Source organism: Eretmochelys imbricata, chromosome 20 (assembly GCF_965152235.1).
Source record: "Eretmochelys imbricata isolate rEreImb1 chromosome 20, rEreImb1.hap1, whole genome shotgun sequence".
NCBI lineage: Eukaryota > Metazoa > Chordata > Testudines > Cheloniidae > Eretmochelys > Eretmochelys imbricata.
The window spans coordinates 1434993-1499639 of record NC_135591.1 but is presented as its reverse complement, the minus strand read 5'-3'; the positions used below and the strand labels follow the sequence as shown (position 1 = coordinate 1499639).

Below are 64647 nucleotides of genomic sequence, written 5' to 3'. Positions count from 1 at the left end.
GCCCCCTGAAACCGTCTCTCTCTGAATCTTCAGCACGCCTGGTCCCCATCAATCCCCGTTCGTTTTACTGCTCCCCAGTCACTTACTGCAGGAAGCGCCGTTCACGGGGTGCAGTACATCTCACCAGTTGTCACGGAGTGTGGGGAAGTCCATGCCCTGCACCCCTCTTTCTGGGATTCACTGAGACTCTCAGCCAGCCAGTAAAATGGGGAGGTTTATTGGGCAATAGGAACACAGTCTAAAACAGAGCTTATGGGTACACCCAGGACCCCTCAGTCAAGTCCTTCTGGGGGGCAGGGAGCTTAGACCCCCGCCCTGGGGTTCCCTGTGTTCCCCCACCCAGCCCCAAACTGAAACTAAACCCCCCCAGCAGGCTCCCTCCTGCAGCCTCTGTCCATATTCCTGGACAGAGGTGTTACCTCCCCCTCCCCCTCCTGGCTCAGGTGACAGGCTCTCAGGTCTCCCCTCCCCAGTGAAACTCCCCTGCCACATTCCCAGGTCAACACTCCCCCCTCCCTGCTGCCTCACAGTGGCAACGAGCACCAGGCCTGAGCCCTGAGAGTCTGACTCAAGTCTGACTCAAGGAGCATTGTGCCCCATGGGGTAAGTGATGGGGGAATGTGGGTGGGTGGGGCTGGCTCTTCACTCAGGGGCTGGGGTTTCAGCCCAGGGTGCTGGGGAGGGAAAGCTGGGTGGGGGGTTCAGGGGGGTCACATCTGTAGGGTCTGCCAATCAGTCCCCCCCACTCAATGCTCCCCAGATCTATTGCTGCCCTTCAAAATCCTCAGTGCCCTAAGCAGAGCAGGGGGCCAGGAGCCAGGACTCCTGGGTTCTATCCCCAGCTCTGGGAAGGGAGTGGGGTCTAGGGGGCCAGGAGCCAGGACTCCTGGGTTCTATCCCCAGCTCTGGGAGGGGAGTGGGGTCTAGGGGGCTGGAAGCCAGGACTCCTGGGTTCTATCCCTGGCTCCGGGAGGGGAGTGGGGTCTAGGGGGCTGGAAGCCAGGACTCCTGGGTTCTATCCCCAGCTCTGGGAGGGGAGTGGGGTCTAGGGGGCCAGGAGCTAGGACTCCTGGGTTCTATCCCCAGCTCTGGGAGGGGAGTGGGGTCTAGGGGGCTGGAAGCCAGGACTCCTGGGTTCTATCCCCGGCTCTGGGAGGGCAGTGGCGTCGTGGGGGCTGGGACCTGGGAGCCAGGACTCCTGGGTTCCATCCCCGGCTCTGGGAGGGGAGGGGGGTTGTGGGGGCTGGGAGCCGGGACGCCTCCTTTGCTGCTGGCACTTTAGAATAAGCCATGGCTGCAGCAGCTGTGAGGTGACAGGGCCCAATCCTGTGTCCCACGCGGGAGCAGCCTTTGCTCAGGCGTCTGTTGGGACCCTGCAGCCGGAGCCTCCCCCTCCCCGCTCCCGGGCTGGAGGCTGGTGCCGGTTTCCCACCAGCCCATCCATCTCACATTGTCTCTGGGCAGGGGAGAGGCCCCAGCCCCGAGCCCCCCAGCCCCCGTAATCCCATTGCAGCCTCACGGCCCGAGCCGCCAGCCCGTCTTCGCCACAGCACGGCAACGGGGCCTGGTATGTGGGTGCAGGTGGCGGGGCCGCGGCTGGGGAATGACAGGCGTGGCCCAGACAATGGGAGCAGCGTCCAGGCGGAGGAATAGCTGGCGTGCCGATCCCGTCGCCCTGGGAGCCAGCCCCACAGCCCAGCCCAGGCTCTGTCCCCCCGCGGCGCCTAGTGCTGCTGGGTGGCCCCACACCCCCGTGCCGCGGGGAGACCGGCAGGCTCCCAGCCAGCCCCTGACCCAGCCGGTCGCTGCTCGGCCCGGCAAAGGCCACATCCACAGGCCGGAGCACGAGCCCTCAGCCGAGCCGGCTCCTCAGCCCAGCACATTGTCACGGACTCACATGGTGCCCACTCAGCCCCGTGCGGTCCGTGGGGGGTGCCCCTTTCAGTGCGACAGCCCTTCTCCCCGGGGGGCCACACTCTCTCGGGGTTAAGCCCCTCCACCTGCTGGAGCCGCACCTCTCGGAGCCTTAGCACACCTGTCTCTGCCGAGGGCCCCCTCAGGGAGTCCCCTCGCTGTGGACCCCAGGGGCCTCCACCCCTGATCTCTAGACCGGAGCGACTCTCAGCTGGCATAAAACAGGAGGGTTTACTGAGCGTTGAACCCAGCCCAGGAAACTCCCCGGGCCTCCTCCCCCAGCACCGCACATCCCAGTCTCCCCTGCACCCAGGGGGGCTCTGCCTGCTCCCTCCCTCCAGCCCAGAGCCCTCCTGCTTCCCAGCTGGGCATCTGATGGCATCGGCCCCAAGCCCGCCTCTGTCCATTGTCTTCTCTCCAGGTAAACAGGGCGTAAACAGGGTCGCCTGGGCCCCCTCTCCTCTCTTTACAGCCCATTGTCCTCCCACTGGCCAGACCCGGCAGGGACGCCTGAGCTGGGCCTCCGGTCACCAGTCCCTGGGGTCTCTGTTCTCCACGCCAATGGCTGGGGTCCCAAGTTCCCTCCCTGGTCCTCTGTGACAACAAACTCCCTCTCTCCTCACCTCGTTAAACCCATAGCACCTAGGGAAACTGAGTCCCACCCCCTTTGCATGCAAACCATAGGAAAACCAAGAAAATCCCACATAGGAAACAAGGAAAAACAAGAAACTCCCCCACTGCGTCACACAGCCCCACGCTCCAGGCAGTGCCCAGCGCTGGAGCCTGGCACTGCTGAGCGGGACGACTGGGTGCTGCAGCTCGCTGGGGCTGCGGGGCTGTTCCTGGTGAGAGGGGCAGCTGGAAACGCTTGTACAGCTCCTGGTGCCCCCCTGAGTATGGCCCTGGGCGCTGCCCCTGCACAGAGTTAATGCAGCCTGCACGGCCCCATCAGAGCACACGCTGGGCCCGACACGCTGGCCACGCCAGGGTCCCTCAGACCCGGCAGCTCATGGTGGCTGGGGGTGACTGTTACCGAATGTGTGAGCCCATCCCACCCCTTGTGTGGCCACAGTCCAAGCGGGGCAGAGGGTCCTTCTCCAGACAGGAACAGCCAGCGTGACCATATCCACGCCGAGCTGCGTCCACACTGGGCAGCTTGGCCCCCTTTAGCTAGTCCAGTGTTCTTCAAGCTGGCCCACGGCTGTGTGGCATCAGGCCTTGGCTCAGCGAGGCCCCATCTCTCAAGGGCACCGTTAAGTCACCAAATGGGCGGATGTGCACTCTGGTGGGGCTGGACCCCTGACCCAGGCGTGGGCCCTGCTGGGCCAGACCCACACGCTGCAACATCTCACACATTCTAGGGCCTGTTCTGCACACCAGAGAGCACAGGAGACTGAGACCCCACCCCGGCCCTGGCCCCGGCCCCAGCCCCGCAGGTGACGGGACCCACCTCTTGCCAGCCCTGCCAGCTGGGGCTGTGTGCGCAGCGGAAATGGACTGACCACTGGGCCCCAGCTCAGCCACACCAGCACCAGGCCTTCCTTTCTGGTGGGGGATTCTCCCGTCAGACTCCGAGCTCTTCCAGTAGCATCTGGGGGGCCCGGGTGAGCTCAGGGGCCCCGTCGCACCATGAGTTGCCCGGACATGGTGTGAGATGCTGTCCCTGCCTCCAACCAGCCCTGGGACGCAGGAGGGAGCGTTAGCCCCATCACGGAGGAGGAGCTGAGTCCCATGGGACAGCAGCATGGCCAAGGACTTACCCCGGTGTTCTGGGCACCAAGCACTAGCTCGTGCCCCCCCTTCTGCAGCCGCTGGGTGCTCAGGGCAGGGAGCCGGGCGGCTGAAACACAGTTAGGGTCAGGGGCCTTAAACATGCAGTTAGGTTGACTTTGTCTCTGGCAAGTCAAATCCTCAGCAAGCTTTCAATGCCCTGTTTGCAGCAGTGCCCTGTCCAGGCCGGCGGAGATGCTGACGCTGCGAGCATCCCCCCAGCGGTGCCCTAGGAATGCCAGCTGTAGGGGGCGGATGGAAAGGGAGGAATTTCTGATGATTTGCTGCCACCTACCGGTGCTGGGAGCTTGGTGCCCTTAACACTCAGCCTGCCCCAGACCCTCTGCTCCAGCTCACTTCTGCCCTCCAAGGCTGGGAGGTGCTTGGGGGTCAGGGGAGAGCCAGCATGTAACCCCCAATTCTAATAATTTGAAAGCTGTTTCTGTGAGAAATATAAGACACACAGAGTGTCACTCACAGAGAACCCAGGAGTCCTGGTGCCCAAGCCCCCCTCCCCCCCCGGCTCTAACCACTAGACCCCACTCCTCTCTCAGAGCAGGGCACAGAACCCAGCAGGCTGGTCTCACTAAGGGAGGTCAGGGTCCAGCCCTCCTGTTACTCTCTCCTGAGGGCCTGCTTGGGGGTAACTGACTCCCCAGGTGTCCACTTCCTGGTTAATTGGCAAATGAGCCCCTGGAGCTGGGTGACCAGAGGATCGTTAGGGGGCCTGCTGCCAGGTCAAAGCTGTTTCTAGACACATGGCTCTCCTAGGCCTAGTCTATGCTCAAAGATTAGGTCGGTAGAGGCCCCTGGTGTAGCTCCAGCCAGGCCGGTGGCAGAATTTCTATCGCTGCTCAGAGCGGTGGGCTACCTACGCGGATGGAAACACCCCTTTTGCCGCTCCAGGAATCAGCGGTGCTGCAGCAGTCGTGCCCACACCTTAGCTGTGGCCGCGGGAAGAAGGTGCTGTGCCCTGCGGAGCAGGGGCCCTGGACGGTGCACACCTAGATTCCTGCAGGGAGAACACCAGGGAGGCCTGTTCCCAGCAAAGGGCGCTTGCTTGGAAACAATGGCAGGACGCCCAGGCTGGCAGGAGCTATGGGCTGTCCTGGAGAACAGCTGCAGCTGGCAGGTCTGCGCAGACAGCTGGCGCGGGAGCAGGATTCTGACCAGCTGGTGGCAAGAGACTGGAGTCTGGGGAAGGGAGCTGAGCTGAGCAGACCCTGCTGGTGAAGGGCCAGGGACTGACTCTGTCTCCCTGCGAGGATGAAGGTCTTTTGTTTGTTCTTTGCTGGCCATTTCCAGTTTGTGAAGGAGACCCCACCAAAGGGGATGCACTTCGATACCCGAAAACCTGCTTGGACTTGTTTATTTTATTATTTTTTTCTGGTTTGAACCCTTTACTGGGACATGCGAGCCATTCACACCACCTTGGTAGCCTGGGTTCCCTTCTTCTTCTCTTTACCACCACTGGCTTCTGGCTCCGCAGGATGGTGCTGCGCGGGCAGAGCAGCCATGCACAGCTCCTTGCGGTAGTTGTTCTTGCGGATGATACCCTGGGTGGAGGGCAGTCAAGATAGGGCTTCTGGGTGCCCTGCCTGGCCACAAGGGGGTGCTCTGGGACAGCCTGCCTGCACCCGGGCTGCTGCCCTGTACTGTACTGCCAGGGTTCGGCCCTGAAGCACGCGTGAGATTTAACACGCAATAAACGTGGGGTCTCTGTCCTCACGGCCCGCTCGCTGGGCCCGCAGGGTTCACGTAGCCCAGCTCTGTTCAGCTGACCATCAACTTTGACAAAACCAAAGGTGGCAGAGGCCGGGAACTGGGGCTTTCAGAGAAACGGCAGCTGCCGGGAGCCTGGTGATCCCATGGCCGGGGTCAGCAACGCCGTCGCTCCGACTACCAGCCCCGCTCCCGCCGTGACGGAGACGCTGCTTCTCGTACGGCAAAGGGGGCTCGTGCGTCTTCTCCCCTCGGAAACCAAACCCCTGCTTTCTGCCCCCTGCCCCTGCCCGTCGCCGAGTCCAGGGGCCAAAGCCGTGGAGTTAGCGCAGCTGGGCAACTCAACGGGAACCCTCCCTACCACCCCTCCCCGCCCGGCTGTAAGGCCCAGGCTACCCAAAGCCTGACGCTGGCAGCTGGGTCTGCGCCAGGGATGCAGGGCGTGGCTGGGGCAGTAACACCCCGTTGCTCTCAGCGGAGGGGGGTTCCCTGCTGGTTTGGTGGCAGCGGTGGGGTGCTGAGCACTCTGGAAGCGGCTTTGCACCTTGTGTAGCTGTTTGTACCTGGGTAAAGTGTATGTTGGGTTGGGGGGGGGAGCTGCCCTGGGGGAGGAGGAAGGGGGACGTGGTCGCACCCGCACCCCGTCCCGGCCTCCTCCTGAGCCGTCAGCAGCCCGCTCCCCGGCTCTGTGCCAGCTAATGCTGTGGGGGGGGAGCCCCCAGAGAACCGCCTTCGCCGGAGAGCCCGCGCCATGCCGGAGCGTGGCCGCCAACACGGAGCGTGGCTGAGTTACACCTGATGGGGATCTGGTCCCACTGGCACCAAAGGAGCGAGGGTGATTTACACCCGCCCTGCAGTTTTGGCCCCAAATGCAGGTTTTGCAGACGACCCGGGAATCCCCCACCCCTGCGAAGAGAGTCTATAAGGTGGGCACTGCCGCCCCCCCCGCCTGACTCCCCCCCAGGCGAGCGCTGGGCCGAGGGGCTTTGCTGAGGGGTGGTCTGTGACCCCCGCCCCCCCAGGCACTGCTCCTGGTAGGCAGGGCCCGGCCTAGCCAGCTCCAGGCAGGTCTGAAAGGGCTGAAGCCCCAGGCTGCCACCTGGAACTAGGGCCCCGCCAGGGGAAACCTGGGGTTTTCTCCCCGGGAGTTTGCTCTGGAACCTGGGGCTGAGCCCCCCCACCCCCAGGGCTCACTCACAAATAGGGGGGTGCAGCCTCCTTCTAGAAACACGTGCTTGCGTTAGGTGTGCCAGGTGTGTGTGTGTTAGGTGTGTGTGAGCCAGGTCTGCGTGTGTTAGGTGAGCCAGGTGTGTGTGCGTTAGGTGTGTGTGAGCCAGGTCTGCGTGTGTTAGGTGAGCCAGGTCTGCGTGTGTTAGGTGAGCCAGGTGTGCATGTGTGCGTTAGGTGTGCCAGGTGCGTGTGTGCGTTAGGTGTGTGTGAGCCAGGTCTGCGTGTGTTAGGTGAGCCAGGTGTGCATGTGTGCGTTAGGTGTGCCAGGTGCGTGTGTGTTAGGTGTGTGTGAGCCAGGTCTGCGTGTGTTAGGTGAGCCAGGTGTGCATGTGTGCGTTAGGTGTGCCAGGTGCGTGTGTGTTAGGTGTGTGTGAGCCAGGTCTGCGTGTGTTAGGTGAGCCAGGTGTTCGTGTGCCAGGTGAGCGTGTGTGTGTTAAGTGTGCCAGACGTGTGTGCCAGGTGCGCGTGTGTGCGTTAGGTGTGCCAGGCTCCCCATCCTCACAACTCCCCCCCCCCCACAGTGACCCCGAGTTTGGAGCCAGACCCCCGCAAGGTGTCTTGCTGCCTGGCCTAGCCCCAGGGCTCCTGTGTGGCCCTGACTCCGGGCCCGACGCCAGGGTGAGGGCCGGGACTGGCGGGTGTGTTGACATTCCACGTCAGTGTTAGTGCGCGGGGGGGCGGCCTCAACTCGCACGTGTCCCTGGGCTGGGCCGGGGGCGGAGCTGCCGGGGGGGCCATGAAGTCCCCGGCCTGGGAGGGCACCAGGCGGCGCTAGCGGCCCCCCACACACACACTGCGCGGCCCGGCGGCTCCCGGGCAGGCTCCACGCTGACCATGCTGCCGCGCCCCCTGGCCGCCCTCCTGCTGGTGCTGCTGGGGCGCGGGGCGCGGGGGGAGAGCGGCGGGGACACCCCGCCCCGCGCGCCGCAGCTGGAGACCCTGGTGAGGGAGCGGAGCGGGGCGCTGGGCTCGTGTCTGAGCCCGCGGGGGGCGGGGAGAGACGGGGGGACCCCGGGGCCGGAGCTGTGACCCCCCACTTTGCTCTCGCCCCGCAGGTGGCGCCCCCCGAGGACTGCGCGGCGCGCTCGGCGCTGGGGGACACGGTGCAGATTCACTACACGGTAAGGGGGGGCGCGGGGGGAGCCGCAGGACACGTCAGCACGGGGCGGGGCCGGCCGCGGGAGGGCGCCGCCGAGCTCCACACGTGGCGGTGCCCGGGGTCCCCGGGGGGGGGGGGGCGGGATGTGACTGAGCCCCTCCCCCTCCCGGCTGGGGCAGGGGAAGTGAACCACCCCCGTCTCCAGGACATGGCGGAGGGGGTTGGCGGGAGTGCCCCTGTGTCTTGGCGGGGGGTGGGAACGGGACAGTGCACCAGTCTCTTGTGGGGGGGAGGACATTGCCCCCGTGTCTTTGGGGCGTGGGGATGGCAGGGGGACAGGCCCCTGTGTCTGGGGGGGGGGAAACGGGACAGTGCCCCTGTGTCTGGGGGGGGGGACGGGACAGTGCCCCTGTATCGGTGGGGGGGGGGGGTTCTGCAAGTTGTGCCCCCTTCCCAGGAGCGGCAGAAGGCAGAACTCCAGCCCTTCTGCCACCTTTGCCACGTCTGCATCCCGCCCTGCGGTGCCCGCTCGTCCCCGCTGCCCCCCGGGGAGGCCTAGGGATGGTGCCGGTGTCTCCGGGGCAGGGCCCTTTGTGTGCGTCAGGGGTTCAGCAGCTTCCCCGCCACAGGGCCCTGTGCCTGGGTGCCCAGGCTGGGGGCTACCCGCGTGTGTCAATGTCCCCCCGCAGGGCAGCCTGGAGGATGGGCGGATCATCGACACCTCGCTCTCGCGGGACCCCCTGCAAGTGGAGCTGGGTAAAAGACAAGTGATCCCTGGTACGTTCGCCTGGGCCCCGATGGGCCTCCAGAGATCTGGGCTCTGTTCCTGCCTTTGCCATTGACTCCGTGCGTGCCCTTGGCCGAGTCACTTAAACTCTTTGGGCCTTTTCCCCCACCTGCGAGAAGCCATGCCCGGCTCCCACCCTTTGCCATGTCTGCACAGAGCCGGAGCTCCTGGGGCCAGGACTTTGTCTCCATTTGTGCCGATGCAGCACCTGGCGTGATGGGCCCCCTCTCAGTCAGGGCCTGTGCAGCGATGGGGGCCCCCGATCTTGGTTCGGTCCTGTGCAGTGATTTCCCCCCCCCCCCCCCCGATCTTGGTGGGGCCTGTGCAGTGCCCAGCAAGATGGGGGCCCCTGCTCTCAGTCAGGGCATGTACAGCACCCGGCGCGCCAGGGGCCTCTAGGCACTACTGGCATACTAATTGCAGTGGAAGGTGCAGGAGTCTCTTCTGGCTGGTCTCTGTTGGCGGCTGCTGGAAGGATCAGGTGCCCCACGGGCCCCCTGCACTGATCCGATCCAGCTGCCCCCTGGAACGCACTGACATGTTCCCCTGCCTGGCCACTCCGCAGCCATGCAGTGAGTCTGTGAAGGGGCCACTGGCCCTTGCTCTGGTGTTTGCATGACAGAATCTCTCTCCCCCCACCCAAGTCCAGCCCTTGTCGATGTTCAGCAGGGTCTGGGGGTGGCTGGGGGGGAGTACTGGGAATTCCCCAACTTGGCCCGGGCTCCGATTGGGAGGCTTCTCTTGTTACCTGGCGGAATGATCAGAACCTTCCAGACCCTTGGCTCCCACTTCCCTGGCACTCCGGCCTGTGCTGTCACTGGCTCATTGTTGCAGCTTTCGGTGGTTTAACCCCTGGTGCCGTGAGTCTGCCGGAGCTCAGCGGGGTCGGGGGCTCGGAAGGGAGGCCTCCTGGGATAGGGGGTGGGAAGATGAGCGATCCCAAAGTGGCCCTGTTATCCAGGAGGGTGGGAAGCCTTTCAGAGAATCCCCCTGATCTGTCTGTTCTTCTGTGGTTTTTCCCTCCTCCCAGGCTTGGAGCAAAGCTTGCTAGACATGTGCGTTGGGTAAGTGAGGCCCTGGCTTGCTAGCAAGAGTGGTGTGGCTCGGGAGAGGCATCCTGGGTCAGTGCTCTCCGCCAAAGCAATAAACAAGATGGGGATCCACGGCACTCCCCTTCTGCTCCCGGTATGGGGCTTCCCATGGGGCTGGATCAGCAGAGTGGGCGGGGGGCTGGAGACACAAACATGCTAAAAATCAGGTCAGAGCCTAGGCGGGGGGCCCAGCTCTTTGCTGCATCTGCATTTTCTCTCCAGGAAGCTGGGCCTGGGGCCTGGCTGTTGGTGTGTGCTCATCTCCTGGAGCAGGAAGGGGCTCTCTGCCTGCCCTCTGGGCTGGGCTGCCCGCTGGGGGCAGGGGCAAGGAGCTCCCTTCATGCGGACTGGGTTTCTGCAGCCAGGTGCACCTGGTTGGGTTTTAGCCACAGGCCTGCAAGCACTTGGAGATGAGCATTCGGCTCTGACACTAGACCACCCAGGGCTGGATTGGGTCAGGGGCTGGATGTGAAACCTCGCAGGAAGCTGCTCTCAGTCACTGAGCCAGTGCCCCCCAACCACCTGCTGCTGGACGTGCTGCCTTGGAGAGGAGGCCCGAACGCATTCTGTTTATTCAAACACCTCCAGGCCCATCTCCTCAGACATGGGCTGGTACCCTCAGCATCCTGCCCACCGCTCAGCTCTGTCGGTTACGTTCTACCCATGCCCAATTTCAGTTTGATGCGGCATTAGGCACTTCTGGTCCTGTGCTGTGGTCGCACTTCCCTGCTGGATGGGATGCCTTGGGCAGGGGATGATGCGTGCAAACGGCAGGGCTGTGGCTATGCTGCCAAAGGGCAGAAGGTTGGGCCCTCGCTCTGATGTGCCTCTCCCTCTGCCTGGCAGGGAGAAGCGGAGGGTGATCATCCCGCCTCAGCTGGCTTACGGCAAGCGAGGATCCCCGCCTACTGTCCCAGGTAACTGCCGCCTCCTTGTCTACCCAGCCTCGCTGGACATGGGAACTTCCTTCATCGGCCTGAGTCTCAGAGCCATGCCCTGGTGTGTCTTCCCCCCCCGGGGCAGAGAGCACTAGGCTGCTGTTAGGTCCCCCCAGCCCTCTGGTTACCCAGCAACACCTGCTACAGATTCTGCTCCCTGGTGAATTCAGTGCCAGGCTGACGGACAGCCCCGGAGCTGGACCTTGTGCCCCACACGGCCCGCCAAGGAGCGAGGGAGCTTCGGCCCTGTAGCCCCTTCAGTCCTTGGCCTGCCTGGAGAGGCTGCCAGAGCTGACGTGGCAGGGCTGGGACTCCCCAGAGCTGCAGCTGCCTCTGGTTTGCTCTGGGTGGGGCAGCGTGCGGGTGCCCTGCTCCGGGGGAGCAGCGCTGTCTGGTGCCCTCCCAGAAGCTTGGGCACTGACCACATGCCCTGTGCCAGGACCACTCCCACCTCTGCCACGTGTGTGGGAGAGCCCAGCTCAGCTGTGCCCCCTCTCTCCCCAGCCGACGCCGTGCTGCAGTTCGACGTGGAGCTGGTTGGCCTCTCCCGGGCCAGCTACTGGCAAAAGCTGGCGAATGACGTGCTGCCCCTGCTCTGCATCGGGCTGATCCCAGCTCTGCTGGGCCTGATTGGCTACCACCTCTACCACAAGGCCAGCAGCTCCCGGGGGGGCAAGAAGAGGCTCAAGGAGGAGAAGAGAAACAAGGCCAAAAAGAAATAAACCTCCCCTCCCCACAGTGTCAGCACCTGCTCTGTGGCTGCTTTTGTCAGGGTCCCTGGGGAAGAGGGTGTGGGGGAAGCCCTTTGGTCCCCTCCTGAAGGGGGGCTGGAGCAGCAGGACCAGCTTGAACCCTGCAGGGCAAGGCTGGGGCCAAGCCAGCTCCCAGGACTTAGACAGGGCAGGAGAGTGAAGGCATCCTGCTCACAGTGGCCACCTGCTTGCCCTTTCCCAGGATCAGGCAATCCCAGGGCTGTGCTTCCCTGGGGCAGGGCCTGGCCTGGAGGCTGCAGAGCTGCACCAGGGTTACCAGCCTGGCTTGGCAACGCTGGGGTAGAGCCATGTGCCTGGATAGCCCTCGGCTCCCCTACACTTCCCTGTCAGGCGTCACCACTACGATCAGTTCAACCCTTTAATGGCAGCTTCCTAGGGGCATGGAGTTTCCCCAGCAAGTGGGACAGCACCGCTGGGGAAGCCTTCGCCGCTCCTCACGGCCAACTCTCCCAGCTGCACGCACCAGGCACGAGCTGCCACAGCTCGCAGAGCGCAGTTCCCAGCATGGCCTGGGCTGGGCAGGTGGGCGGCTCACAGGATGCGTGGCACCTCGTGGGCAGCCTCGATGACATTGTGAGGGGGCCGTTTGCAGTGGGCTTTGCCAGCGGGCCCAGGCGCGTGGGGCTTGTGGTTGAGGATGAGCAGTGGATTGAGCTGGCTGAGCACCTCGTCGCTCACCGAGATCCCGTCCAGGTACTCCTTGAGGAGCAGGCGCAGCTTCTGGTTCTCCTGGCGCAGCCCTGCCTTCTCCCGCTCCAGAGACAGCTGCTCCAGCTTCACCTTGTTGTACCTTTGCCAGAAGTGCTCCAGGCCCAGGTAGTCCTGCATCAGCTGCAGTTGGAAAGGGCAGAGGGGAGTTGAGGGGGGGCAGCGCTGGTTTGGGGGAAGCTCCCACAATGCACCCCATCTAGTTCTGCTTGTCCCCTCAATTAAAGAGTGCACGGTTCTCAGCAACCTTCTCCCCAGCCACCCGGTGTGGCACACGCTCTCCACCAGCTATGCCAGCCTGCCCTTGGTGCCCCCAGCATCTGGGCCCCCGCCCTCCTGTCAGCACCCTGATGGGGAGGGAGGGCTCCAGGACCAGGCCAAATACTTTCACCCCTTACCCGGGCCAGCTGCTCCGCAGGCTTCTCCAGGGAGATTTGCTCCACCTCCTCCTGCTCCTCCCTGCTCAGCGAGGAGGCGTAGAATGGCAGCACCTTCTCCTCCTCGGTCTCCAGCTTCCGACACATCTCAGCCAGCCTCAGGGTGAGCTCTGCCTGTGGGGCAAGCGAGGCCTTAGCGGGCCGGTTGGGGACAGCTCGGCGAGCAATGGAGAATGGCTGCGTGCTCTGGACACCAGGAAGGGACGCTTTTCCTGGAGGATGCTGGACTGTGTTGACAACCCATAGGGACGGCAGGAGAAGTGTTTCCCTGGGGCCAGGAAGGGACAATGGGTTTGGGGGAAGCGAGTCTCCCACGAGCCGGGCCGCAGGGCTGGGACTTGTCTGCTGTCTGTCCTGGACAGAGGCAGCTGTGAGCTGCATTTGGCCAGTGCTACTCCAGGTATGCATGGGAGGGCAGGACAGAGGCCCCTCCTGCAGGGTTAAGGGAACTCCGGCCTTTACCTTTTCTATGATGCCCCTTAGCTTCTTCAGGGCAGTGCTGCTCTCCAGGGTGAGCTTGGCCAGGTTGCTCCTGGCCTTGGCCCTGGTCTGGTTCATCTGGCTCTTGAGCTTCTGCAGCTGCTTGAGCACGACCTCCTTCTCCTCTCGCACGTGCCGGTTCTGCTCCTCGGCCTCCCGCATGTGTGCCGCGATCTTGCCCTTCAGGATGCCAATGGAGTCCTGGCAGGGAAATGGTGCCCAGAGCAGTCAGTGAGGAGCTCAGCACACAGGGAATCCCATGACCCCCCAAGAAGGCCTGTTCCCTACAGCCAGGGCTTGGGGTGGGGCAGCCTCACTGACCTGAATTTTCAGCAGCTTCTTCATCTGCATCTCAATCTCCTTGGAGCTCTTCTCATCCTTCATCTTGAGGGCCTCAAATGCAATCTTCCGGTCCTCTGTTGCCTCAGTGTAGTTCTTCAGCGCTTGCTGGAACCGCTTCCACAGCTCCTCCACTGTGCCCTCCAGCTGCACACGCAGATAGTGCTTCTCCTCTAGGTTCTGCGGGGAGACATATGTTAGCTCCTCAGCCACCCTGAGCCACCTGACTCACCAGGCCAGGCATGCCTACAGAGCCCACCCCAAGGGCAGGAACCCAAACCTCAGGAGGGGAGCTCCCTGCCTTTGGTCCCACTGGGACTGGGCAGCAGCCCCTAAGCTGGCAGTGGGAAGGACCTTGTGGTAGAGATGGACTCTTGCCCATACCCTGTGCCTTATCAAGGCCTGCACACGTAAGAGTGTGAAGAGGAGGGGCTTCTCACCAGAGTCAGCCACGAGCTGCTGGCTGAAGAACCAGAGGAAGGCTGGTGTCACCAAACCCCTCCCCTGCCCCAGGCTGGCATGGAGCAGCCTCAGCCCAGACCTTGTTCTTGACGTCGTCCCTGGTGCTCTGGAAGTCCAGCTTGGCCTCATACTCGCTCTCACTGAAGTTCTGCTCCAGGGCCAGCAGCACGTCCTGCAGGTAGCGGCTCTCCTTGTCATGGTGCTCGATGATCATCCTCCTGGGGAAGCCGCAGGTGAGCCGCCAGGGCTGAGCCAGCATGGCACACGGAGGGGAAGGGAGAGCAGCTGATAGTCCTTGGAGCTGATGGCTACGCAGAGAGCTTTGGGGAGCTGCTCCACAGTGGGGCTGCAGTTGGGGCTCAGCACAAGAGCCTCGTGGCCAGGGATGAGGGCTCATGGCTCTGGGGCACCATCAAGCTGCCTCCCCATCCCTGTGTTTGTCACCTGCCTGCCTGTGTCCTCCCCCAAAGCAGGCAATCCTTCCCCCTGCCCCGGTACCTTTCTGTCTCAAACTCCTTCTTCAGGGCCTCCAGCTCAGCGTTGTAATCCTCATCCAGGTACCCGAGGCGGCACCGCTGGAGCTGCAGCAACTGGTCGATGTTGTGCAGGTGGCTGCACAGGGCATGAGTGTACTGCGCCTCTGCCTCAGACAGGTCCCTGGCCAGCGACTGTACGGACGACAGAGAACGCTTGGGCACTGCAGCGCCGGCCCCAGAGCCTCTGAGTGCAGCTACCCCAGCAAGCTCAGCGGCAGCAAGGGCTGCAGGGTGCATGGAACCCTGGTTTGAGGGTGTTTGCCCTCCTGCAGCACTTCCTCCCCTGGGGGGGCATTGCTAGCCACTCTTCCAGCCCCGTTCATGGGCCCACAGAGCTACACCCCCCTCCCAGCTCATCCAGCCGGGACCCCCGCTGCTTACTCGGATGACGCTGTCCTTGCAGTCCACCACCCGCTCAAAGGTCTGGCTCAGGATCTCGATGTCCTTGCGCAGTTCTCTGGCCTTGACTTCCCGCAGCACTGTGCGCCATTGCAGGTTGATTTTATTCATGTTGAGGGTGCTGTTATGCTCCTCCTTCGCCAGCTTGTCCTGCGGGGTGGGTCACAAGGTTACAGGGGCTGGGTGGGAGCACAGGCCAACCACCTACAGGAGTGCTTCTCTAACTTTTCTACTGGTGACCCCTTTCACAGAGCAGTCCTCCGCATGTAACTCCCCCTTATAAATAAAAAACGTTTTCTATAGATTTAACACCAGTATAAATGCTGGAGGCAAAGCGGGGTTTGGGGTAGAGGCTGACAGCTCACGACCCCCCATGTAATAATCTCGTGACCCCCTGAGGGGTCCCGACCTCCAGTTTGAGAACCCCTGACCTACAGGTATATAACTAGCTCAAGCAGAACTTGCAGGCCAAAGCGCTGTGCAAGCTCCAGAGACTTCGCCATCTCCCAGCAGCGTGCGACAGAAGGACTGACGGGGAAACCCATCACGTACCACACTGGGTCCGCGTTACGAGGGGAGAGCCCGGCTCACGTGGGAGAACGAGGCACCAGAGCGACAGCTCCCTTGAGCACTGGGGTCGGGGGGGGAGTGTTTCAGAAGCAAAATTGTAGGATTTTGATTTTTGGCCCCAAAGTCGACATTTTCTGTCAAATGCCTCCCCTCCCCCGGCCACTTTCCTGCCCAGCTCCAGGTTCCAGCTCGGCGCCCAGGGGGCAATTGGCAGCTGGCATGAAGCTGGGATGAACGGCCGGGCCGTGGAGCGGGGTGCCCCGCCTGCGCCCCGGGCCTCGCCTTCAGGAACTGGGTGAGCATGTCCTCCTTCTTCTTGCTCAGCTCCTCCTCCGCCAGCATCTTCTGCTGCATCAGCAGCAACTGCTCCTCCTCGCTCAGGGGGGCCGCCTTGCGCCCCTTCTTCGGCATGGCTGCTGGGCTGGGGGGGAGCCCGGTGAGATGCTGCCAAGGGGGGTGCCCCCCACACAGCACAGGACCCTCCCTCCCCCTGCAGATAGCCCCCTCCCCCCAGGGGCCCCCTCTCCCCTTGGTGCCCCCCACGGCCCCCTGCCCCCAGGGGCCCCTCCCCCCATGCCCCCCCCCTTGGTGCCCCCCACGGCCCCCTGCCCCCAGGGGCCCCTCCCCCCTTGGTGCCCCCCACGGCTCCCTGCTCCCAGGGGCCCCCTCCCCCCATGTCCCCGTCCCCCCCGGTGCCCCCCATGGACCCCCATAGCCCCCTCCCCCCTTGGTGCCCCCCACGGCCCCCTGCCCCCATAGCCCCCTCCCCCCTTGGTGCCCCCCAGGGCCCCCCTCCCCCCACAACCCCCTGCCCCCAGGGGCCCCCTCTCCCCTTGGTGTCCCCCAGGGGCCCCTCCCCGCGGTACCTCTTGCTCCTCCCACCCTGCAGCAAGTCGCGTCCCCCGTCTCCTAGCAACAGCCGCTTCCGTTGGACGGGGCGGCCCCTGAGGCACCGGCGCTGACGAGCGGCCGCTCTGGGGAAGAGGGAGGCCCCGGGCGGGAGAGAGCGACCCCTGCGCCTGGAGGACCCGGCGGGCGCGGCGACTGCGGGGAGCGCAGGGGAGGGGTTAGTGGGGGAGGGGGTTGGGGAAGGGGATAGTGGGGGGAGGGGGTTGGGGAAGGGGATTGCAGGGGAGGGGTTATTGGGGGAGGGGGTTGGGGAAGGGGATAGCGGGGGAAGGGTTAGTGGGGGGTGGGGGTGGGGGAAGGGGATAGCGGGGGAAGGGTTAGTGGGGGGTGAGGGTGGGGGAAGGGGATTGCAGGGGAGGGTTTCGTGGGGGAGGGGGTTGGGGAAGGGGATTGCAGGGGAGGGGTTATTGGGGGGAGGGGGTTGGGGAAGGGGATTGCAGGGGAGAGGTTCGTGGGGGAGGGGGTTGGGGAAGGGGATTGCAGAGGAGGGGTTCGTGGGGGAGGGGGTTGGGGAAGGGGATTGCAGGGGAGGGGTTATTGGGGGAGGGGGTTGGGGAAGGGGATAGCGGGGGAAGGGTTAGTGGGGGGTGAGGGTGGGGGAAGGGGATTGCAGGGGAGGGTTTCGTGGGGGAGGGGGTTGGGGAAGGGGATTGCAGGGGAGGGGTTATTGGGGGGAGGGGGTTGGGGAAGGAGATAGTGGGGGAAGGGTTAGTGGGGAGAGGGGGTTGGGGGAGGGGGTTGGGGAAGGGGATAGTGGGGGAAGGGTTAGTGGGGGGTGGTGGGTGGGGAAGGGGATTTCAGGGGAGCGGGGGGAGGGGGTTGGGGAAGGGGATTGCAGGGGAGAGGGAGAGGGAGGAGGAAACACTTCCCTGACCCCTTGCACATGCAGCCTGGCCCCCCTGGCTCCAGGCCCCTTTCCCACCTGTGGGCGTCCCTGCACTTGCAACCCCGCCCTCCCCCTGGACACACACTGTCCTGTCCAGCCCCCCTGGACATCCCTCCCCCACCTGCCACTCCCCTCGCATGCTGCCAGCCTCTTCCTGTTTTTGGGTGGAGCCTGTTCCCATGGTGGCGCTGGGAGCCCTGGTACCCAGCTCTGGGGTGTCAGCATCAGCTGCTGCTGGAACCAGCCCAGTGCCAAGCCTTGCAGAGCACAGCTCTACATCCCGGGCACTGCCAGCTCCACCATGGGCACAGAGGGCTCCCGGCCAGGGCAGACGCCAGCAGGGGCCAAGGATCCAAAAATATCAGTAATGTCCAGTTCCAGAGCTCCCTGGTGGGAAGGAGCCTGGGCTAGCGAGTCAGAGCAGGGAGCCAGGACTCCTGGGTTCTCTTCCCATGCTTTGGTAGGGGAATGCTGCCCGGTGGTTAGAGCAGAGGATTCTGTACCCTGCTCTGGGAAGGGAGCTGTGTCTAGTGGTTAGAACAGGGGCAGGAACCAGGACTCCTGGGTTCTACTCAAGGCTCGGCCATTGACTCATGATGTAACCTTGGCGGAGGCTCATCTCCTCTCTCAAGGGGGGATCAGCGTCTCTCGCGCCCTACAGAGATGTCTGTAAGGGCCCCCCAGCTAGGGTGACCAGACAGCAAATGTGGAAAATCGGGATGGGGGTGGGGGGTAATAGGAGCCTATATAAGAAAAAGACCCCAAAGTCAGGACTGTCCCTGTAAAATCGGGAGATCCGGTCACCCTACCCCTGGCCATGCGCCTCTCCACCCCACTGCCCTGTCCCAAGCAAGTGGATGCTTTGGCATTGCAGGTGCTTGACAAAGGACAGGCAGCAGAAAGCACAGTGCCCATGCAGAATGGGGCGGGGGGTGTCTCATAGTGTGTATGTGTCGGGGGGGGGGGGGATTCAGGGCCCCAGGCTGTCTTGCAGCTGAGAGCCATGAAGCCCAGACAGGGAGGCAGGTGGGTTTGAGGCCGGGGCTCAGCTGTGTCCGTTATTAACAATACTGGTGGCTGTCGCTGGCTGGCCCTGCAAAGCACTAGGAACCCACTCAGCCCCTTCTGCGCTGAGCCCCCGGCAGGCAGGGCTGGAGCTGGCAAACCAGGTGTCAGGCTGTGACGATGTGACGCAGCAGGGAGGGGGGAGTGTTGACCTGGGAATGTGCCCTGGGGATGGGAGACCTGAGAGTCTGTCACCTGAGCCAGGAGGGGGAGGGGAAGGTGACACCTCTGCCCAGAAAGAAAAGGAGTACTTGTGGCATCTTAGAGACTAACCAATTTATTTGAGCATAAGCTTTCGTGAGCTACAGCTCACTTCATCGGATGCATCCTGTGGAAAATGCAGAAGTGAGCTGTAGCTCATGAAAGCTTATGCTCAAATAAATTGGTTAGTCTCTAAGGTGCCACAAGTCCTCCTCTTCTTTTTGTGAATACAGACTAACACAGCTGTTACTCTGAAACCACTGCCCAGGAATGTGAAGAGAGGCCGCAGAAGGGAACCTGCTGGGTGGGTTTAGTTTCAGTTTGGGGCTGGCTGGGACGTGGAGTGAAGTGCAGACGTGGTTGTCTGGCTCACTGCCCCCCAAAATGGACCTGGCTGAGGGGTCCTGTTCTCTGCACCTACAAGCTCTGTGTTAGACCATGTTCCTGTCATCTAATAAACCTCTGTTTTACTGGCTGGCTGAGAGTCACGTCTGACTGCGGAGTTGGGGTGCAGGACCCTCTGGCTGCCCCAGGACCCCGCCTGGCGGACTCGCTGTGGGAAGTGCACGGAGGGGCAGAGGAGGCTGAATGCTCCGAGGTCAGACCCAGGAAGGTGGAAGCTGTGTGAGCTTCGTGTCCTGAAGACAGTCTGCTCACAGAAAGGCGACTGCCCCAGAGTCCTGACTGGCTTCATGGGGAGTAGTTCCAGAGCATCCCCCGGGACTCCGTGACACAGGCATTCCCCTGCCAGGCAACGAGCAGCCTTGAGTTCAGACTGGTTGGCTCATGGGGGTGGGGAATGGGGCACAGGGTCACTCCTGACCCCAGCCCCAGGTCAGGAGTGACCCAAAGTCGTCCCTGTCTGGGGTGCGGAATGTTTTTGGGGGGTCTTAAGTGAGTTCCCACTTCGCAGGCACCCGCGTCACAGTCAGACCCTTCATGGTTAGTCACCTTGTCCACTGCCCCGGTTTAAAAGTCAAGCTGGGGAGACCAGTACACTAGGGCGTGGGGCAGCTCTGCTCTTGGCCCCCCACCCCATCAATTCCCCCCCCTCCCCCCAGGCTGGCTTGGTTCCTTGGTACGGGGACACCTTGCCCCATGGGTGGAGTAACCATGTAAATGCACCTGCCCGGGATGGGGAGGAGCGGGGGAATTGGGGTTATTCTTTTACTATTGTTTTAATATGGGGTGGGTTTTTTGCAGCACTGTTGTCATGGGAACTGGCGAGGGTTTAATTATATGAAGAGAGGCCAAATCCTCTCCCTCCCTGCATCGTTTTATGCCCTCGCCTCACCTGCTCCCCTTCCCCTGTTTGGGGCAGGTCCAATCCAGTCCGTTACAGAGTCTGGGCCACGAAGGGAAGAACCAAGAGCTGACCTGTCGCTGAGGTGAGGGGTACTTGGATCCCACGTCGGGATCTAGGGCAGGATCCCATCTCCCCATAGCTCCCAGCCAGCTCGCCTCCCAGAACACAGGGGACCGGAGCCTGAGCTGCCCCCTCCCCTCCATGGCAGTGCATGGCAAGGGCTCGCTCTCCAGCATATCCGCATTTCCTCCTGCTGGGAAAAGCCGCCGCAGGAAGCAGGAGTCCTGGAATTTCTTAGCCATTCTGTGCAATCTCTGGACTTCCCCCAGCCCCACCCCCAGCTGCATGGCTCACTCATGCCTCCCCCTCCTTTTTCCACCTTAGGCGCTTGCCATCGGTCCCAGCCACGGAGCGGGCCTCATGGGGGGAGGGGGCATTTGAGGACCAAATGGCCAGGACTGGCACAGCCAACTCCATCCTGATCCCTCCAGGGTCTGGCTTGGCCCAGGGCACCAGCGCCTCCTGCTGGGAGAGGCCGGGCCTGCAGCAGCTGCTGGGTTCCTGCTCACCTGCTGGACACGGGGGACTTTGGGGTCTTCACAGGGGCCTCATCAGCCCCTGCCTCTTTCCTGCTGACCTATGTTACTGAGCAGACAGGCAGCGGGGGTAAGACAGCAAACCAGGGCGTCCTGTCCCATGGCTGAGGAGCAGCCCTAAAATAACCACCCCCCTCCTGGCTACTCCAGTCCCAGTCTCTTCCAGCAGGAGGCGCTGTACGGATACAGACATGATAGCACAGGGCACTGGGTGCTAGGACAAGCCAGACCCTGATGTGTTCCAGGACGGCAGTTCCAGTGTCTGGACCAGGATCGTTATGGCCTGGAAGAGACCCCCTGGAAACAGTCAGGTTCAGATCTGTTCTTCTGGAGGCTGCAGAACAAAAGGTGCCACCCTGCCAGACCCTGAGAGAGCCACTCCCCAGCGCCTGCCCCCAAGCTGCCAACTGGGGATTCATTGCCAAGGGATTTGCCTGGGTGAGTAGCAGCAGCGCTGTTTACCGCCCAGGCTGGAGAGTACCTGGCAGGCCCCAGGTATCTCGCTGTCCCCGCTTGTGCTAGGGGAAAGTCCCAGGTCCCCTTCCCAGCAGCCAGGCTCAGTCACACGGAATCCGGGATTGGAAAATGCTTCCTCTTAGTCTGCCACAAAATAGCACGGAAGCCAAGAGCAGGAGCCAGCTTAAGTCCTGCTGCCTCCTAAAGGGCCTAGAGATGCTTCCTGTTTCCATCCACAGAGCTGACTCCCTGGCTTCCTTCTAGCTGCATCAGCTCCATGTGCCTGCCCTGCCTGTCTGCCCCAGTCAGCCTTTCTGCGTTGTTCGTAAGTGCTTACCCAGCGCTGTTCAGCCACCAGCCCAATGGGGAAACTGAGACACAGAGCTGGCTGCAAAGTGACTGACCTGTGATCACACAGCCAGCCAGTCCTGACTGCCAGTCCTCCACTCTAACCACTAGACAGCACTCTCCTCCCACTGCTAGGGCTAGAACCCAGGAGTCCTGGTGCCTGCTTTACTCACATGTCCCCTACCAGAGCTGGGAACAGAATCCAGAAATCCTGACTCCCAGCACCCCTGCCAACTGCTAGACACCGCTCTCCTCCCAGAGCTGGAAGTAGAACCCAGGAGACCAGGCTCACAGATCTCCACCCCCACCCCCCCCGGACTCATTTCATGGTGACGTGCATGGTGTGTGTGTTTGTGGTGGGGGTAGTTTTCCTTTCAGACAGTGAACAAATTGGCGATTAATCCCGAGAAGCGGGGGTGTGGGGTTGTTATCAGACCAGTGTCCGCTCTGACCTCCGCTGGGCAGGAAGGGCAGAGCGCTGAGTAATGGAGAGTTTGGAGCAGCGCCCGCGGGAAAGCCCAGATCCTTCCTCCAAGCTGCCCTGGACAGCCAGGCCTCCCTGCTGCATGGAGACTGCAGGGTGGCACAGAGTCCCCGTGGCTGGCTCCAGCACCTTGTGGACACCCAACAATGTGCAGAGTTCAGTGTGCGGGGTTCGGCTAGTCCGTGCTGCCACCCTGATTGCTCTGAGAGGCTTTCCCTGTTTGCCCACCAGTTCCCAGATGCTGCAAAGACAGAGGGGGTTCCAGCTCCCTGATTCTTCCCCTGCCCCTCTCTGGGCTCAGTCAGGTACCCCACCCTGGAGCGAGTCTGCAGAGCTACCCCTGGCAGCTGCAGACTACCACAGGCAGGCTGGCACTTAGCATCATCTGGTGGGCTGAAGGGCTCCCAGGGAAATGCCACCGCACAGCACAGGAGTCCTGTCACCCAGGCACAGAGCTGGCTTTGCAGCTGTGACTAGTGCAGGGTCCCCTCCATGGTGGAGGGAAGCTGGAGGCAGGGGGCATGGCCAGGTTTGCAGGATGGAGAGCGAGCTGGGAGCTGCTGCGGCTGAGCAGGAGGTTGGGCCCAGGCAGCCTGTGCCCAGCTCACAACTGGGGCTGTGTGGAGCCCCTTCCCAAAGGGGAGATCTGACAACGCCCAGCCCCAGCAAGAGCCCCGGGTGCAGAGGACATTCCAGGGTGTCTCAGGAGTAGGGCGCATGTTGAGGGCAGGAGGGGGTTGGCTGGGTTTCTGCTGCCTGCCAGCTATTCCCTGGATAGGGGGCTAGGGCAGCCAGTCCCAGGATCAGGAAGCTGAGGCATGGCACAGGGGGTCCTAAGCAGTGCCCAAGGGGACCCAGGCTCTGAACAAAGGAGCTTGCCCCTGGCTACCCCAGTGCCCAGCCAAGAGGACCTGACGTTCACCCAGGGAGCTGTGTTGCAATTTCCATGTTAAGCTTTTAGCCAGGTCGGGGCTGTCCAGCATTTCCTAACAACCTAGCCTGCTGGGCAGATGGCCCTCAATGTGGTGAGCCGAGCCGTGGGGTGGGGCTGGTGGGATTGTGGGGCACAGCCGGGACCCCCAGGAGACAGCAACAGAGCCTGCTGCTTTATCTGTCCTGGCGCTGCTAATCACAACACAAACCGACACGGTTACCCTGGTAGAACGTCCTACTGCAGCCCAGTCTCAGAGGGTTGGGGGTGAATCGGGGTGGGGGGCCCTGCCGATGCTGCCAATTCAAGTCTGCCCCAAAACGTGACATTTTTAAAATATATTTCACACGATTCAAAGAAAAACATCCAATAGAAACAGCTGGTTTGAAAGGAATAACCAGCCTGCGTCCCCCACCTCCCTGGCAAATATTGCGACACGAAGACCGAGGGACAATGGTGGCCTCTGCGTATGGTTGTTTGTAGTTACAGCTGCCGCACCCCGCCCCTCCCGGGGTAGTTGGCTCTCAAGGGCAGGTGACGTGATTCTCAGCCAGGGCTGGGTCTTGCAAAACCGCCGGATGGCAGGGTTGGGCTGGAGACGGGAATGGGCTTTGGGGATGAGAGGCCAGGCAGAGTTCTCCCCACCCCTCTCCTGTCACTGCCCCATCTCTTCCTGCCCCCGACCAGCTCCCTCCCAAACTCCTCTGCACGTGATCCCACTCGGTGCTCCTGCCGTCTCAGCCCCCATCTATCCCTTACATCCATGTGCCCCCCTTTTCACACCTTTTCCCCCCAAGTTCTCATGTTCTCCCTCTCTGCTATCCTAGGCCTCTGCAGCCCCTCCGTCAACCTCCCGCTCCCCCTCAAGAGCCTGCATTGAGGTCACGAAAGGGCTACTATCAATTTTAGGAATCCAGTATTGTCAACGGACACATCTGTCTACTCAGGTTGGTGAGCCATCCGCAAATAGATCATCCAGACCCAGAGGGTTTCAGCTGGACACAAGAACGTCCGTACTGGGTCAGACCAATGGTCTATCTAGTTCACTGTCTTGTCCTCTGACGATGGCTGGTGCCAGATGCTTCAGAAGGAATGAACAGAACAGGGCACTTATTGAGAGATCCATCCTGTCGTCCAGTCCCAGCGTGTGACAAACAGAGACTTAGGGACACCCCCAGTCTGCGTCCCTGACCATCGTGGGTAATAGCCATTGAATCTGAGTGACTTTGCCCCTTTGATTTCTCTCTTGCAGGGCTGTGAAAAGCAGTGGTTACAAAACACTGTTTGGCTGATGCCAGAATCTGGTGAGGTGCTGGGTGCTGAGCACCGTGGAATCAGCGCCTGGCGTTTGAGAGGTGTTGCCCCCCCCCCCCCCATGTGCTGAGTCACCTCCCCTTACTGCAGGGTGACCAGACGGCACCTGTGGAAAATCAGGACGGGGGGGCGGGGGGTAATAGGCTTCTGTATAAGAAAAAGCCCCGAATATTGGGACATCTGGTCACCCTGCCTTACGGCCACCCAACGGGACCCGCAATCCGAGAATTTCCAGCCGGGAGGGCGGCCAGGCCAGCCAGGGAGGGAATCTCCCTGATTTCACCGGAACTATTTTCCTGCATCACGATTTGGGGGGAGAAGTGGAAACCCTTGCGGGCCCGTTAATTGGCTGGCAATTAAGTCAGTTAACAGCCCTCCCCAACAGCTCAGCTGCTGCCCCAGGCTCTGCCCCGCGCGCCCCTGCCCGGGCCCGTCCCCAGGCGGCTCCCACCCGGGAAGGTGAGGCGGGGGGGGGTGTCCTTCTAAGGGGGGACCTCTGCCATTGGCTACCGGGCAAGAGCCCCGCCTGTCTGATTGGTTAAGAGGAGACCCGCCTCTGCCTGTGAGTGGCTGGGTAAATGCTATATAAAGGCAGCGCCGGTCCCTCCTCCCCAGTCCCCACTACTGCAGGGTTGCGTCGGTCGGAGTTAGGGGCCGGCGCTGAGCCCCCTGCGCTGGAGCGGAGCCGGGACGCCCGCCCCGCCGCTCGCCATGCGGGAGAGGAGGAGCCCCCAGCCGGCTGTGGCCAGGTGTAAGCTGGTCCTGGTGGGGGACGTGCAGTGTGGGAAAACGGCCATGCTGCAGGTGCTGGCGAAAGACTGCTACCCCGAGGTGAGGGCGCGGCCCCGGGGGCTCCGCGCGGGGCCTCGGCCCGGGGCTGGTCGCCATAGGCGCTCCCACCCCCGGCGAACGGTCCTGGCACGCCTCTGCCCAGCCTCCCTGAGCCGTGCTCGGGGCCCCTCCAGCGTCCCGCGCACCGCTTTCCTAGGGGCCCGCTGGGAGCCTGGCAGGGGGTCTCTGCCCGCTGCCTGTGGCCCCTGTCGGCATGGGGCAATTGGCGGCCGCTCCTCCGCAGGAGAGGCCGGTGCGGGGGGGGGGGGGGGTTAATATGGCTCCCCCCTCCCCGCACTGCACAGCGTAGCCTGCCAGGCTCTGGCTGGCTGCTGGGCTAGTGCGAGGGGTGGCTCTCTGGGTGCCCGGGCAGCACCCCCCATTGCCCGGGCTGGGGGCTCTGGGGGCCCGGCGGTGACGGGTGCCCGCTCTCCATCGCAGACCTACGTGCCCACGGTGTTCGAGAACTACACGGCCTGCCTGGAGACGGAGGAGCAGCGCGTGGAGCTGAGCCTCTGGGACACCTCGGGTAAGGAGCCCCCTAGCTGGGCTGGGGCTGGCGGCGGGGGGGGTCCCCTGCAGATCCAGCCCTGGCCCCCAAGCCTGGGGTTTGCTGGGTTCTATGCAGGGGGCTCCTGGTGCAGGGTGTGGGGAGCGCCCACTGCAGGGGAGCGTGTGAGGAATTGAACAGGGAGCTCTTGGGGGAGGGGGTTGGTTTAAGGCATGAGACCCCCTGTGGGTTGCTTTAATTCTTTCAGTACGGGGGGGCCCTACCATTGCAGGGGTGGGTTTGGGTTTGCCTTGTGCAGCCCCCCCTCCCCCTGCAAATCCTGCCTAAAGCCAGCTGCAGCAGCTCACTCAGCCCCCTGTCGACACCCCCCACAGTGGGGATGGGCTTTCCCTGGCATCTCAACACTGGGGGCTTGTCTGGCGGGAGGGGGGGACCATGTGCCAGCTCGGACTGACCCCCTCCAAAGACAGAATCCAAATACGGTTGGAGAAACAGCAGTAGGTCTAAGAACTGCTGTCCCCCCCAGACTGCTCCCATCTGCCCGGGTCCCACGCAGACCCCTGCCCAGGGGCCCTGTAGCCCAGCTCCCCAAGCCCCTGGTGACCCCAGGCAGAGGCAAACCGCAGCCCACTGGGGGCTCCTGGCTCTGAGGACAGGGTGTGCTCCTCCCCTCAGTGAATCGCTGCAGCTTCCCTGTGGTTGCGGGAGTGGGGGGCAGGGGTATTACTGGGGGAAATCCTAGGTCAGGAGGCTCCTGATTGTTCTCTGGAGGAAGGGGGGGACAAATCCCCTAAATAAGGGGGGCAGGGGGTGGTGTGGGAGTTGGGGTGGGGGAGCCTTGGCTGACTCTGGAGGTTGGGAGGCCTCATAGGGGAGCCCCTGCAGCAGGGATGCAGCCCCCTCCCTTGCTGCTGCAGTATCTCCCCCCCTCCAGAGGGGGGGTCCCAGTCTTGCTTGGATCCCCCTTGTTGCTATGGCGATGTGCTGGTGCAGGGAGCAGGGCTGTTTGCTATTCTGAGCACAGAGCGTCTGGGCTGCAAAACCCTTGGATGCTGCTTCTGGGGGTGGGGGAGGGCACCGGGCCTTCCCTCCCCTGTGCCCATGGGGTGGGGGAAGCACCGGTGCCATCCTTCTCCCCAGGGGTACACGGCCCCCTCCCCACCAGCCTGCGTTCCGCCACCCCCGGCTCCCTGACACTGCTCGCTCTGGGGGGGAGGCGGCTGGTTATATAAACAGCTCCTGGAGGCTTGGATCAGAGGAGCCTAGGATGCTGGGGTGGGGGAGAACTGGGGGCTGCAAGGGCCCTGGCTGCACAGCTGTATTCAGTGGGGGAGTCAGTCCCCCCCAGCTTCATATGTGGGGGGTAGGGAGGTGTGAGCGGACCGGGCAGCGCCCCCTGCCTGGGAGGGTCCTGCTCCCCCCACGGGACAGACCATGGGTGCTGGTGGATCCTTGATCACAGCAGCTTCCCCCCGCCTGGCTCAGCGCCGGGTGAGGGGGTGACATGGACTCACTGTGACCCCCTCCCACAGGGTCCCCATACTATGACAACGTGCGCCCCCTCTGCTACAGTGACTCGGACGCCGTCCTGCTCTGCTTCGATGTGGGCCGTCCCGAGAGCATGGACAGCGCCCTGAAGAAGGTGAGGACCCCCCCTGCCCCCTGCCTCTCCCTCTCCCCCATGACAGAACTGACCCCTGTGTAAAGCAGGGGGGGCCCGGGGACAGCCAGCCCCCAGGCAGGGATGGGGTGTTGTGCTCCCAGCCAGTGGTGAAGAGAGCTGGTTACAAAACAAGGCACAGGCCCCTCATTGGCTCCTCCATGTGCCGGGCAGGGCTGCACCACCAGGGTGGTCTGAGGGTCCTTCAGTGCAGGGCAGTTGGACACCATCCCCGGCCCCCCGCGGTCTCTGCACCCTGCTGGCTTCTGAGGCCCAGACACCCTGGGGTCTCTGATTGCAGGGGTAGGGTATTTTATAATGGGAGGGCTGGGCCCCTCTCATGAGGAGCCAAACACTCCTGTGCCCCCTGACCTGCTGTACAGCTGTGGGGGGGGGGGACAGAGGTTAACCCTTAGGGGTGAGCCCTTGATTTCCTTCTCCAAGACTTTCTGCTTGGCTTAAACACTTGGGGGGGAGCCTCTTCTGCCCCACTGGCCAAGAGCAGTGTGCCCATGCCGCTCCCCTGGGCATCAGTACTGCCTGTCATCTTGCTCCTTCCACTTCTGGTTGTGCTGGGGCAGGGTGGGGGGGATGACCCTGGGTTTTAAACCCGGGGTGGGCGGGGGAATGGTTCTTTAAACCCCTTTGCCAGTGTGGATCTGACCTTTTGTATAAAGACTCAGACCTGGTGGTACTACCCAAAATGGACACCCTCCCCAGCCCAGTCATTCCTGGCTCCCCATCCTGTGCTCAGGCCTAATCCTGAGGGGGGAGGGGAGGTAGCTCTGACAGGGTGTTGGCTGCAGGGTCCAGCCATGGGGTGAGGATCCCAACTGGGCTGAACTGTGCTGTCACCAGGCCAGGGTGGCACTGTGGGACCCACACCCTTCCAGTGACAGGCACCCAGAGGGGCAGGGCAGCTGATAAGCCCTGTGGGCAGCAGCCGAGTCACCCCAGGGGACTCCCCTGCAGGCTCTAAGCCCATGATGTCAGCTCTAGGCGCCTGACTCACCCCGAGTTTCTCTACGCAGTGGAAGACAGAAATCCTGGACTACTGCCCCAGCACCCGCGTGCTGCTGATTGGCTGCAAGACAGATCTGCGGACTGACCTGAGCACCCTGATGGAGCTGTCCCACCAGAAGCAGGTGCCCATCTCCTACGAGCAGGTGAGTGGGCTCAGCTAGTCCCATCCTGTCCCCTGGCCAGGGGTCAGCACAACCACAGTGCAGCCTGGGGGTGTCCCAGGGTCCAGTTCTGATCCATCCCCAGAGGGGCTGGCTTTCTGGTTCCAGCATGGCTGAAGCTCTGAACCAGTAACTCAGCTGAGCCTCAAATCCACCTGGGATGTGAGCCTAGCCAGCAGCTGCAGGCCTCGGTGCCCAGCTCCATCTGACAGCACTTTCCTTGGCTGGCTTACAGGGCTGCGCTGTGGCCAAGCAGCTGGGAGCAGAGAACTACCTGGAGTGCTCAGCCTTCACGTCGGAGAAGAGCGTGCACAGCATCTTCCGGACAGCATCCACCATCTGCCTGAGCAAGGCCAGCCCCCCACCCCCCAAGAGCCCCGGGCGCAGCCTCTCCAAGAGACTCCTGCACCTGCCCAGCCGCTCCGAACTCATCTCTTCCACCTTCAAGAAGGAGAAGGCTAAAAGCTGCTCAATCATGTGAAGGGCCAGGCCCCAGGGCAGGGACGGATGGACCAAACCCCCGACTCTTGCCTCTGGATGTTCTCGCGCTGATGCTGTGGAGGGGCTGCCTGAAGGCCCAGGCCAGATGGGAGGGGGGTGACACCTTGGCCCACAGAGAGGCCTTCAGTTCCCAACTGGCCTCAGCATCCCTGGGATCATCCCTTCACCATCCCAGCGCTTCGCACGCAGACTTGGCACATGTTCTCTGAGGAAAAGATGGAGGCGGGGTGACGAGGGCCCTCGGGCATCTCGCTGCAGAAGGACCTTGGCAAGCAGCTGCTCTCAACACCACCCCCCACCCCTGGAGTCAGGAGGCCCCATCAGCAGGACCCATCCATTTAGTTGAATGCCCACGGGGTGTCTGGCTGCAACCCATCCCCTCCATCTGCTGCTTGTCTCCAGAGCTGGCTGCTTCCAACCTTGCCATTACCCACCTCCCAGCACGGGGGCAGCTCTGCCTTCGCCTGTCTCGGTGGGAAGGAGGCAACTGGTTTATAGACTTTTGTCTTGGGGGGGGTGGGGGGAGCAACTGTTCAATGTTCAGTGTTATTAAAAAGCTTATTTATTGAGACTAGAATGGCTCAGCCATGTGGCAGGGGCTGCTGTGGTGTCTGTGAAACATCAGGTTGAAAACACCCTCCTCCCCCCACCACACACACCTGGTACAACTAATGATTTGGCCCCAGAGGTGCCATCTCCTTCCCCAGACAGGGTTGCTAAGGTGGGCAGGGACTTGCCCCAGCTTGTGGGCAGACCAACAGAGCTAGGAGCAGAACCCAGGAGTCCTGGCTCCTAGCCTCTTGCTAACCACTAGTCCCTACTGTGGGGATCCAGGGGCCTTTGACGAGCAGCCCTCTCCCTCCAGAGCCACGTTACCTCCAGCAGGGCCACGGTGACACCCAGTTCCTGGCTCTACCTGGGTGAGCAAGCACAGAGCTGCATCTGGCTGGATGCTCAGCCCCTGGCTGACACCCCGGGCAGCAAATGAGTCACGCTCCCAGCAGTGGGAGTCTTGAGGCAAAGTCCAGCCCCAACAGGCCAGATCCCTGGGGGCCTGAGTAGTGGGTGCGGTACCCCCTTGGGGCAGAGACAAGATGAGACCTGGCTTCGAGGAAAGTACAGGAGCCTGGTGCTGCACACAGCCCCCTTGCTTCCCGCTCTCCCCAGGGCCCTGTGGGGGTGTCCCAGGGGGGCTGGGGCTGGGATGAATTTCAAGGGGTGGAGCGAGTTTCAAGCCCTGTTACCTGCTGGGGGGAGCATGCTGGCTGCAGGGCCCTCTCCTGAGCCGGGCTGAGCTCGCCTCTCGGTAGCGGAGGAGCAGGAGGGGATGTGATCACCCTGTAGGGAGCCACAGGGCCTAAAAGGTTTCGTTTTCCTGGTCCAGGGCAGAGCTGGGTGCGAGGGCACCAAGCTAAAGCTGGGCCCTTCCCCCTAGAAGGGGGGCGTCTTGGCATCTTTGGGCGCTGCCTAGGGCTGCAGTGATGGGTGTTCTCTGGCCTTGGGGGATGGGGGTCAGATGAGATTATCTATGGCTCCCTGTGGGCGGCTCAGGTGAGGAGGGCAGGCCCGACCCAGGCGGTCCTGGAAGGCCTCCCCCAAAGGAAGAGCTCTGTGGAAGTGCCCAGCTGTGGAGGGGGGCGCAGGGGCTAGTGGGTTCCAGTCAGGCCAAGGGGGCAGCTAGGCAGGGCCAGCTGGGGCTTGCAGCAGCAGCTCCTCCTGGGGCATAGACTGGAGGGAGGTTGGGTTAGCCACGGCGGCCTGCCCCCTCAGCCTGGCAAGCCTTTGGGTCTGAGGGATGGAGGGTGTGCTGGGGAGCTGGGCGCATCCGGCCCTAGGAAGGGCCCCATGGCCCCTGGAGCTGAGACTGTGGGTGGCTAATGGATGGAGGGGCAGGGGAGCCCCTCCTTAGCCCAGCTCGAGGGTGGGGGCTGCTGTTGAGGCTCTGAACCACAGGCCCATGTTGGGCCAGGGGCTGCCCCTCCGTGGTCAAGCTCTGGGGCTGCAGAACCGGCTGGCTCAAGAGAGGGCTGGGAGCCCAACCCTGGCGTGGCTGGGGGAGGGGCTCGAGGGGGCTGCCCCAGCTCCAGGGAGCGTCCCTGAGTGCCCTGCGGCCAGCAGCGGGGAAAGGGCTCGGTGCCTCCCACAGGGCCCAGCAGCGGGGAGCCGAACCCATGGAGGCCGATTGGCTGCGACAGAGCTGGGGGCGGGGGTAGCAGTGTGGGCGGGGGCAGCAGGGCAGGCTGGGGGCAGCAGTGAGGGAGGAGGTAGCAGCGCAGGTGGGGGCAGCAGTGGGGCGGGGGCAGTAGGGCAGGCTGGGGGCAGCAGTGAGGGAGGAGGCAGCAGCGCAGGTGGGGGCAGCAGTGGGGCTGGGGGCGGGGCGGGGGCAGTAGGGCAGGCTGGGGGCAGCAGTGGGGGTGGGGATAGCAGTGGGGGTGGGGGGAGCGGGGGCAGCAGGGCAGGCTGGGGGCAGCAGTGGGGGAGGAGGCAGCAGGGCAGGTGGGGGGGGCAGTGGGGGAGCGGGGGCAGCAGGGCAGGCTGGGGGCAGCAGTGGGGGAGGAGGCAGCAGGGCAGGTGGGGGCAGCAGTGGGGCTGGGGGGCGGGGGCAGTAGGGCAGGTGGGGGCAGCAGGGCAGGCTGGGGGCAGCAGTGCGGGCGGGGGCAGCAGAGGGGCTGGGGGGCGGGGGCAGTAGGGCAGGCTGGGGGCAGCAGTGGGGGAGGAGGCAGCAGGGCAGGTGGGGGCAGCAGTGGGGCTGGGGGGCGGGGGCAGTAGGGCAGGCTGGGGGCAGCAGTGGGGGAGGAGGCAGCAGGGCAGGCTGGGGGCAGCAGTGGGGGCGGGGGCAGTAGGGCAGGCTGGGGGCAGCAGTGGGGGAGGAGGCAGTAGGGCAGGTGGGGGCAGCAGTGGGGCTGGGGGGAAGGGGCAGTAGGGCAGGCTGGGGGCAGCAGTGCGGGAGGAGGCAGCAGGGCAGGCTGGGGGCAGCAGTGGGGTGGGGGGGCGGGGGCAGCAGGGCAGGCTGGGGGCAGCAGGGGGGCTGGGGGGGCGGGGGCAGTAGGGCAGGCTGGGGGCAGCAGGGGGGGAGGAGGCAGCAGGGCAGGTGGGGGCAGCAGTGGGGCTGCGGGGCGGGGGCAGTAGGGCAGGCTGGGGGCAGCAGTGAGAGAGGAGGCAGCAGGGCAGGTGGGGGCAGCAGGACAGGCTGGGGGCAGCAGTGGGGGAGGAGGCAGCAGTGGGGGCGGGGGCAGCAGGGCAGGCTGGGGGCAGCAGGGGGAGGAGGCAGCAGGGCAGGTGGGGGCAGCAGTGGGGGCGGGGGCAGCAGGGCAGGCTGGGGGCAGCAGTGGGGGCGGGGGCAGCAGGGCAGGCTGGGGGCAGCAGTGGGGGAGGAGGCAGCAGGGCAGGTGGGGGCAGCAGTGGGGCTGGGGGGCGGGGGCAGTAGGGCAGGCTGGGGGCAGCAGTGGGGCTGGGGGGCGGGGGCAGTAGGGCAGGCTGGGGGCAGCAGTGGGGTGGGGGGGCGGGGGCAGCAGGGCAGGCTGGGGGCAGCAGGGGGACCGGGGGGGCGGGGGCAGTAGGGCAGGCTGGGGGCAGCAGGGGGGGAGGAGGCAGCAGGGCAGGTGGGGGCAGCAGTGGGGGCGGGGGCAGCAGGGCAGGCTGGGGGCAGCAGGGGGAGGAGGCAGCAGTGGGCTGGGCAGCAGGAGGCGCTGTCTCGGACTCAGCCCCTGGAGGACGGGCGGGAACTACATTTCCCAGCATTCCAGCGGCGCGCCGCGCGGTGCCTGCTGGGAGCTGTGGTTGCGGCGGGGAAGCGCCGGCTGCGGGCCGGGACGGCCCGGACTCGCGTTCCCGGCATGCCGCGCGGCACCTCCGCCGCTCCGCGCAGGGCCCGGCGCGAGTCGCTAAGATGGCGGATACTGCGCAGGGGCTGTGAGGCCTAGTAGGATCCGGGAGGTGAGGGGGGCCCGGACTCCGGGGTTCTCTCCCGGGGCGGGGGCCCGGACTCCGGGGTTCTCTCCCGGGGCGGGGGAGGGGGGGGGCCCGGACTCCGGGGTTCTCTCCCGGGGCGGGGGGGGGGGGGGGGCCCGGACTCCGGGGTTCTCTCCCGGGGCGGGGGAGGGGGGGGGGCCCGGACTCCGGGGTTCTCTCCCGGGGCGGGGGGCCCGGACTCCGGGGTTCTCTCCCGGGGCGGGGGGGGGGTTAACCAGTTTACCGTTAACCCAGAATTAAAAGGGTCCACGCCCCGTGACCCGCCAAGGCCCCCCACTGCTCTGCCCAGGCCATAACATGGAGACCCTGGGTCCGTTCCCAGCCCCCCCCGGCCAGCCAGCCCCCTGCCCTGGGGCCAGCCCCCCATGCTGTGCCGCGTGTGAGTCTTGCCCGGGGGGGGCGGTGCTAGGCCTGAGGAGCCCAGGGGAGGTGGGTCCGAGCCAGGGGCTGGTCCCCCCGCCGCTAAGAGCTCTCCCTGCCCGTCAGATGGCCGGGGAAGTGCCCGACAAGAAGGAGCGGGACCCGTCGCCCCCCAAGGAGGAGAGGAAACGCTCGCGCTCCCCGGAGCGGGATCGCGACCGGAAGAGCTCCCCGTCCAAGGAGAGGAAGCGGCACCGGTCCCGGGAGAGGAGGCGGGGCAGCCGGTCCAGATCCCGCTCCAGGTCCAAGTCAGCAGAGAGGTGACGACCCCGGGGCGGGGCGGGGTGGGGGGGCATGCGGTCGCACCAGAAGGGGGGGTGGGGGGAAGGTGCAGGGTTTGCGGGAGGGGCTGGGGCTCTTTGTGGCTCTGATTTGGAGGAGGTTTGGGGGGGCTGCTGAGGAGGGGGTGGGGGGCTGCTCGTGGAGTTAGGCTGGGCTGTAACCGATTCCTGGGGCTCTGCCCTTGCAGGGACCGGAGACACAAAGAGCGTGAGCGCGAGCGGAATAAGAAGGATCGCGAGCGGGAGAAAGATGGACACCGGCGAGACAAGGACAGGAAACGCTCCAGGTAAATCCTCGTGCCCCCACTCCTCCTGCCAACGCCTACGGTGTCACGGGAGCGTCTCTGGGAGTGCAGCCACCTCTGGGGCTCAGCACCATACAGCAGCACGGCACAGGCGTCTCTGTGTGTCCGGTTAAACCGGAAATGAGCAGAGTCCAACAGACCCTGCTGGGCTGAAGGGGGACGTTGGGGTTCTTGCTGTCACGCTGTGGAGCCTGTAACAAGGGTGAGTGGGGAAGGGCTCTGGGGTCCCTTCTCCTCCATGAGCAGCATGACGGCTTCTGCCCCTGAGGTGGGGCGCTGATCAAGGTCCCCTACTGAGCCAGCAGCCCCACTTCCTGCTGCGTCTGGGCTTTGCCTGGCCATGGCCTGCTCTCAAAGGCTGGAGCTGGCCCGAGCTTGCTCAGCTGAGAGCCCAGCCCGAGTGGTCCTGCACCAGGAGGAAGCTGGGTGGTTTCCCAGGCCGTTTCAGAGTAAGGGGGAGCCATGGGGCCTCATCTGTTCCTAGAGCCCTTGCCATGATTGCTGAGTGTGGGACTAGGATCAGTGGGCTAATGGCCTCCAGCCCCACCGGATGCGGGGCAATGGAGGTGTCAAGCCGGGGTTGGGGGAGAGTTTGGTCGGGGGTGGAGCTAGGAGCGTGTCTCATGTCCATTTTTTCTCTCACTCAGAAGCTTGTCCCCGAGCCGAGGCAAAGACTCCAAATCACGGAGGGAGCGAGACTCACGGAGGGGGGAGGAGGAGGAGGACGTGGCGTTGAAGAAGGAGAAGGTGGGAGTGGGGGTGGGAAGGCAGGTAGAGCTCTGCCCCCCCCCCCCCAAAGGGCTGAGGGGCCACAGGAGCTGTGCTGGGTGGTGGTGGTGGTGGGTATCTGCCGGGGCTGGCTCCTTGCAGCGGCTAGGTGGCCCCCGCTCCTGCGCCTCGTTGGTCCTGATGTGCAGCCTCTGCGCTCTCCCTGTGTGCGTCCCCTGGGTTCACTCCCCGGGTCTCAGGTACAGTGACACCCCCCCACGGTAGCAGTTGGGGCCCTCCCTCAAGCCTGGCTATTCCGTCCCTGTCCCCCAAGCGTTTCTGCTTTGGAGCCCAGGGCTGAGCATGGATCCCGGACAGGTCTCCCCAGAGACCCCGGGGGGCTACCCCTTTGTGGGATGGGAGGTGTGTTCCCTGCATGAGCAGCCATAAGATTGGTTCCCCGTCCCATCGCAGCCTCATGTCTGGCTCAGTCTCCCGGTGTCTTGGATGGGCACGGTGCGTTCCAGGTTGGTGCAGGAACCCCCAAGCACTTAGACACTCCAGGGGTTTGCTTGCTGCCTCCCCCCCCGGCACAGCTTGGGGCAGCTGGGCTGAAGGGTGTGCCAGCGATCCTGGATGGGGAGGGGGAGGACGGGGGTTGGCTCTGGGGATGTTAACACCCTGTGTTTCCAGGCCCAGCCTCTGTCTCTGGAGGAGCTGCTGGCCAAGAAGAAAGCTGAAGAGGAGGCCGAGGCCAAGGTGAGAATATGTCCCCACCCCCACCCTCATTGTAGGGGCATCTTCCCCTCCCCCCACTGCTGTGGTGGGGCAGACGTGGCCCCCTTTCCCCTCTGGGTCCAGAGGCGGTTCGGGCACCAAGCAGTTGGTTCTCAGGCTGATTCCTGGTGGGTCTGTTGCCCCCCAGAGTTGGCTGTGATGCCCCTGGGCTGGCAGCCTCACCAGAGTGGGCCAAAGGGTCCAAAGCCACTCCTCTCCCCGCCCCCCTTCCAAGGCAGGCTGTGTGGGTGCTGGCCTGTGCTGCCCTGGCTCTGGGGACAGGCCTGGTGCCATGCTCACTGCCCCCTCTGCCCTCCAGCCCAAGTTCCTGTCCAAGGCCGAACGGGAGGCCGAGGCGCTGAAGCGGCGGCAGCAGGAGGTGGAGGAGCGGCAGAGGCTGCTGGAGGATGAGAGGAAGAAGAGGAAGCAGTTTCAGGATCTAGGGAGGAAGATGCTGGGTAAGTCCCCCTCTCCCCCAGGGTGCTCTGGGTGGCCCTCCTGCTGGGGGTGAGGCTGGGAAGGAGCACCCTTCCCCTCCCTGGGTGTGTGATGTCCTGTGTCTGCCCCCCCCCCCCCCCAGAGGACCCCCAGGAGCGCGAGCGCAGGGAGCGTCGGGAACGCATGGAGCGGGAGACCAACGGCAACGAGGATGAGGAGGGGAGACAGAAAATCCGTGAGGAGAAGGACAAGAGCAAGGAGCTGCACGCCATCAAGGTACCCGCCGTGCCAGGGGCTCCTTGAGAGTCACAGCGCTGCCCCCACCCACTCAGGACTCGAGGGCCTGACAGTGCAGGAAGAAGGGTCTGGGGCCAGAATGGGGGTTGGGGGGCCAGGTTCTATCCTGGCCCTGGGAAGCTAGTGGTTATAGCAAGGGGTGAGGCTGGGATTCAGGACTCCTGGGTTCCCTTCCCTCTGGATTCTCTCTGACCTCAGATCAGTCCCTCCCCTTTTCCAGGCCTCGTTTTCCATGGGTTCAGTGGGACTGAGCCTCTTTTCTGGGGTGGGGCTGAGCTGGTGGGGCTGACGGCTGGGCTCCCCTCACAGGAGCGGTACCTGGGCGGGATCAAGAAGCGCAGACGCACCCGGCACTTGAATGACCGAAAGTTCGTCTTTGAATGGGACGCGTCAGAGGACACGTCCATCGACTACAACCCACTGTGAGTAGTGCGGGGCAGGGCAGATCGGACAATCGCTGCTGGATTGTGGCCCCCCTGCAGACTGGGGTCTGTAGGAGGCAGGAAGGGAGATGGAAGCACACAGAGGCTGTCTATACAGGGGTGGGGGGAAATATCTAGCATTGCTGGGATAGGGGGGTAGCTAAGTAGAGCAGGGAAGGCAAAGAGGCAGGACTCCTGGGTTTTTTTATCTATTCTGGGAGGGGAGTGGGATCTAGTGGTTGGAGTTGGGGGTGGGGTCAGAACTCCTGGGTCCAGGAGGGGAGTCAGGCTAGTGGTTAGCGCAGGGCACGGGAGAGTGTGGGAGTCAGGACGCAGCAGTCCCAGGGAGGGGGAACTCCCTGCCCCTGAGGGGTGTGAAATAGCAGGTTGGCTAGCTGCACTGCGGTAATGGGGACCAAACCTGGCCCCTAAGCCTGCTCTGAGGGGCGCCCCCGTCTGCCGGGGGGCACGCTGCGCTGAGATCTGCCAGGAGGTCCCGTGCCAGCAGGCTATGTCTTCTCCCACAGGTACAAGGAGCGGCACCAGGTACAGCTGCTGGGCAGGGGTTTCATTGCCGGCATCGACCTGAAGCAGCAGAAGCGGGAGCAGTCACGCTTCTACGGGGACCTGATGGAGAAGAGGCGGACGCTGGAGGAGAAGGAGCAGGAGGAGTGAGTGACCCACTGTGGGGTCAGGTTTGGGGGCCAGGATGCCACCACCTGCACACATGGCTTGGCTGGGGCTGGGTTACCCCTTCTCAGAATTGGCCATTGCTGGGCCGGAGATCCTTGGCTGGGTGGGTGCAGGGATGGGTTAGGGTTGTGCAGGGAAGGCTCGGGATGCTGGGATGTGGAGCCTCTGTGGGTCTTAGGGTGGCCCAGTGCATGCTGGGACGTGTAGTCTCTGGGCTGGTTGGCAGAGTTTGGGTGAGACCTGAGCTGCTCCCCTCCCTGGTGCCAGGGCCCGGCTGCGCAAGCTGCGGAAGAAGGAGGCCAAGCAGCGCTGGGATGATCGGCACTGGTCCCAGAAGAAACTGGACGAGATGACGGACAGGGACTGGCGTATCTTCCGTGAGGACTACAGCATCACCACTAAGGGGGGCAAGATTCCCAACCCCATCCGCTCCTGGAAGGACTCCTCCCTGCCCCCGCACATCCTGGAGGTGATAGACAAGTGTGGCTACAAGGTGAGAGCCGGGGCCTGCCCCGCAACCTCCTGGGTCAAGTGGTGACTGGCCCTTTGTTGATGGGGATCCAGATCTGAACTAGGCTCTTGTGGGTGCTCGGCCTGGTGGTGGGGGCTGGGTCCGGACCTAGGACTCTAGTCTCTGGTTGGGGCAGGGGGGAGTGCAAACAGGGAGCCAGGACTCCTGTGTTCAGTTCCCAGCCCTCTGATCTCTCCTTGGTGAAGCCAGACTTGGGCACAGGGGTCCTTCTCCGTCCTAAGCGTCTCTGTTCTCCATCCATCCAGGAGCCCACCCCCATCCAGCGCCAGGCTATCCCCATTGGCCTGCAGAACCGCGACATCATCGGCGTGGCTGAGACCGGCAGCGGCAAGACGGCTGCCTTCCTGATCCCACTGCTGGTGTGGATTACGACACTGCCCAAGATCGACAGGTGAGGCCGACTGGCTGCTCTGCCTTCCCCGAACAGGGGAGGGGTGGCTGGCCCTGATACACCAGGGGCTGGGGGACAAGAGGGGCTTCCCAGGGTGTGGGAAAGGTTGGCTCATGGGGGAAATGGTCCCACATGTGCTCTGTCGCCTGCAGGATCGAGGAGTCGGACCAGGGCCCCTACGCCATCATCCTGGCCCCGACCCGTGAGCTGGCCCAGCAGATTGAGGAGGAGACCATCAAGTTTGGGAAGCCTCTGGGTATCCGCACAGTGGCTGTAATTGGGGGCATCTCCCGGGAGGACCAGGGCTTCCGGCTGCGCATGGGCTGTGAGGTGAGTCCCGAGGCTGCGGGGGGGGAGGGGCTGGGCTCTGCGGGCTCTGACCCTCCTGCCGCCCCCTGCAGATCGTCATCGCCACGCCCGGGCGGCTCATTGATGTGCTGGAGAACCGCTACTTGGTGCTGAGCCGCTGCACCTACGTGGTGCTGGACGAGGCCGACCGGATGATCGACATGGGCTTCGAGCCTGACGTGCAGAAGATCCTGGAGCACATGCCTGTCACCAACCAGAAGCCCGACACCGACGAGGCCGAGGACCCCGAGAAGATGCTGGCCAACTTCGAGTCGGGCAAGCACAAGTACAGACAGGTCAGCAGGGCTTGGACGCTGCAGCCAAGCACAAGCCCCAGGGAGGCTGGGGCCAAGGGGAGTGGGACAGACATGAGGCTGGGAGCCAGCTGCGGGGGGGTGAGGTCCTGGGCCCCAAGTGGATGCTGGGTGAGCACAAACAGGCCAGTCGAGGGGCAATTCAGCCCTTTCTCCCCTGAGTCCCAGTGTGTCCTGGGCCTGCCCAGCTGGGTCCCATACCCCCTCACTGCCCAGGACCGGCCCGTAGGGAGGGGCGGCAGGGGAGCCCCCGGAAGCTGCTGCACTCACGGGCCCTCTCTTGCAGACTGTGATGTTCACGGCCACCATGCCCCCGGCGGTGGAGCGCCTGGCCCGCAGCTACCTGCGCCGCCCTGCCGTGGTCTACATCGGCTCGGCCGGCAAGCCACACGAACGCGTGGAGCAGAAGGTCTTCCTCATGTCCGAGGGGGAGAAGAGGTAGGAGGGTGGGGGCTCTCGCTGGAGCTGGGCTGCAGGGGCGGGCAGGGCAGGGCGTCGGGGTTCCTACGGGGGGCTGTCTGGCAGGGTCTGTCCTGGAGCACGGTGAAGAAATGGACGGCACTTTGGAGGGCAGCCTGGTGAGGCTTGGGAGGACTGTGGGGGCCTGAGCTTGTCCTGCCTGCTGACACCCCCCTCTCTGCCCCTCCCCAACAGGAAGAAGTTGCTGGCCATCCTGGAGCAGGGCTTCGACCCACCCATCATCATCTTCGTCAACCAGAAGAAGGGCTGCGACGTGCTGGCTAAGTCTCTGGAGAAGATGGGGGTATGTGCCAGCCCCTGAGAAGTGTCCATGTCGGCCCTGTGGGGCCAGGGCCGGGCTAAGCGGCTCTAGGGCCCCCTAGAGCCCCAAGTCCCAGCCCCTGCCCGTCTGGCAGAGCCCAGTGCTGCTCTGTGGGTCGGGTGGGAAAACAGGAGTCACAGCACCATGGGGCAGTGGATGGCAGGGGCTGGGTACGCAGCTGCTGCCGCTGTGCCAGCCCGTGGGCAGGAGGTGGCAGCACTGACTTGGGTTCAGTGGGGTGGGGTCAGGTCAACTCAGGTGATACTGGGTCTGGGTCAGAACCCAAAACTCGGCCTGACCAGCCCTCTATGGCTCGGGTTCCTGCTGCTGGCGCTTGGCCAGGTCGCCTTGAACTGGCAGCGAGTTACTGCCACCCCGTGGGAGGATCCTGCTCTGCAGCCCTCGGGTCGGAGCCCCGTCCAGCCCGCAGGGGCGCCTGCCGCATCCCTCTGCTGAGCCACAGGTGCCAGGGTCTGCCTCGGTGGCCTGGGGCCTGTGTGGGGGCTGCGGGGGGAAGGGTGCCCATTCCGCATCCAGCCCCTTCCTCCTCTCCCCCACTGCCCGGCGGGCGGGCTGTGGAAGAGACCTCTGCAGGGCAGCGCCATCAGCTGGCAGGCTCCAAGCCCGGGGGCTGTTGGGTGCACGCTGACGGGTACCGTGTGATCCACCCCGTCTCCCAGGCTCTCCAGCTCTTCTGGAGCCTGCTGGTGAATTCTTCCATCCCTCCCGTTGGCCCCGTGCTGAACTGTGGGCAGCCCTGCGGTCAGTTCCTGCCCCAGCCCTGCACTATGGTCTTTCCTCTCCCCCCCCCGCAGTACAACGCCTGCACTCTGCACGGTGGCAAAGGCCAGGAGCAGCGAGAATTCGCCCTTTCCAACCTGAAGGCCGGTGCCAAGGACATTCTGGTGGCCACGGACGTGGCTGGGCGCGGTATCGACATCCAGGACGTCTCCATGGTGGTGAACTACGACATGGCCAAGAACATCGAAGGTGAGTCCTGGCCTCGGGGACAGGGCGGTCCTCGAGGGAGGCTTCCCCTTGCCCCGCTGTGCGGACCCCTCTCTCCCCAGCTAAGCACGGTCGGCCTGACTCAGCACTTCGATGGGCAACGGCCAGGCAGCTGCAGGGGGTGGGGGGCTCAGTGAGGGCTTTCCCCTCGCACCCAACGGTAGGGGCGCTCTGCTGCTGCACGCACTAGCTTTCAGAGGTGACAAACCAGAGGCTCGTTAAAGATCCCAGGGCAATTGATTAATCCTGACACCCTGCCTGAATTCCAGTGTGGGTGATCCTGTTCTGTCTTCCTAAAATCTCTCCCCCCCCCCCCACCCCGTGGCTGTGCTGCTGTGGCCCACCCCAGAGGTGGCTGCATTTCAGTAGCAGGTGAGCAAGCTCTGTTTAATCAGCAGCCGAGCCCCACCCCAGAGGTGGCTGCATTTCAGTGGCAAATCACCATCTGACCGTGGTGCTTCTCTGCAGATTACATCCACCGTATTGGCCGTACGGGCCGAGCCGGCAAGAGTGGAGTGGCCATCACCTTCCTGACCAAGGAGGACTCCACGGTCTTCTACGACCTGAAGCAAGCCATCCTGGAGAGCCCGGTGTCGTCATGTCCTCCGGAGCTGGCCAACCACCCCGATGCCCAGCACAAGCCGGGCACCATCCTCACCAAGAAGAGACGGGAGGAGACCATCTTTGCGTGAGTCCCAGGGAGCCTCGGGACTTCGACAACTGGGACCTGGCTGCCCAGTTTCCATCTACTGCCAGCCAGCAGACTTGGGGTGCCAGGGGCTGCCTGGCCTTTGTAACCAGCCTCCCCCTTCAGCGGGGAGCTCTGCAGGTCGTCTGTGACCCCCAGCCCCTGGGTCGAGGCGGGACAGATGGAGGAAGAGCCCCTCTTTGGGGCAGCAACTCTGTCCCTGCGTTCCCAGGCCTGAGCTTTAAACGGAGCCTGGAGCCCAAGCCAGGCCCCTCGTGCTGGGTCCTGGGGCTCTGCCGTGGGCAGCACTTGCCAGGAGAACCCCTGGGACCAAACTAGACCGGCTCTACTCCAGTCCCCTGCGGGGTGGGGCTCTGCCTGGCTCCTGATCTGGACCAAATCCACGCACGGGACGCACCTGACTCCCAGGAAGTGTCAGGGGCTGGATTCGCCCCCCTGCCTCGGGATCCCTGTGCAGCCACCAGCCAGCTCCTCCCTCCAGCTGTAGCCTCCACTCTCCCTATTCGCAGGCTGCCTCTCCCCAGGGACGACCCTGGCCCTGAGGGGGCAGAGCCCTCCACCCACTGGTTTTAAGGGGGTAAGACAAACCCTTTCCCCTGGATATGTGGACAGCGGTGTTGGGGAGCAGTGTGTGATCTGGCCCCTACCAGCTCCCAGGAGCTTCTGCTGGCACCTGTTGTCTTTGGGGTGGAGTTGTTTTTTTTGGGGCTGGGGGGGTTTCCTGTGTGCCCATCAGCTGATGGGATGTGGCGCTTGGGCCCTTTTTTATGTATAAATTCTTGTTGAATCTGAAGTGAAAAGCAGGAATAAAGCTGCCGAGACGATGTGTGTTTGCAGGACGCTGGCCATGCCCCCGCTCCCCCCACTTCTCCCGCGTGTCTGGAGGGGGTGCCAGGGAAGAGCCAGACCTGATGTGGGAAGGGGACAGGGCAGGGCTGGTCTCAACCAGCTCCCACGCTGATTCTCCACCTCTGCCTGCCGGGACCCCCGCCCTGCCCTCCAGCCCCCCAAGCCCCCAGGGGGAATGACAGGCCAGCCCTGGCCCTGACCCACAGAGCCCGTAGAAGTGGGGGGAGCTGCTGGATGCTTTAGTGGGATCCCTTGTGCTGCCAGGGCCACCTGCAAAGAGCTTTACCCCGCATGGGGGGGGGGGTTGGAGACAGTCCTTGTTCCCCCTCAGTGAGTACTGGCTGGGGGGTTCTGGTGCCGGCCCCTTGTGCCCCATTCTCCCCCCCCCCCTTGGTGAGCACGGGGGGGGGTTCTGGTGCCCGGCCCCTTGTCCCGCCCCCCCCCTTGGTGAGCACGGGGGGGGGGTTCTGGTGCCCGGCCCCTTATTCTCTCCCCCACCTCCTTGGCGAGCACAGACTGGGGGGTTCTGGCACCTGGCCCCTTGTCCCATTCCCCGGCCCCCTGCTTGGTGAGCACAGGCTGGGGGTTCCGGCCCCTTGTCCCCGGCCCCTGCTTGGTGAGCACAGGCTGGGGGTTCCGGCCCCCGGCCCCCTGCTTGGTGAGCACAGGCCGGGGGTTCCGGTCCCTTGTCCCCCACCCCCTTGGTGAGCACAGGCCGGGGGTTCTGGCCCCTTGGCCCCCACCCCCTTGGTGAGCACAGGCCGGGGGTTCCGGCCCCTTGTCCCCGGCCCCTGCTTGGTGAGCACAGGCTGGGGGTTCCGGCCCCTTGTCCCCCACCCCCTTGGTGAGCACAGACCGGGGGTTCCGGCCCCTTGTCCCCGGCCCCCTGCTTGGTGAGCACAGGCCGGGGGTTCCGGCCCCCGGCCCCCTGCTTGGTGAGCACAGGCCGGGGGTTCCGGCCCCCGGCCCCCTGCTTGGTGAGCACAGGCCGGGGGTTCCGGCCCCCGGCCCCCTGCTTGGTGAGCACAGGCCGGGGGTTCCGGTCCCTTGTCCCCCACCCCCTTGGTGAGCACAGGCCTGGTAGTTCTGACGTCCGGCCCCGGCTGGCAGACACACAAACACCATCTCTAAACTGCAAACGCTTCTTTGTTAAACAGGCTCCAGGTGTCAGGGCAGTAAGTGCTTCCTCCACACAAGCTGTAACAAACCCGTGGCGGCTCCGCGCTTCCCAGCCCCCCGCGGGCTCACCTCAGCTGCCCCCGCAGCACAGCCCCCAGGGCCCCAGCCGGGGGGAATCTCCCTCTGCCGCTAGCGGGTAGCACCTCTGCCCCCCTCAGGCACACCGTTCCCAGTCCATCCAGCGGAGGGCGGCGGAGTGCAGTATGTACAGGCTTCTCTGGGCCGTGGCTGGGTGCTAGTGGTTACGGGGTGCGGGCGGTGGGGCCAAGCCCGGTGGATGTGGGGGGCAGGCTGAGGGGGAATCAGGGTTGAGCCCCACTGAAAGAGGGGAGGGGGGCAGGGTCCAGGCTGTTCATCCTCCCCTGCGGGTTTTGCACTTAGCAAATTGTGCCCTGCTCGCTGGACTGCCAGGCCCTGCTCCAGGGAGCCCAGCCTCGTGGCAGAGGGCAAGGGGGCCGCAGGGGCTTGGAGCAAGCGCTGCCAGCTCCACAGCTTCAGCCAGGGAAACTGAGGCCTGAAGCAGGGGCCTGACTGGCCCAGGCTCAGCCAGGGCATAGAACCCAGGTGCCTGGCTCCCAGCCCTCTCCTTTCACAGCTGGACAGGATGGGAACAGTGCCCTGGCAGGGGTCCGTGGGGTTTCCCTCCAGGGAGATTGTCTGAGCAGTGCCTAGCCGGGGGCCTGAGGACAGATGGCTTTTCCTTCCCCCAGTAGGTCAGGTGGGTACACCAGCTACCTGCGGGGCTGCATGCCGGGCAAGGGGGGCTGTGTTTGGGGGCAGACCGGGGCAGGTCAGCCAGTGCTGGGGCCAGGAGGCCAGGCTCCGTGGGCTCAGGGGGCTGGTCTGACAGTGGGGAGGGGCGGGGCGGGGCCGCGGCTCGCTGAGCCCAGTGCAGCCGGCGGGTGAGCCCAGGGCAGTGCCCGTCAGTAGCTGTCCTTGGCCCAGGGTCTGGTGCGTTGCCAGGGCCTGGCGTTGTGGTTCTGCTCGGCCTCGCGCTGCAGGAGCCGGTCCTGCGAGTCGTGCCCGTTGGCGCTGTGCAGGTCGCTGTGGTGCCGGTAGGCGTCCGGGTACTCGTCCTCCAGGTGCTGGGAGCTGCGCGGCGAGGTGGCCACCCAGGGCTTGCGGGAGGTCTCGCTCGCCTCGTCCGAGTGCATCAGGGAGCCGTGCTCTCGGGGGGAGTGCTCGCCACCCCGCTCCCCCAGCAGCTGCTGGTTCTGGGGGGCAGAGACGCAAGGTCACGGCCCCCTTTCAGAGTGCAGGGGGCTCCAGGCTGTTGCGGGGCTCCCCCTGCCAAACAGCTTGGGGGGGGAGGGCTTGTCTCACCTCGGGGGGGCAGTGGGAGCCCTGTCAGCCCCTGGGGGTCCTGAGTTTCAGGGAGCAGTGCAGAGGGGGGTGCAGCATGGCAAGGCGTTCTAGGGGGCCAGGTGGACTGCACCCAGCACTGTCCCGGCCCCCTTAGCCACAGGCAGAGAGCTCTGGGAGGGGGCTGTGCCGTTGTCCCTCGCTCAACAAGGTACAGCCACCTCTGGGATGTGGGGCAGCAGCTGGCAGGAAGGGACGTGGCCCCCGCCTGAGGACAGGGACGGGGGTGCCAGAGCCCGGGGAGGCTGGCTGGAGGCAGGGTGCTGCGGGCCGGGCTCTGGGCAGAGCCTGTGTGTGATCCCGGGGCCGGTGCCAACCCAGAGCCCTGGTACCTGCAGGCCCGGGATGGCGGCGGGCGGCGTGAGGAGGGGCTGGCTGCCCCGCGGGTGGTGTGTGGCTCCCCAGTATACCTCCAGGTACTCGGCCAGGTGCTCACAGGCATCCTCCAGCTGGTTCTCGTCCAGGATCACGTCGAAGAGCTCCTGGGGTCAGGAAAGGGCCTGCTCAGGGGGCAGGCTGGGCTGGGAGGGGGGCCTGGAGCAGGCTGGCTGGCAGCCGCCGTGCCCTGGGGCCCTGCATGGGAACACCAGGCTCAACCTGGCTGCACGGCACAGCCAGGGCTGTGAGTGTGGGGGGGCGGGGGGGTCCCACTTCCAGCCCTGCACTCACCGGCGGGCACTGCATCAGCTTGTCCGCTGCCATCATCTGCACGTTGAGGTGCTTCACCTGCGACTTGCCCCGGGATTTGATCAGCCGCTGCAGCACCTGCCGGGAGAGTGGCACTGTCACCATCCCCTGGGCCAGGCAGAGCCCCCCCTCCCCCTGGGGAGCCCCCCCTTCAGGCATGGATGGGAGGTTACTAAAGAAAGGCCGGGGGGGGCTGCTGTGCTGTGCTGTGCAGGGGCTCAGGACGGCCCCCCCCAAACCCAGCATGGCCCTGATGGTGCAGCCCGGCCCCTAGGGGCTCCCCCACCCCCACTCACCTTGGGCGAGGACACCTTGACGTAGACCACGATGGGGGCCAGCGAAGTCTTGGCCAGCTGGGCCGGGTGGTTGATGGTGTCGGCGTCCAGCACCACCAGCTGCAGGGCCTTGGCCAGCTCGAAGATGCGCTCGATCTCGCTCTGCACCTCGGCTGGGGGGTGGGGGGAGAGAGCGTGAACCCCCCCAGCCCTGCCAGGCCAGCACCCCTCCCTCCCGCCTCCCTCTGCCTTGCCGGCGGCTCCCCGCCCCCTCCCTGGGCTGCCTCCTGCTGCCCCAGCTTGGCCCCCCACAGCATAGGGGATCCGTGTGGCACAGCTGGGGAGGGGTTTTGAGCTCTGGGTCCCAGATGGGCCTGTCCTGGCCCAAGCAGCCCGTAGCCAATCTCTGCCCCCCCAGACGCCGGGTCCCGGGGCGTCCGACGGAGGTGGGGGTGAGCCATGTCCTTCGCTCAGGGAGCCGGGGAGTTGCGTCTGGAAGTCTCCAGTCTGACCTGGCTGGGGGCCCCTGGGGCAGGCTGCTGTCTCTCGCCAGCCCCCCAGGTGTGTGTGTGTGTGGGGGGTGGCTACCCCAGCTCTGCCCACAGCCCCCGCCCGCGGCCCGACTCACCGATGCTGGAGCGGGTGGCGGAGCGCTCGATGATGGCGCGCTTGCCCGGGTTGTTGAGGACGGAGCGCTTGGCGAGGGACAGGTCGGCGGTGACGCGGGTGATGGAGATCCTGACGAGGGGGAGAGGGTGACAGGCAGGGCAGGGCCGTCCCCTGGGGGCCAGGGCAGCTCTGGCCCACACACCCCCAGGGCCAGCTGGGCTCAGGGCTGCCCCGAGGGGGAGTCGAGCCCCCATGGCTTGGGGGTAGGGGGACGGACACCTCAGACAGGGGGTGTGTGGGGGGATCTCACCTGCCATCGAACCTGTGCTTGAGGAAGTCGAAGAGCGCTTTCTGCATCATGTCCGTCACCTGGGGGGCAGAAAGACCCAGCGCGGTCAGCCAGACCCGGGGTACAGCGGGTTCCCTACACCAGCCTGGTGCTCCAGCCCATAGAGGGGTCGTGCCCCTCCCCGGGGGCTGGGGGTCAGCGCAGGGCAAGTCCCGCGCCAGCCCTTCCTCCCGCACGGGCATGGCCGGGCAGCAGATGGCACCAGGGAAGGATGTGCCAGCTGGGACGGGAGGGAGATGGCGGCTGTGCCAGGGTGCCGCGGCCATGCCATCTGCTCGCCGCGGTCACGTGGGCCAGCAATGGTGGGCAGCAGGGCTCCGGGGAGGGTGCGGAGGGACGAGCCCAGCCGAGGGCAGGTGCAGAGAAGGACAGAGCCACTGGGCCTGTGTGTGCATCCAGGCGTGTCCGGGGGCGACACTGCTGGACGGGGTCTGAACTGCTCCGCTGTGTGTCAAAGCCCCTCTCCTGCCGACAGCGGGCAGGGACTCTCCCTTAGCTGAATGGTGGGGCCTGGGCTTGGGGAGCAGGGGCGCTGTGCCAGGAGCTGAGCACGGCGTAAGGGGGGTGCCTGGGAGGTCTCCTTGCCGCATGGAGTCCTCGGCGCGGTCAGAGGGGTCCCCGCAGCTTATTGCCTGGGCCCTGCCCGCCCCCAGGCAATGGGGGCTCCTCTCCTTCCTTCTGCCTCCCCCCAGCGATGGGGCGTCTCCCCTTTCTTGAGCAGCAGGGCTCCCCCCAAACAATGGGGCTCCTGGTTCCCCTGCGGGGGCCCCCCAATCTCACCCAGTTCTCAGCCCATATTCCCCTTTGCCAGACAACCCCTGCCCTTTCCAGCACCTGCTGGGCCGGGGGCGGGGCCATTGCTGGGGAATCCCCGGTGAGGCTCCACCCACGCTCCTCCTACCTCATATCCTTTCAGGGAGGGGCCCACCAGCACCACGGGTCTCATGGAGGGAACCACGTCGTAGGGCGGGATGTGCTCCACCTGCGAGAGAGAGAGAAGGGTTGGGGGCAGGTGAGGGCCCCTCAGTGCAGGGGGAAACAGGCCCGGAGGCAAAGACAGAGGGACACTGGATGGCCAGTTTTGGAGGGGCCTTAGAACCAACCGGCTGGTGTTCATCAAAGATCCCCAGAGAACCCAGGTGTCCTGGCCAAATCCGTGCCCCCATAGGCCACTGAGGCTGGGCCTCCCTAACCCCCACCCTGCGGCCTGAGTTGAGCATAGGGATCTCTCCTTCCCCTCCGGCGTGCTCTGCCCCAGAAGTGGCTGCATTCATTTCAGGCATCCCCCACGTCAGCACCCGCCCTGAGCCTGCAGGGTGTGTGCAGAGCACCCGCTGCCCGCTGCTGGCAACCAGGCAAAACCTGCCCTGACCACTCACCTGCTTTTGCTTCTGTTTAGCTTTTTGGAAAGGAAAGAAGAAACAGGGTTGGTGAAAGCAAAGTGGGAGCCGCAGAGAGCGAGGGGCTGGGGGAGACTGAGTGTGGGGACAGCGGGGTCAACCCGGAATCCCCCTGACTGCAGGGGGTCAGGCCGCAATCCTGAGCACGGTTCCCCCAGGGTCACTAGCTCGCCTGGCCAGCTTTGTGTTCAGCCCTCTCCCTCGGTGAGCTGAGTGGCAACTCCCCACTTCGTGCCTATCCCTGCAGGACCCAGCCCGTGATCCCCGCTGGCGGGGGCTGCCCAGGGTGCAACCAGGGCAGGGCCCCAGCGCGGGTGAAGCCAGCGCCTCGCCCTAGAGGGGATCTAGGGGGCGTGGCAGCTGGCAGGGTTGGGCTCCTGGCGCTGGCCCCTCGGCCGCCCCAGGGGGTGAGTTCACAGGGGAGGAGGGATCAGCCCGTAGGGCCCCTCCAGCCTGGCCTATGTCCCCCCACACCTCCCACTTGGAGCTGGGTAGTGAGTCCGTGAGGGGGGAGGGCAGGCTGGGGGGTGGGCTGTGTGCAGAGGTGGGGGAGCTGGAGCTGAGTGGGAAGGGAGGGGGTTGGGAGATTGTGCTGAGGGGCAGGGGCTGTGCATGGGACGTGCCCACCGGCCTGCGCTGCAGCCGTTACCTAAGGACGGGGGAGGCGATCGCCGCTTGCTGGGGTCCCCGAGGCCGGAGGCGTTGCCAGATCTCCTGGGGAGAAGCCACAGTGAGTAGAGGGGAAGCCCCGGGAGGGGGAGGGGGTAAAGCCCCAAGAGGGGGGTAAAGCCCCAGAAGAGGGGTATCCACCGGGAGCTGTGTGTGTAATATGCCCACACAGTGAGCACCGTGTGCCATGCCCGCCCCCACGGCTAGTCCCGACACAGGGTAACAGCCTGCTACTGCTGCCGGCTAAGGGAGCTGCCCTTTAGCTCAACAGCAGAGCTCTGGGCTGTGGGGCTGACGGTGCAGGGTGGCCGTTCTGCTGGTGGCTAGAGGGGGCCAGGCTGCCGGGGAGGGGGAAAGGCCCATAGAATCCCCCCCGCTGGCCCCTTTACCTGGCTTTCTGCTCCTGCTTCAGCCGTATGGCCTCCAGCCGCTGGGGACTGGGGATGAAAGCGACGTCCCCCCCCTCCTTCACTAGCCGCCCGATCCACCAGTCATTGCTGTATTTCTGGGGAGACACCCGCAGGAGCTGTTACGGGGGAGCGGGGGCAAGACCAAGCCCCCTGCCCTGGGACATAGTAGCTGGCCCTGGGCCCAGCCCTGAGGGAGCTGGTGGCAAAGCCAGCATCAGAACCCAGGCGTCCTGGCTCCCAGCCCCTCCCCCTCTAGCCCAACTCCATACTCACCTCCTTGATGTGCAGGAAGTCTTTGGCTTCGAAGTTGATGGCGGAGCCCTGCACGGGACACTCCTCATCCAGGGCTCCGCAGTAGCTGACATTTGTGCGTACGGCAAACGCTACCGGCTTGTGCTGGGGGAGAGCAGAGGGGCGGGGGTCAGTACTGGGCAGCTGGGCGTCCATGCCCCCCCCACACACACACCGTGCCATCTGCAGCCAGGAGCCGGCCAGCATCACACCATGGCCCCAGGGCCACGAGGGATCCCGCTTCCCTCTGACCCCCAGGCAAGGGCAACTGCAGGAGGCCAGGCTAGATGGCCCCCTGGCCTGACCCTGGGCAGTGGGAAGGAGAGGATGCCACGCTGGATGGGCCAAGGGGAGAGGGGCCGGACTCCGGGACCCTCACCTCTATGATACTCCATCATCTGGCTAAGCGTGTGCACACGTGTTTGTGTGTGTTCACCGCTGCCCCCTAGTGGCTGGCAGCAAAGCTGCCCAGCTGCGTGTGTCCAAGACCCTCGACTGCTACTGGAGCAGGCTGTGAGGAAGAGCCTAGAGGGCCCCAGGTTCGTGGTCCGGCACAGCCAGCAGCGCCCCTCCCGTGCAGAGCCAGGGCTGCCCCCGGCTTGGCCCCTGCCTGGCTACCTTGGCCCTCTCCAGCTGGTGTTGTGCCTGGTTCTCCACCTCGCGCTGGGCCGTCTCGCGCTCCTCCTCCAGGGACACGTCTGAGTCCAGGGACGGCCGGCTGGTGTAGGAATCGGCTGAGCCCTGCAGGGCAGGGGAGCCTGAGTGCCATCGCGGCAGGACAGGGAGCTCCCCGGCACAGTGAGGCTATAGCCCTGCGCCCAGACGCCTCCCCCACCTCTCAGCGTCCACCCAGATCTGTGCTCCCGCAGAGGGCACTGACTCCCCCAGAGCCACCCTGGGATATCCCAGGGCAGTGGGTGCTGCTGACAGCCCCTCAGGTGATTAAAAATAACACCATGAAGCTGCCCCCCCACCCCAGTGGAGCAGCTAGTGTGAAATGCGGCTTGTAGCAGCGCATGCCCCCAGGCAATGGTCAGATGCGCTGGTACAAGTCACTTTCTGCACCAGCCCTGCACCAGACAGGGGAGATGCGGGGAGCCCCGTGGGGCTGGTGTGTCTGCACTGGGGGATGGGGAGCGTGGCGTAGGGGGGTCCCCGGGCCAGCCACCCCAGGGCCGTGCATGTCTCTTTAAGAGGCGGCAGGCACAAAGCAGCTGGTGGCGTCAGACAGCCCTGCTGTGACCCCCCCGCTCAGGCTCCTGCCCTCCCCCAGCCCTGCTCACGGAGAGCAGCCTGGGCCAGGTGCAGCCCCGGGGCAGGGCGGGGAAATGGTCCCTTATCCCCCCTCCCCACCCTGCTGGGCGTCTCCTCCGCGCCTGGCCCGGGCTCCATCCCCAGATGGCAGAGGGAGCAAATCCCAGGCTCCAGCCTCTCCCCGCCCCCCGGGAGGGTGAAGTCAGTGGCAGGGCCATGCCAGCGAGTGGAGGGCGTGCCGGCACCCGCCTGGGGTAAACACTGAGCCGCTGTGGCTGCCAGCTGCCCTCACTCCCCGCCTGCCAGGCCTACAGGGAGGGGGGGAGCGAATGAACAAACATGACGGCAGATCCCAGAGGTACCGGCTGGCTGGGGCTGGGGCCTGGGGGGACTGGGGTTGCCGCCCTGCCCATTGAGCGGAAGTTTAGGCGACTCCAAGCTCTCATTCTGCAGCAACGTTAGACCCCGTCAGTGTGTGTAGTGGGATTCTCTCTTCCAGTGCGAGTTACTTTGTGCGGCCCAGCACCGAATTCCAGCGGCCATTTCCTTGCCCTGTCACCCCGTTTTGGGCGGTCCCTGTGTAGCTCTTCACAGCCTGCTTTGGGCTTAACCATCGTCCCAGTGTACCCCTTGCCCCAGATCATTAATGAAGGTGTTGAACAGCCCTAGGCCCCGTACAGACCCCTGGGGTTCCCACTGGCCTATTCCTACCCTTCCACCAGTTATTGACCCAGGAGAGGACCTTCCCTCGCATCCCATAGCTACGTAGTTTCCTTCAGAGCCTTTGAATGAGGGACCTCGTCAAAGTCAGTCTGAAAATCCAGATGCGCTAGCTGACTGGATCCCCCTTGTCCACATGCTTGTCGACTCCCTCAAAGAATTGTAATAGATCGGTGAGGCGCGATTTCCCGTGACACAAGCCGGGTTGGCTCGTCCCCATCTCTGTGGCTGATCGTTCCTACCAGTTCGCCTGGGACTGAAGTTCGACTCACTGGCTTGTCATTGCCGGGATCCCCTCGGGAGCCCCTTTTACAAGTCAGCGTTAGATTTGCTCCCCTCCAGTCCTTGCCTGGGGCGGAGGCAGGTTTCAGCGATCGGTTACCGTCGTTCACAGTTCTGCAATTTTGGGTTTGAGTTCCTCCAGGCAGCCCTGTGAACACCCCGGTCCCAGGGAGAGGCTGTGGGGTGAAACTCACTCCAGCCCCGATGTATTTCTACCCCGCTGGTCAACCCCATTATTCAGTGCAGGAGCCCTGCCCCCTGAGCCTGAGCACTATGAACTCTCTGGCTCTGCATGGCAGGGAGAGGATAATGACTGGGGGGGGAGACCTCACCATCTTTCACAGCCTGCTGGGCCAGAGGGCAGGGTCTGAGCAGGACAGGGCGTCAGACGAGGATCCAGAGGTGGGGCGGCCCCCCGATGCCAGCCAGAGACACCTTCCCTTCCTTTCCCAGCTGAGTGTGCCCCCCCCGCCCGGAAATACTGACCCTACAGTGACCTTTAACCCTTTGCAAGCTGGGGACACAGACCCAGAGGACCCGCCAGGTCCCATGTCACCCACGCTCCTCACGGCCCGTGCCCAGGGCTCCCTGTGGCACCGCAGACCCTGGGAAATGCCGGGCAGCAGCAGCCTCACAGGGGGCGGGTTTGTTGTTTCATCTGATTATCCAGCCCCTGGCGCCAGCCCACGCACCTCAGAGCCAAGCAGATGTGCCTGCGGTGGGCACCCGATCCCCCGGGCAGCACCGAGCACGACCCAGCTACCTGCTGCCGAGTCACTCCAGCCCCATTCACCAGCCATGGCTAGCGCGGGACAGCCTGCCCCGCTCCCCACAGCCCCCTGCCCTGCCCCCTGCCCGGCCTCCCCCATGCCCCCGGTGCCCCTGGCTTCCCTGGCCCTGCCACTTCCCAACAGTATCCAGCCCCCCCAGCTTTCCCCCCCCGTCCCCTGGAGCTCCCCCCCATGCCTCGTGAACCCCTGGCCCTGTGTTACTCCAGTGCTGAGCTCCCCCCGTGAACCCCACAAGTTCCCAGCCCTGCCCAACCCCTCCCACCCCCTGGCCTAGGCAGCGTTGCTGGGGATAAACCCTGGTGTGCCCTGGGTGCACCAGGCAGGGGAAGGTGCAGAGGCTGCTGGGCTGAGCTGGAAGTGGGGGTGTACTCTGCCCCCCACCCCCTCGGCGGGAGCCGCCTGGTTAAATGAACGGCTCCTGCTGCGTCCCCAGAACAAAAGCAGAAGCTGCAGTGAAATATTTATAGGTCCCCAGCTCTGTTTCTGAAAAGCAGCTTCCCCTCCCCAGGAGCGACTCCAGCCACCCCTGCCCAGCTGCGTGAGCCAGACTCAGCCTGACTGCCATGGGCACAGCTTGTCCCAGCACCCCCATTCGCCCCCCCACCCGTCTCCCCTCTTGCCCAGTGCCCCTCTGCCCCTGCCTGCCACATCCCCACCACGCCCTGGCCTTCCCCTGCCCCGCTGGGATCCCGATCCCCAACCCCCTTCCTTGGCCCTGTGCTGCAGCCCCGGGGTCTAGCTGTGGGGGGCAGGGCATGTGGCTCTGTCCCTAGGGGGGCGCAGCCCCATGGCCTGGCTGGGTGGGCTCCAGGGTGCCCTCTGCAGGCGGGCGCAGCCAGGGCTCTCCCATACCGTGCAGCTCAGGCCGGCCGTGGGCTCTGCAGAGCTATGACCTAACTGGGGTCGCGGAGCAGCCCCTCTCTGCACAGAGCGACATTCCCCCCAGCTCAGGGCACAGCGCACCCCCTATGCCAGGCGCCCCCCCCAGCGTCCCTGCCCGCGACATTCCGACAAAGCCAAGAGCATCTCTAATGGCTTACAGCCCCCCCCCCCAAAAAAACTGGCACTCCCCTGCCAGGCACAGAGACAAACCCCCTGCCCCATGTCGGGGGGGGGCTGTAACCAGCAACACCCGCGCCTGCCAGCACAGCACCCCCACCCCATGCCAACACATAGGTGCCCATCCAGGACTCTGAGCCCCCGCCCAGGATGCCAGCTGTTGCTCAGCAACCAGCCCCCTGCACCCGATCTCGCCACCTTACGGGAGCGCGGCTGGAAATGCCACCATGGCTATGGGGCTGTATAAATAACCGGAGGGTGGGCGGGGGGAGGCCTGCCAGAAACCCAGAGTCCCCAACCAAGAACAGCACCCCCTACGCTCCCAGCCCTGCGGGGAAGGGGCTCCCTGCCAGCCCCCCCAAAAAAGCCGGCACCCCCACTCACCACCTCGGAGTCCTCGAAGCCATGGATACAGGAGTCGTCATACATGGAGGAGCCCAGGGCGTGTGGGGCTCAGAGAGCAGCAGGAGTGAGCGGAGGAGTGGGACGGACCCCCCAGGCAGGCCCAAACTGTATTGGCCCCACCCTGCTCGTGGGGCGGGGGGAGCCAGGGGCTCTGGCTCCCGCCGGGCTGGCAAAACAACAGCAGTTGCCTGTGGGCTGGGGACAGGAGGGCTCAGCTTGGGGGGCTGGGGGCCTGCAGGTCCTGGGACCCAGCTACACCTGCCTGATGGGGCTGGTAGTGGCGGAGCAGGGGGGGGGACAGCAGGAGCAGGGAGGGAGGGGGCGTGGCAGGGAGGAGCGAGAGGCAGAGAGCAGCTGAAGGGGAACAAAGAGCTGGTGCCAGGGAAGGAGGAGAGACAGGCAGGGGAGGGAGAGGCTGCAGGTTCACCGCTGTGGCTACAGAGAGGAGGGCAAAGAGAAGGGGCTCCAGGGGCAGGGGTGACCCATATAATGTGGCGGTGGGAGTAAGGACATGCTTCTGTGCACAGACCCCCCATGCACTAGTGCCAGGATCCGTGTCCCTCTGTGCACAGATTCACAGTCCCCCCGTGCACTAGTGCCAGGATCCATGTCCCTCTGTGCACAGATTCACAGTCCCCCTGTGCACGAGTGCCAGGATCCGTGTCCCTCTGTGCACAGATTCACAGTTCTCCCCGTGCACTAGTGCCAGGATCCATGTCCCTCTGTGCACAGATTCACAGTCCCCCTGTGCACTAGTGCCAGGATCCGTGTCCCCCTGTGCACAGATTCACAGTCCCCCCATGCACTAGTGCCAGGATCCGTGTCCCTCTGTGCACAGACCCCCCGTGCACTAGTGCCAGGATCCATGTCCCTCTGTGCACAGATTCACAGTTCTCCCCGTGCACTAGTGCCAGGATCCATGTCCCTCTGTGCACAGATTCACAGTTCTCCCCGTGCACTAGTGCCAGGATCCGTGTCCCCCTGTGCACTAGTGCCAGGATCTGTGTCCCTCTGTGCACAGATTCACGGTCCCCCTGTGCACTAGTGCCAGGATCCGTGTCCCCCTGTGCACTAGTGCCAGGATCCGTGTCCCTCTGTGCACAGATTCACAGTCCCCCCGTGCACTAGTGCCAGGATCCATGTCCCTCTGTGCACAGATTCACAGTCCCCCTGTGCACTAGTGCCAGGATCCGTGTCCCTCTGTGCACAGATTCACAGTTCTCCCTGTGCACTAGTGCCAGGATCCGTGTTCCTCTGTGCACAGATTCACAGTTCTCCCCATGCACGAGTGCCAGGATCCATGTCCCTCTGTGCACAGATTCACAGTCCCCCTGTGCACTAGTGCCAGGATCCGTGTCCCCCTGTGCACAGATTCACAGTCCCCCATGCACTAGTGCCAGGATCCGTGTCCCTCTGTGCACAGACCCCCCGTGCACTAGTGCCAGGATCCATGTCCCTCTGTGCACAGATTCACAGTTCTCCCTGTGCATTAGTGCCAGGATCCGTGTTCCTCTGTGCACAGATTCACAGTTCTCCCCGTGCACTAGTGCCAGGATCCATGTCCCTCTGTGCACAGATTCACAGTCCCCCTGTGCACTAGTGCCAGGATATGTGTCCCCCTGTGCACAGATTCACAGTCCCCCCATGCACTAGTGCCAGGATCCGTGTCCCTCTGTGCACAGACCCCCCGTGCACTAGTGCCAGGATCCATGTCCCTCTGTGCACAGATTCACAGTTCTCCCCGTGCACTAGTGCCAGGATCCATGTCCCTCTGTGCACAGATTCACAGTTCTCCCCGTGCACTAGTGCCAGGATCCGTGTCCCTTTGTGCACAGATTCACAGTTCTCCCCGTGCACTAGTGCCAGGATCCATGTCCCCCTGTGCACTAGTGCCAGGATCCGTGTCCCTCTGTGCACAGATTCACGGTCCCCCCATGCACTAGTGCCAGGATCCGTGTCCCTTTGTGCACAGATTCACAGTTCCCCCTGTGCACGAGTGCCAGGATCCGTGTCCCTCTGTGCACAGATTCACAGTTCTCCCCGTGCACTAGTGCCAGGATCCGTGTCCCTTTGTGCACAGATTCACAGTTCCCCCTGTGCACGAGTGCCAGGATCCGTGTCCCTCTGTGCACAGATTCACAGTTCTCCCTGTGCACTAGTGCCAGGATCCGTGTCCCTCTGTGCACAGATTCACAGTTCTCCCCGTGCACTAGTGCCCGGATCCGTGTCCCCCTGTGCACAGATTCACAGTTCTCCCCATGCACTAGTGCCAGGATCCATGTCCCTCTGTGCACAGATTCACAGTTCCCCCCATGCACTAGTGCCAGGATCCATGTCCCTCTGTGCACAGATTCACTGTTCCCCCCGTGCACTAGTGCCAGGATCCATGTCCCTCTGTTCACAGATTCACAGTCCCCCCATGCACTAGTGCCAGGATCCGTGTCCCTCTTTGCACAGATTCACGGTCCCCCCATGCACTAGTGCCAGGATCCGTGTCCCTCTGTGCACAGATTCACAGTCCCCCCATGCACTAGTGCCAGGATCCGTCTCCCTCTGTGCACAGATTCACAGTTCCCCCCGGTGCACTAGTGCCAGGATCCGTGTCCCCCTGTGCACAGATTCACAGTTCCCCTGTGCACTAGTGCCAGGATCCGTGTCCCTCTGTACACAGACCTAGTCCCAGGATCCAGGCTCCCAGCCGCTGAGCCGCTCTCTCGGTGGAAATGGAAAGGTAATTGCCATTTCCGAGCCAGCATCAGATTTCTGCACAGGCCGGGGAAGGGAAGGGGGCGGAGGGGAAAACCAGAGAGATGGAAATGATGGGGTGAGGGCTTCCATCCCGGAGAACACTCTGCACTTCTCACTGAGCCGCCATTAGCCCCCCACCCCGAGAGAAACGCCCTGGGCCTTGCCCACACCCTGTTTACCCCCCCAGCCGGAAGCACAAGCACCGGGAATCCCACGGCCCAGCCACCACCCGCCCCGCCCTGCAGTATCCTACAACCCAGGATGCCGGCACCCGGGGGATCGAACCGGGGCCACGAGAGCGGCACATGCCCCCAGTGGGGGGGCTGCATCAGACTGGCATCCTCCATGGCACTGCAGCGGGGGGTGAGGGGCTGTGACACACCCAGCAGTGGGTCTCACTTGGGCAGGCCCCACCCAGCTCCCAGCACAAAGAACATCGGGGCCCTGCACTGACCTTCCCCCCACCCTGCCCTGGCACCGCACACAGCCCCCACCATGGGGCACCCCATGGCCTCCGGCCTTTCCAGGCAGGCTGGAGCCAGCCCGGGGGGTGGAGCGGGGACAGGCTGCCCTTGTGCTGGGGGTGAGGGGATTGGATGGGGCTGCCCCAGCCCAGCCCAGCGTTCCCGTGGCTGGGATTTGCCCATTGCCCCCCCCCCCCAGTGAGCCCTGGGGACACAGCTCCACAGCAGCACCTTCCCTGGGCGCTGGGGGCAAGCAGGGGGTGTGAAAGAAGAGAGAGAACCCCCCCCCGCCATGCAGCACCCCTTGCACCCCCAGACTCCTGGGTCTGGGCCCACCAGGTAGATGCCCCCTCCCTCCAGAAGTGACCCCTGGCAGCCAGGGAGAGGAAGGTGGGCAGGAACCTTGAACCCCAGCCAGATGCGGGGGGCTCCACCACCCTGCCCCCCACCACAAAAAGTCTCCCCTCCCAACCCCCCACTCAGCAGCAATTGTCTGTCACCCCCAGCTCCCCCTGGTCCCCCACAGCCCCCTCCCAATTCGCCTGCCCCCCCATCCCTCTCCCAGTTCCCCCAGGTCTGAGGAGAAGGGCGGGGGGGACCCGGAGGCACAGGGCGGGGGGGGGAGGTCCGGGGAGAAGGGCGGGGAGGACCCGGGGGCGCAGGGCGGGGGGGGAGGTCCGGGGAGAAGGGCGGGGGGGACCCGGGGGCACGGGGGGGGGACACGTTACCTCGTTCAGCAGGAAGGTTGCGCTGGAGTCAGAAAAAGACATAGACGGGGCCAGCGAGCCCGAGCCGAGCCCCCCGCCCCGAGCCGAGCCCCCCGCTCCCTGCGCCCGCAGCTCGGCTCTGCCCGGCCGCTCCCCGGGTGCGTGGCCGCCCCCCTCCGCCGGCTGCGCCCGCTCCGCGCCCCCCACCCCTCGCTCGCTGCTCCCTCCTCCCTCCCCTGCCCCCCCAGCCGCGTCCTCCCCCGCCCCTCCCTCCGCCACTGAGGGGCTCCGGCGCCCCATTAGCGGCTGGGTGGGGCTGAGGATGGCCCCCCCCGGGAGGGGAGCACCTGGGGGGCGGGCTCTGCTGCCCAGCGAACGGGGGGTTCGGCAGCTCGCACCCTGATTCCCCTCCCCAGCCGCTCACACTAACTGTGGGGGGGAAGGGCAGTACATCGTGGTCCACCCCCCCACCCCCAAGCAGGACAGGACAAGGGCATCTCCCTGCCCCATGGGAGGGAACTCACTGCCCCAGCCCCGAACCTGCCCCGGAGCCAGGCCTCCCCCATGCTCGCCTGGCTGCAGTGGGGTGACCCCGAACCCCCTGGCCTGTACCCCATTATCCATGGGGACAGTCTGCCTGCCAGGCTGGTGCGTGGCCCTGGGGTGCTTGCGAAGCAGTGTCCTGCTCCCCAAAGGGCTGGGGGGCGCTGGGGCCGTTTGCTCAGGGCGGCTGGCGCCGAGGGGGGCTGGGGCAATTTCATCTCTTGCCCTCCCCCCTTCAGAGCCAGGGGGCTGCTCACCCTGCCCCCAGTTCCGATGCTGAGTCATATTTAATAGGGACGAAATATTCCTTGGCTGTGGGAGAAGCCGCAGACAAGCTTCCCCCACGCACACACCGTAAACCAGGGGGCAGGAGAGACCCCCACCACCCAAAAAGCTTCACCGGGTGGGAAGGGTGCACACCCAGCCTGTCCCAGCAGGGGGCGCTGCAGAGGGTGGGGCAGGAGCCCTGGCTATAGGGGGGTGCGCCCAGTTACTCTAGTCCCTGCCTGTCCCAGCAGGGGGTGCTGTAGGCGGCAGTGCGTGCAGGGGGGCTCTGGGCTACCCCAGCCCCTGGGGGAGTTGGTGCAGTGGGAAGCATGAGGGGGTGAGCGCCCAGGGGCCTGGCGCGGGGCTGGAGGGCGAAGGCTCCCCTTCCGCGTGGGGCTGAGCCCTCAGTCCCAGCCAGCCCCTCGGCTGCTTTCTCTGGCCCCTGCCCTGCTGGTCCTGTCGGCCTGGCTGGTGCCGCAGCCAGCTCTCCCACGTACCTCCATGCTGTGCCCGAACTCCAGCCCCTCGGCCCTCACCGCCCGGCTCCCAGTAGCCTCCTGCCGGGGGCGGGGGGGCAGCCCAAGCCTCGAGCAGCTGAGTCTGCAGCCCGAACCCTCTTTCAGGGTCAGTCCAACTCCCTCCTCCTGCCCCCAGCCGATGGTGCAGCCTCCGCCCCCAGCCCTGCTCGACAGACACGCGGCACGGCACGGCGAGGGTGCTGACCCGGACGCTGCCTGGGCCCGCGCGCGCTGGGACCCCCGTTACCTCGTGGAGCAGGAAGACGCTGGAATTGGAGAGAGACATGCAAGGCAGCTGCTTCCCAGGAGGAGACGCACCGGCTGCCTCCTCACCCGGCGCCTGGCTCAGCAGCCCAGCCCCGCTCCAGGCTCTCGCAGGACACAGGCAGGAAGCCCAGCCCACGGGCTCCCACGGGACGGCTCCCCGGCCAGCGCACGAGCTTCTCTCGGGATGGTGCACAAGCGTCTTGTGGAATGGTGCATGAGCAGCCCTGAGCTCGGGGACTCTTGTGGGACGGGGCGGGGGCGTCGCATGAGGGTGGGATGCGAGGGTGCCACGGGGCGGGGCGTCGTGTGGGACGGGGCGGGGGCCTGGGCCTGGGGCGGGGGCATCGCATGAGGGTGGGATGCGAGGGTGCCACGGGGCGGGGCGTCGTGTGGGACGGGGTGGGGGCGTCGTGTGGGACGGGGCGGGGGCGTCGTGTGGGACGGGGCGGGGGCCTGGGCCTGGGGCGGGGGCATCGCATGAGGGTGGGATGCGAGGGTGCCACGGGGCGGGGCGTCGTGTGGGACGGGGTGGGGGCGTCGTGTGGGACGGGGCGGGGGCCTGGGCCTGGGGTGGGGGCATCGCAGAAGGTGGGGTGCGAGGGTGCCATGGGGCGGGGGCGTCGCATGGGACGGGGCGGGGGCGTCGTGTGGGACAGGGCGGGGGCATCGCATGAGGGTGGGATGCGAGGGTGCCATGGGGCGGGGGCGACGCGTGGGACGGGGCAGGGGCCTGGGCCTGGGCCTGGGGCGTCGCATGAGGGTGGGATGCGAGGGTGCCATGGGGTGGGGGCGACGTGTGGGACGGGGCAGGGGCCTGGGACGGGGGCATCACATGAGGGTGGGGTGCGGGTGTACCATGGGGCGGGGGCCTGGGATGTAGTGGTGGCATTGGGGGGGGGGGGCGCGGGAGGGGGCAGGGGCGTCGTGGGGGAGGGGGCGCGGCCGTCACAAAGGCCGTGGCTCCCTCCTCACCGCAGTCTGGGCCCAGCCACTCGGCTCTCCTCAGGCGGCCCAGCCTGGCACAATGTTAGCTCAAGGACCGAGAGAGTCAGAGCAGAGGCTCGCTCCCCAGGGGGGCCAGGGGCTCCGGGGCTCCCCCTGCTCCAGGGCCTGTGCCCGCAATCAGCTGAGCCCCGAGACAGGGATGGCGCAAGGCGTGCACTGATTCACCCACCCCACTGCCACGCAGCTGGAAGCTGGATTGCATGCTCCACGCCCCCTGCACCCCCACTCTACCTCCCGCTCCCCCCGTCCCAGCTGCCGGAGCCTCCCTCCTTTCCCGGCTGAGTAGCCCAGGTTCCCCCCACCCCACTGGGTTGCTCCCAAACCCCGTCACTAACCCCTCCCCAGGTGTGCTCTGGGATCACAAAGGTCAGAGGCCCTGGGCAGCTGCAGGGCCTGGTCAGGGGACCGCAGAAGGGGCAGGGGAGCACCCAGCCCCTAGACCCCCATGGTCTGCAAGGGTGGGGCCAAGACAAAGCCTCCGGTCTGGTCTCCCCCAGGGGCCCTGGGTGGTGGGGTAGAACTGCTGTCCCCTGGCCCCCATCGAGAAGAGAGACGGTCCCCTAGCCCAGCCAGGGACCTCTCCGAGATGCTGCCAGGAGCCTGCCATGCAGAGACAGCCTCAGCTAAGCCGAGATCTAGGTTGGTCCCAGGTGAGCTCCCAGCCAGGCCTTGCTTGGAGCGGGGAACAGCCCAATGGCTAGGGGACCACACCCATGCAGAGCCCTAGCCAGCAATGCCCCATCCTGCACTGTCTATTCCCCCCTCAGGGCGCCCAGCGACGCCCCGTGCTCAGCCCCCAGACACGTCAGTTCCACCTGCTAAGCTGGGCTGGGAGACGTTCCCAGGGACCCCCAATGCTGCCGGGGGTGGAGCTGGGGGGGGCTCCTCCCCTCCCAGTGCGATGCCTGGGGGTGCTGTGATGCTGGGGGAGCCTTTCCCATCAAACCCAAATCCCTGTGTCTTCGTGGCCCTCCAAGCTGCCCCAGTCCCTTTGGGACCTGTCCCGTTAGCCCTGGTGGCCTGGCCTCACTCCCCAAGCCTCTGGCTGCCCAGAACTGCCCCTGCCCGTTCAGCTGGCTCTGGGGCCAGCGATGCCAGGGACATGCCCCACCCCAGAGCCAGCACCAGCCTGATTTGCCTCCTTGCTCCAGGATTGTTCGAGCCACTGCCTCCATCCCCCTGGCCCCGCTCCCCACGCTGTCCCCCACATCCAGAGCAAACCCCCCAGCTTTCCTTCCCCAGCCCCGCCTGCCCGGCCCAGCCCAAGGGCTGGGTCCTTCTCAGCACTCCTGCTGCATTGACCCAGTTGTGAGACAAAGCAGCCTCCCAGGCGGGGGTGTCAAGCAGCGATGGGGGGGCATCTTTCCATTTAGCTCTTGTGAAGCAGACTCATAAATAAGAGAGCAGGGAGCCCGCGGGCCTGGCCAGCCCTGCCACTAATGGATGTGCAGAGATGCCAGCGAGCAGCCCTAGGGACAGGAGGCGTCTTGGGTTTCCAGGAGAGGAGCGAGGGAGAGAGACTCCGGGCAGCTGGGAGTAGGGGGACTCCCCTTGACTCCAGTCAGGGGAGAGCATATCCCCAGGACTGGCAACAGAATGCATGGGGAGGTGGGGGGGTGGAGCGTCCCAGTGGGAGGTGCATGGCTAGGGGTGAGACCGACCTTCCCCCACCTCCAAATCTGTGTGTCTCAGCTACCAGGATTGGCCCCCTCCCTGACAGAGACTCTGGCATCCACCTGGCAGCCACTCATGTCAGCCACCTGGCAGCCCTGCTCTGCAGCTCCTAGAAAGAGACTCTCCTCCCACCTGAGGGAGTGGGGTCCAGTGGTTAGAACAGGGGGGCTGGGATCCAGGACTCCTGGGTTCTCTCCCCAGGTCTGGGAGGGGAGCGGGATCTAGTGGTTAGAACAGGGAGTCTGGAAGCCAGGATATGACGCAGCGGGGGGGGGGGGGGGAGCGTTGACCTGGGAATGTGGCAGGGGGGTTTCACTGGGGATGGGAGACCTGAGAGCCTGTCACCTGAGCCGGGGAGGGGCAGGTAACACCTCTGCCCCAGAAACTGGACAAAGGCCAGAGGAGAGAGCCTGCTGGAGGGGGTTTGGTCTCAGTTTGGTGCTGGAATGCAGGGAACCCCAAGGCTGGGGTCTAAGCTCCTTGCCCCCCAGAAGGACTTGACTGAGGGGTCCTGGTTGTACCCACAAGCTCTGGTTTAGACTGTGTTCCTATTGTCCAATAAACCTTCTGTTTTACTGGCTGGCTGAGAGTCACGGTGAATCCCAGGAAGAGGGGTGCAGGGCCTGGATTCCCCCACCCGCCGTGACACAGGGCTCCTGGGTTCTCTCCCCAGCTCTGGGAGGGGAGCGGGATCTAGTGGTTAGGGCACATGGGGTGTCACAGAGTGAACTGGGCTCTTTAAAACGCAGCTTCTCCAGCCCATCTGTGCCTCATTAGCAGCCTCTTGATGGGGCCTGAGGCTGGAAGAGCAGGGGTGCGTCTGGGCATCGGCATTGGTGCCCGGGGCTCAGCTGAGGGCCCAGCATGGGGACAGTATGGAGCCCTCTCCTGAGCAAGCTTGGACCCCTGGCAGGGTGGGGGGTTCTGGCTGGACAGGACTCTGGCTGGATTGGAGAAACAGCTCCATAGGGACAGGGGGGGATGAGGCAGAGCCCTGGGGTGCCCACAGGCTGCTGGAGATGAATGTGGCATCGAGGGATTGTTTGGGGACTCTGCGTATTATCAGTTAATAAACCCAGCCCCCAGGGAGGGGTATGATTGGCCACAGAAGAGCCCCAGGTGGAGCTATTGATTTAAGGTGCCCTGAAGAGGGGAAGCCGAAGCAGGATGCCTGCAGAGCAGCCTCTGGGCATGGGGGAGGGGCGGGTAGTCAGGCTCGTGGGTCCTATCCCTGGCTGTGTGATCTTGGGCAAGTAGTTTAGTTGCTCTGTGCCTCAGTTTCCCCACATGTACAATGGGAATGATGCTACTGGCACCGTTCATTCACTGATGTTCGCAAAGTGCTTTGGGATCATCCTTGAGAATGCACTGGGGAAGAACATAAGAACGGCCAGATCAGGTCAGATCAAAGGTCCATCCAGCCTGGTGGCCAATCCCAGGGGCCCCTGCTGGAATGACCAGAGCAGGTAACCATGGAGCGATCCATCCTCTGTCGCCCTGTGACGAAGTGGGACTGTTCTTAATGTTTCCTCTGAATAGAGTGGGGGTGCCTCAGTTTCCCCTAGGCAGTTCTTAAGTGTCTAGGGGGTGGGATAAGGGTGTATGATAATTGCAGAGCCCTAGAGGGCAGGTGTGTGCAGGAGTCTGGACACAGAGAATGGCCGACACCCTGTTTCCTGGCGACTGATGGCCTGGGCCCTTCCCCCCTGCAAGGTGAGAGCTAAAGGGTTGGAAAACAAAGGAATCAGGTGACCTCCTGGCCCGGGAAAGGGGAAAGCCCAGAGGAGGAGGGGCTGGAGGGAGTTTCAGTTTGGGGCTGGCTGGGGACATGGAGTGAAGGGCAGACTTGTTGTCTGGCTCACTGCCTCCCAAAATGGACCTGGCTGAGGGGTCCTGTTCTCTGCACCTACAAGCTCTGTGTTAGACCATGTTCCTGTCGTCTAAGAAACCTTCTGTTTTACTGGCTGGCTGAGAGTCCCGTCTGACTGCGGAGTTGGGGGGCAGGACCCTCTGGCCCCCCCAGGACCCCACCTGGGCGGACTCACTGTGGGAAGCGCATGGAGGGGCAGAGGAGGCTGAATGCTCCGAGGTCAGACCCAGGAAGGTGGAGCCGGGGGAGCTGTGTGTCCTGCAGACAGGCTGCTCCCCGAGAGGAGACTTCCCCAGAGTCCTGCCTGGCTTCCTGGGGAGCAGTTCCCGAGCATCGCCTGGGGACTCCGTGACATGCCCATTCCCAGCTCTGGCAGACAGAGGCTAGGGACCCCACCCCTGCCCATCCTGGCGAGGAGCCATTGATGGACCTGTCCTCCAGGAACTGATCTAGGGCTGAGCATTGGTGGTTGTTAATTCGCCTGGCTAGAAAGGTGAGTGAGCAATGTGTCTGTCCCTGCGGGCTGACACCCCCCACCCCTGGCCCGCAGGGCCTGGCCTCCGCGTTTCGGAGCCCATGGCGCCGCTGCCCCGTGTGAGGCTGGCAGCTGGTGGGAGCTGAGCTCACACCTGAGTCACCCATCTGGCAGCCTGTGCCAAGCCAGGCCGGGCAACGGAGGCTCCCGGCCCCCTCTGAGCCAGCTGGCCCTCCGTCTCTCCGCCATGTCGGCCTGGCCCTCCTTCACCCCCGGGCCAGCTGGCCTCTCCACCCGCACGTGGCACCCAGGGGCCCTTCGCTGCTGTGGGAAGCAGCTGGCGGCTCCAGAGTGGGGCACGGTGACCCCCACCCCTCCTTCCAAACGAGGCCAGCTCAGAGCCTCAGCCACCCCGCAGCGCGTCCGCGGCCCAGCACCCTGCCCCCAGGACGGCCCGTGGCGCGCTCCTCCAGGTCCCTGGAGCATCCCAGCATGCTGCGCCGAGCACTGCCTGCCCCCGACCCCCGAGTGGTTCTGACCTGCCTGGGGATGGCCCGGGACCCGAGTCCTTCCCTCCCTCGCTGCCAGGGGAGCTGGAATTTCAGAGCTTTTCCGCCAGCTTCCCCTGACACAGCACTGCCTCTGTACATAGCTGGGCCTGGGGAGAGCTTCTTGCTGATGCTC

General features: G+C 64.7%; 5 protein-coding genes across 8 annotated transcripts; 3 read left to right on the top strand and 2 right to left on the bottom strand.

Annotated features, from left to right (window-relative positions):
• Window positions 1-7413: 7413 nt before the first annotated feature.
• Window positions 7414-11295, top strand: FKBP11 (FKBP prolyl isomerase 11). The gene is made up of 6 exons (XM_077838484.1): window positions 7414-7578; window positions 7692-7757; window positions 8425-8512; window positions 9553-9586; window positions 10460-10530; window positions 11056-11295. The coding sequence occupies exons 1-6, from the start codon at window positions 7471-7473 to the stop codon at window positions 11271-11273; spliced, it is 585 nt and encodes a 194-aa protein (XP_077694610.1). The 5' UTR covers window positions 7414-7470; the 3' UTR covers window positions 11274-11295.
• Window positions 11296-11825: 530 nt separating this feature from the next.
• On the bottom strand, window positions 11826-16154 carry DRC2 (dynein regulatory complex subunit 2). Its single transcript, XM_077838737.1, has 9 exons — window positions 16122-16154; window positions 15538-15676; window positions 14668-14835; window positions 14249-14418; window positions 13830-13968; window positions 13271-13468; window positions 12932-13150; window positions 12431-12583; window positions 11826-12155 (listed from the first exon to the last, which is right to left on the bottom strand). Exons 2-9 carry the CDS (start codon window positions 15664-15666, stop codon window positions 11856-11858), a joined length of 1476 nt encoding a protein of 491 aa, XP_077694863.1. The 5' UTR covers window positions 15667-15676; window positions 16122-16154; the 3' UTR covers window positions 11826-11855.
• Window positions 16155-24383: 8229 nt separating this feature from the next.
• On the top strand, window positions 24384-28990 carry RND1 (Rho family GTPase 1). Its single transcript, XM_077838472.1, has 5 exons — window positions 24384-24582; window positions 25024-25111; window positions 26626-26735; window positions 27785-27919; window positions 28173-28990. The coding sequence occupies exons 1-5, from the start codon at window positions 24463-24465 to the stop codon at window positions 28416-28418; spliced, it is 699 nt and encodes a 232-aa protein (XP_077694598.1). The 5' UTR covers window positions 24384-24462; the 3' UTR covers window positions 28419-28990.
• A 3263-nt stretch (window positions 28991-32253) lies between these two features.
• On the top strand, window positions 32254-41658 carry DDX23 (DEAD-box helicase 23). Of its 2 annotated transcripts, none has more exons than XM_077838528.1 (17): window positions 32254-32374; window positions 32897-33090; window positions 33300-33398; window positions 34067-34163; window positions 34818-34883; window positions 35221-35359; window positions 35482-35615; window positions 35946-36058; window positions 36586-36729; window positions 37019-37244; window positions 37529-37674; window positions 37827-38004; window positions 38076-38318; window positions 38623-38774; window positions 38991-39099; window positions 39933-40107; window positions 40594-41658. In XM_077838528.1, exons 2-17 carry the CDS (start codon window positions 32897-32899, stop codon window positions 40815-40817), a joined length of 2439 nt encoding a protein of 812 aa, XP_077694654.1. In that variant the 5' UTR covers window positions 32254-32374; the 3' UTR covers window positions 40818-41658. The 2 variants fall into 2 exon arrangements, with proteins under 2 accessions (XP_077694654.1, XP_077694653.1); XM_077838527.1 differs by having other exon boundaries at window positions 34064-34163.
• Window positions 41659-43785: 2127 nt separating this feature from the next.
• On the bottom strand, window positions 43786-57407 carry CACNB3 (calcium voltage-gated channel auxiliary subunit beta 3). 3 transcript variants are annotated; one of them, XM_077838401.1, is made up of 13 exons: window positions 57366-57407; window positions 49533-49655; window positions 48897-49019; window positions 48603-48718; window positions 48194-48258; window positions 47524-47543; window positions 47046-47126; window positions 46106-46164; window positions 45815-45924; window positions 45208-45359; window positions 44894-44989; window positions 44557-44706; window positions 43786-44076 (listed from the first exon to the last, which is right to left on the bottom strand). In XM_077838401.1, the coding sequence occupies exons 1-13, from the start codon at window positions 57405-57407 to the stop codon at window positions 43786-43788; spliced, it is 1428 nt and encodes a 475-aa protein (XP_077694527.1). The 3 variants fall into 3 exon arrangements, with proteins under 3 accessions (XP_077694527.1, XP_077694526.1, XP_077694528.1); XM_077838400.1 differs by lacking the exon at window positions 57366-57407 and adding an exon at window positions 53405-53449; XM_077838402.1 differs by lacking the exons at window positions 48897-49019; window positions 57366-57407 and adding an exon at window positions 53405-53449.
• Between the last annotated feature and the right edge of the window lie 7240 nt (window positions 57408-64647).

What these genes read in the sequence shown, in the direction of transcription:
- FKBP11 (XM_077838484.1), top strand. Translation starts at nt 7,471, where the DNA reads ATGCTGCCGCGCCCCCTGGCCGCCCTCCTGCTGGTGCTGCTGGGGCGC. An exon ending in CGGTGCAGATTCACTACACG is followed by an intron (nt 7,758 to 8,424) that starts GTAAGGGGGGGC and finishes GTCCCCCCGCAG; the next exon opens with GGCAGCCTGGAGGATGGGCG. An exon ending in TTGCTAGACATGTGCGTTGG is followed by an intron (nt 9,587 to 10,459) that starts GTAAGTGAGGCC and finishes TCTGCCTGGCAG; the next exon opens with GGAGAAGCGGAGGGTGATCA.
- CACNB3 (XM_077838400.1), bottom strand. Translation starts at nt 53,449, where the DNA reads ATGTATGACGACTCCTGTATCCATGGCTTCGAGGACTCCGAGGTG. An exon ending in ATCGCCTCCCCCGTCCTTAG is followed by an intron (nt 47,544 to 48,193) that starts GTAACGGCTGCA and finishes CTTTCCAAAAAG; the next exon opens with CTAAACAGAAGCAAAAGCAG. An exon ending in AAGCACAGGTTCGATGGCAG is followed by an intron (nt 45,925 to 46,105) that starts GTGAGATCCCCC and finishes CCCCCTCGTCAG; the next exon opens with GATCTCCATCACCCGCGTCA.
- DRC2 (XM_077838737.1), bottom strand. Translation starts at nt 15,666, where the DNA reads ATGCCGAAGAAGGGGCGCAAGGCGGCCCCCCTGAGCGAGGAGGAGCAG. An exon ending in AGAAGCTGCTGAAAATTCAG is followed by an intron (nt 13,151 to 13,270) that starts GTCAGTGAGGCT and finishes TTTCCCTGCCAG; the next exon opens with GACTCCATTGGCATCCTGAA. An exon ending in CTGCGGAGCAGCTGGCCCGG is followed by an intron (nt 12,156 to 12,430) that starts GTAAGGGGTGAA and finishes TTCCAACTGCAG; the next exon opens with CTGATGCAGGACTACCTGGG.
- RND1 (XM_077838472.1), top strand. Translation starts at nt 24,463, where the DNA reads ATGCGGGAGAGGAGGAGCCCCCAGCCGGCTGTGGCCAGGTGTAAGCTG. An exon ending in CGAAAGACTGCTACCCCGAG is followed by an intron (nt 24,583 to 25,023) that starts GTGAGGGCGCGG and finishes TCTCCATCGCAG; the next exon opens with ACCTACGTGCCCACGGTGTT. An exon ending in TGGACAGCGCCCTGAAGAAG is followed by an intron (nt 26,736 to 27,784) that starts GTGAGGACCCCC and finishes TTCTCTACGCAG; the next exon opens with TGGAAGACAGAAATCCTGGA.
- DDX23 (XM_077838527.1), top strand. Translation starts at nt 32,897, where the DNA reads ATGGCCGGGGAAGTGCCCGACAAGAAGGAGCGGGACCCGTCGCCCCCC. An exon ending in AAGAGGAGGCCGAGGCCAAG is followed by an intron (nt 34,884 to 35,220) that starts GTGAGAATATGT and finishes TCTGCCCTCCAG; the next exon opens with CCCAAGTTCCTGTCCAAGGC. An exon ending in CATGGCCAAGAACATCGAAG is followed by an intron (nt 40,108 to 40,593) that starts GTGAGTCCTGGC and finishes GCTTCTCTGCAG; the next exon opens with ATTACATCCACCGTATTGGC.